Raw genomic sequence first — 50,931 nt, 5'->3', positions numbered from 1 at the left:
AAGTTGTGACTGTACTTTTCGTCAATCACGTATAATGTCACATACATAGTAAAGTATATACAGAAAATATTTTTTGGTATACAGATTTTAATTCTCTACAAACTGGTATGTAGATATGCTGATTCGTCAACAAAATTACATTTCCAGAAATTTATTGCGCAGTGATATATCGTGAAACCACTGTAATTGTGATTGTGTGAAAAATCCTTAAAAGACATGCTTTTTTAAACTCTCAATTGAAGATAATTCATCTTTTATATCGACATTACAGTTATGATTCATCCGGTTCAGACCGGACGCAAGTGTTGAGGTGTTTTGATCCCAGGAACTATTATTGACTTTTCCGCTTGAATGCATGATGTAAATAAACATGATCGAGATTGGTAAATCAAAAGTAAGATTACTGATCAAATGGGCTGATTGGTACCAAATAAAACATCTTTCAAATTGTATTTAAATCCATTTATTATTAAACACTTAAAATATATAACAATGAACAATAGACTAACGGTAATTTTAGACTAGACCTTGTGCACTTATCCTATGTGCAACTGGTTTATCACAGAAGGCTAATATAAACTAGAGACACTTCAACAAATATTGTTACATTCAGTTGACAAGTCTGTAAAACACAGAACAAGGACTTTTGAAACAATCGTTAACTTTTGAAGGATGCTAATTTAGACCTATGAGTTCTCACTTCTGTTAGATTTTGATTGGCTTGAGACATTTTTATACACTACATACAATTATTCTTACTTGAAGAATAAAAATCTGAAATCAAGAAGGCGCTCCACATGTAAATGTTAGAAATTGTCAATGATTATAAGGTCCGGTTTGCATGTTCTCCACGGGCAATAGTCGTATGGTGGAAGTTATATTTAATTTGTAAGCCCATGACAACAATTGTATGGAAATAATAATCCAATATATGAATGAACTTTTTATTCTACAATTCTACACCTCAAAGATCCCAATGTTAATTAGTTTAATACACTTCGATTTGAAAAAAATTCGAAGAATAGTAGAAAAACGCGAGAAAAACATCAATATTTGAAACTAAGTTTTTTAAACAGTTGAGCAGTGCTGCCTATTCTATGGAGAGCGCCTCCTTTTATTTTTAGTTCTAGCTCTATTATTTTTTTCTTTGCGAGAAAACAATTAAGACGGTTTATTTGGACCGAAAATGTTTAAAATCTGTACGAGAAATAAACTAATTTATTAAATAGTTAAAAGTAAGATTGTTCTTTTAAGGAACAAGGTTTTGCAGGTACTAGAACAAATGAGTTGTTTTTTAATAAATGTTAAAGTAATATACACAATAGTGTAAAAAATTAAAATTTTATTTCGAATTTTAACCTCTTCTAGGGATACTTCACTAGTGAAGCATGAAACAAAACTTTGATTCACACCAGATCTTGTACGTCTGCTCTAAAATCAAAACTCTTGAGCAAAAGGAATGTTAAAATTATTGTTTGGAGTAGGTTCACCTTAAAAAAATATTGCCATAAAATTGAGATGCTTAAACCAACAGTACGCTTCTTAATAACAATAAATTAAATATTTTATTGCACTTAATTTATTTACTAGAAACTGCTAAGTCGTCTGAAATTCTTCTAGGCTACACGTTCAAAGAAATTGGCACAGCACATCCAAGGAGAAACACTTTAGGACTGTTCAATTTGGTAGATTCTAGTAGCATCTAGTCACAATATGGAATAGTACATTTCAGGAAAAATATTGTTTTAGCTGTATTATGTCTTATAATTGTTTAAAAACTTAAAGCATGCAGTTTTTAACATACTGCTATTAAACTTTTTTAAATTTTCAATAGTTATGTCAGCTCATACAAACAATTAATTATCTATCAACATTATATAACTTTATTAGATTGTGTTTAAATTACCTTGTGCTTCACTTTGTGTTTTTTTGTCAACTTTAATACAGCATTGACAGTAAATGATCTAATATAATTGATCCAACAAAATTTTAACTTACTGTACTAAATAAAATTATATTACTTTTTTCAAATAAAATCTCCAAAAAACTTTGTTAAAGTATCTGAAAAAAAAAACAAACAAAAGTGTGTTCAAAATTCTATTAAGAAAACACTTTGGATATAAATAAACATGTGTTTGCTAAACTAATCATTTAAAGTTCAACATAGCAGATATATCTAGATAGTTATTCATAACAATATTTAAGGTACACAAAATTAGTTTTTGAAATAATTTAGTAGTACATTTATAAATAAGTCGTGTAAAAATTAAAATATTCAAACTTGGCAGTAAGTTTTAAAATAATATTACTTACTATAACTTAATGACTTTGATCAGACTTCCAAAACATGTTGGAAATAAATGGACAATCTTAAAGTAAATGATCTAATTTAAATTTTTAAATGAACTAAACAAACTTCTTAACTAAACCTACTGTTCTTTGTACATTCTTGAGTCTTTAGTTAATCTTATTTCTACTTATCCAATTTTACAGAATACGTGAACTGATTATAGATAACAGAAATGCTGGTAATTGAAATTAATACAATATTTTATGCAAAAGAGCAAATTGTAAATTATAATAATATTGAATAATACTATATTATAGATTATAATAATTAATGAAGATCTCAAGCAGTTAATGAATTTAGAAATAATTGAAGTCAACACTATTATTTTACTTTTATAAGTCTTTGTCAGTTACTTCACAAATAGTAAAATACTGAAAAATATTGTAGCCTAGAATTATAAATAATACATTGTTTAAAAAAAATAAACAACAAGGATTATATTCAAAATCAAGTGTTACCAAATTTAAGATTGCAATTATACTTAAATTTATTCATTTGTGAAGTACTTGACAGTGAAAAATTTTCTAAATTAGTAAATATGTTAAAAAAAATAAATATTGGGTTTAGATTTTTTAATTTTAATTTTACTAAAATTCATATTAGCTCCATCTTCATTATTATCAAGGGGTATTCCCCAGCTAAATTATTCTGACAGACTAATCAGAGATTCTTAGTATAAGTCCATTATGAACCAAGGGGTGAGTAAAGAAACTGAAACTGCGTGAGTCTGAAACAGTAATATTGTTTTCTGTTAAAGGAAATAATACTTTGCCACCTTCGTACAGCCTTAATTTGTTTCATCTGTCAATTCAGTGTTTATTAGTCACTCTAAGAACATTTATATGTAGTGCCGCAAGCTGTAATATATTAGAGAAAAATATTGGAATTTGTGTTCTTTGGAAGAAAACCTAATCTTGGAAGGTGGTGTTGTTCTTCTAAGGGCAGCCTATTGGCATGCACTTAAGCCTCAAGGCCCTTTTGCGCACCCTGGAAGTATACTAGGAGGCCAACCAGTTAACAAATTCAGCAGTTTCTACAGAAATTCACCACCTTGTTGAACTAGTTTTTACTAAAGAGCATTCCTTTCAGCCATTTAAAGAACTAATAACAGATTGCAGTAAGGAGTTAATCACCTTCAATTACTTCCCCTCACACACAATTCCAGTTTCTTTACTCAACTCACAGCTTGTAAAAACTGTTGTTTATATTAGGAAATTACAATTCATTGGAGTTCATCAATGAGTTTAGTGTTTAAAAATTAACAACACTAATGAAAATTACATTATGGAACTGTAATTACACTGATAAAGAGACCAATTCTGTATCTTGCAATAATTGCGGTGACAACGAACGAGCGAACGGACCAACAAGCAACGACTAGAGCTGAGCGTCGCCTCCCTCCCCCTCCTGATAACAGACAAGACGCATCAGTTGAACATGTGGTCCTTACTCTTCTGTCTCAAGTGGTTTGGGAGTCAAGGAACTTGAAAAATACTGTTATTTTATGAAATGTTGATTTTACAATCGGAAGTGCGTTAATGAAGATGAATAATAGTATTGCTGTGTTGATGGTAAACAGTGCCTAACTGAACAAGGACTTGATTATCATTTTAATTATAAGAACACTGATAAAATATCATCACTTCATCATTATCAATGTGGTTTTCGTAATTTATTACGTGTTAGTTCATTTAAATTACGCAAGTCAATTTTAAATATTTAAAGATTAGGATTTAGCTCATTTATGTATTTTCTTCGGGTTAATTATTTTTATATGACGATTACGCCAATGTGTGGAAAATTTCTCTAAAGCACTATATTTTTGTTAAGTTTCTTGACATCAGAATTATACCTCTCCCATTTAATGCAATGTGTATAATTAAAACTGTCCATTTGTAATTTTGGCTTCGCCACACACGCTTTAAAGTATTAAAATGCCTTCTTGATCTGATACTTAGATATATCGAGAGTGAAATTAGACTTCTTGTTAACCTTTTTCATTTAAAATGGTGCATTATATTTTCAACGGAGTGTTTGCAATTTAATCTTCCACAGTTAGTTACGGATTAATTTTTTCACACAAACAGAATCGTGCTTTATTCAAACAGAATGTAAATTTCAATCTCAAATCTTCCCCAGAGTCTTGAAGCCGAGGCTTTTGTCAATCCGTCTTCTACTGAAAGCACTAGAGGTATCTCATGAATCATGTCTAAATTCCTAATTTTGTATTGTTTACAGTTTTAATGTCTTCAGTTTTTTTTATCCACCAGACTCATCAGAATGCCAGCTTTTATAGATTTATCAATCCTTCACACACTCCAAAACAATATAATTATGAAATCTGGAGAAAATGTTGTGAAACTTATTCATGATTGTACTTAAAATCTCACAACACTCGTAGTCTCATTCTCTAGGCATCTACATTATTTTATTGGAGATTTACTCTGTTTATAATTTTACTTCTTCAGTATGATTTTCAAATTTATACATAACTTTTTGTACCAGTATCTGAAACTCTAACTATTTTACCCATTATTCATACCAAAATAGACAAATATTAATAAATTTAAAATGAAAATTAATTTCCGGAGAACTTGTTTATTACATCAAGCAGATAATTTTATTTATTATTTTTAGAATCAACAGCTATTTACTGAGTAGAAACATTCATACTCCAATTTATCCTCCTACAATATTTTAATGTTTTTTATTGTTTTAATAACTTTTCCTGGACTCCAAAATCCACTTTTCACAGAAGACTGGGGTGAGAGAATGGACGGATGATTATGTAATGGCAAAACCATAATAATCTCGTTACAACAACATGTTTGAACCGTCCTTTGCCATATTGCTCCAATTTTGATAACACTGCAAAATGTTTCGGGAGGCAATTATTGAACAAGATACAGAATGTAGGCTTACAGAATTAATATACAACACACAACACACCCATTGACATTCAGAGCACATTGTTATAACGAGATTTTACTTGTTACTAAATCTGTATTTATAATACTGACGGTCAGAGTTCATGAAGGCGCAAGTAGGTTAGGTTAACATGTTTCATACATAAGCTAATGAGTAGAATTTAGTAATAGCCTAGGGGCCAAGAGTCAATTTGGAACTGTATAAGCGCACCACCCAGCTTTGATTGAAATCAATAGAGGTTTTTTCTTATAAGACAGAAATTGATTATTAGACAATAGTTAGGTGGAGTTTGAAGTAAGAGGTTATCAAAAGGGTTAAATATATGGAAAGATAATTTTTTCTCAGATAATAATTTTTCCTAGCTTGATACATTTTAAACCAGACATATAAATTATAATTTTATCATTGCTGGAAAACTATTGATTGAAAATTGTCACATTAAGGGTCTGTATTTGGTTAGCTCACGCTGATTTAAGATTTAATTATTTAATTATTTGACGGTTGTTTTAAGGGTGTCAAACTAAGACAAATATTATTTCAGAAAAAATTATCATTTCATATTTTTAACAATTTTGATACCCTCCCATTTCGAGTACCTCCAAAACTACGACTGAAAATCGGTTTCTTGCTTAGGCGAAATTTCTCTATCGATTTCAAGAAAATCTAGGTTGTTTGCTTATAGTGTGCAAATTGGTTCTGAGCTCCTGGGCTACAAGTTAGGATTTCTATAAGAAAAAGTGAATTACATTGTCAATGTTTGGGTAACCAATAATATGTTGTTAATAAAATATATTGCATTTAGAGGAATACGTTATTAAACGCAGTGTTTCTTCAACAATTGGTCTCATGTTTATTACTTGCGTCTGCATGTCTATGTTCGTCAGTTGACTTTAAACCATGCTTCATTCAAGTGTAAGTCCTAAAAATAAAAGACAAGTTTTATATGAAATTTTTGTTAGTACATATATTACTATTAACAAAACTATTGCACCAACAAATTTCTCACGAACAGTTACTGGACTAATGATTTTATATTCAGGACAAGTTCCTTTAAAACTTTCTAAATTTAGAATCATCAAATACAACTGTAGCGTGTATTTTAAATTGTCACTAATGATTTTACCTGGTGCGCTACTTACGTCTTGGAGTTTATGGATGAAAATCGTTTATATTCCATTGAGATTATTAAATCAACAGTTAAACAAAATCTAAAATGTCAATATTTTGGGAATAAAGTCAATGTAAATTTATGTCTTTATTTAAACTGTAATTTGAGTGATATTATTTTGAAACATTCTTACTATTTTGATAAGGTCGTTAAAGAATTTAATATAAGGCATAAATACTGTGCTATTCAATGCAATATAAAATAATTAGTTTTGTAGACATGACAGTAATAATCAAACAATTTCTCTTGATGAATAATAATAAAAGTATAACAAGAAAAAAAAAATTGATCGTTACTTTCTTGCTTGTATTTTCACAGTTCACTAGGATGAATGTAATTAATTTTGTCAATATTACTGTAGTACTGTTATGTATAAATAGTGTTTATTTTTCCAGTATAAATACATTAGGTTGTTTTAATTAAATGCATATTTTTATAAATGAGAACAAATATTTAACTGAAGAAATCCTATATTCTTTTTAATATAGGATTCTTTTGTTTTAAGCAATTTTCCAGATGCTGATATTTTGTGAAGCACGTGTATAACATAGGCTAATTTGAAATTTTACCGTACTTTGTTTGTTTAATTGTGTATGGATCTTTTTCATGGAAAGCCCCAAAAAATGTTTTGAATAAAATTTACCTTTCTCACAATTTAAGTCCTTTTTAAAAAAACTTTATATTTTCGAGAAAACAATTTTCTTAGGACTTTAAAGTCTTACGTAAATTTACATTGCAACCTAGTTCATGAAATGGTTTAGATATTAATCACATAATAGAAGAATTTTATTGAGTAAGATACTTTGTACAGATTACTCAGAGAGTTCAAAAAATACAAATTAAGAAGAATGTCTGAAAATAAAAATTCACTGTCTGTAGTATCTAAATAATTAAAAATTAAAAATATTAAGTATTTATATTTTAGAATATAATATGATAGCTTTGCCCTTGTCAAATATGATTGGGAGAAGTTTATAAATTGAAAAAAGTTGAATATAAATCTACATAATCTTAAGAAGAATCTTGACCATGTTTTCTATCAGTTTTTAAAATAAAAAATAAATAAAGTATGAATGAAATACATAAAATTGTATACATGATGAATGTTTCATAGTTTGATGGCCAACGTGGATCATTAATAGCCAATGGCAAGTATCTTTTTTATTTCTGTAATAAGTGTTACATTTATGCTATAAAATTAATAAAAAAATTATGTTTATCACAAACATATATAAATATTAGTTAAAGGAAATTTTGTCTTTCTTACTTGATCTAAACAACAATAAAGAAGATTAATTGTTAAAAACAATGTAGTTTGTTACCGAATTCAAATTACCAGTATAAACTACCAAATTACCCACACGGAGAATGGGCATTGTAAGTAGAAAGAGAGAACTTTTTTATAAAAAGTTTTCCGATATATGCAGAGTTTTTTCTCCCAACTTCTAAAAAAAACTAATAATATTGATAGTAAGCTGATAATTATCAGCTTACATGATAATTTATTAGCTCACAAAAAAACATACCGTAAATTCCCATTAAAATATCTTTTTTCATGAAACTTTTTAAATACTGTTAGTTACCGTATTTTAAAACATTAGACTTAATCTATTTCTTGGAATGAAGATAAAAATATTTAATTATTTATTAATGTTTGTAAAATGCTGAGAAATGGATTTCTGCCTTCAAACCTTCGCTTTGGGATTTCCCACATATTCTTTAAGTTTTGACTAAATTATGTAATTTTATGTTTTAAGAGTGTATAAATACTTAACTTACAAATACTAAATAAGCAATTAATTTCGTGGATAATAACTTTATTCACAGTATTAAAATTGTTGTTTTACTTAAATAAAATATAAATTTAGACTTTTAGACCAATAAAAACAATTGTTTTTGTAACCATTGAATATAATAAAACTTGTATTCATTGAACATAAATAAAAACCTTTTGAAATTTTATTTCGTTTTTGTGTTCTCGAAAATAATGTTTTGCGTACATTTGATATGTTGATAGATTAATTGTAGGAAACAATGTGATGGAAATGTGTTATTGTTATTATAGTTACATTTAAACTAAAAAGTAAAGACATTTTTTGAAATTAAGTGTTTAGTTTTGTAAAGAAACCTTACGTTCTAGATCTAAAAATCTCATTATAATTATATATGAATCAATACACTTAAATTGGATCCACTTTTTTATTTGATGATTGTATATTGTTGAGCTTTAAAATTAGTTGTGATTCATGCTGTGAAACTTGCTATCAAGTACCAAGCATAGAAAAAATCTAAAATATTTATTAAAATAGATATTTTAATATGAAGCTCAAAACATTTGTCAATCATTTGAGCTTTTTTTGTGCAATAATTTCATTTAAAGGTTTGTGCAGATATACTTATGTACAATAGGTAGGATTATGATTTAGTTTCAGAGTACACTTTTTAATATATTATAGGATACAGCCTACATGTAGTCGCATAATAAATGATTTCATTGACCATTTAACAGTTTACACAATCATTTTGATACAATAATACACAAATACATTGAGCTATTATTAGCAAAGGTGAGCACCATTGTATTAAAACAAACGATCAGCACATGACAGGGGCGTACCCAGGGAAGGATATGGGGGATCAATTACCCCCCAATGAAATTCTGTTTTTAGTCGGATACAACTAAAACCATTAAAAACTCAACATTTTGCATATTTTTATATTCCTTACTATCTTCTACATACACACGTTAAGAATTGCAAAAAGTAATTTATTCTCCTCAAAATAAATTCCTTGGTACGCCCCTGGTTCACGAGGTTGCTAAACTCTCACGGTCTTAAGACTGAATTATTTACTACTTTCATCCGTCAATTGGGCCCTTACTTGTGTAAAAATCTCAGTCCAAAATATCTCTTTAAATTTAAACTTTACTTATATCAGATAGAAATGAAAAATTTATTCGTATATGTTTAGAAAAACGTTAGAGTATTACTTTCAGTGGCGTATGTAGGAAATTATTTCTGAGGGGGCTGACACATTGGGTGGTTTAGGAGGTATAAATTACCCTCCAAAGACAGAGGAATCTTCCCCCAGGAAATTTTTGAGCTTTAAGATCTCATAAACGTGTTCCAGCTCAAACTTAACTATTGGATGCAATTTGAATATTTGTCTTTCAACATTCCAGGGGAGGGGGCTCGTGAGCGAGCCCCCCCTTTATATACGCCCTTGGTTATTTTTAGTTATAGCTGTGATAAAATAATACTTTCAATGAGTGCTATTAATAAACACAGTTACTGACATATTCTGCTACAAATGTGTAATATAAGGAGTATAAAATTACTGTCTTTATCCTATTTTAAAGCGGCTTTTCAAATGGAAGCTCAAAAATAATGTTTATTTTGATCAGTTTTTAAGTGCAAACAATTCAGTCTCCATTGCTAGGTTATGAAAAGAAGGTTATCCACCCATGAAGAATCAGCTGTGAAGTATGGGAGGTGATAGAAACACGAGGAGCCATTTATACAAATAACATTGAACATTAACCGTACTTTACTAATCTTAGCATTTTTGTAAACTTTTTGATAAAGCTTTGATTGTCGATCCGTAGACAGGACATTAGCTAATTCTAGATAACCGTTGGATGACCAAGCTTGAGGAAAGAGAGCAAAAATATTTGTTAAAGCATCAGTCTGTGGCCAAAGATAAGTTTTTAAAATTTTTAGATGCAAAGAGTTTATTCGGTTAATGAAATAAAAATAGTATATAAGATAATTTTTTCCCAATGTTTTTAGCATAGTTCTCAAATATCAATCGATTTTGCCGCTAGCAAACTAACATTGACCTTTTAATGTAAAACATACAAATATTAGGCTTTAAGTCAAAATTCCTTAACAAACGTTAATTTTTACAGATTTACAAATTTATTTGAAATTCAATGTTTCAAACTTTTTTAAATAGTTATTTTTAAAAATAAATAATTCCTATTTGATGTTTTCCAAATTGGAATTAGTGTTGTCCTTCAGCATTTTTAATTCTTGAATGAAGCGCTATTAAATCTGTGTGTTAAAAATTTAAAAATATTTGATTATAGAAGTTGTGTTGAAAAAATGGGCCAGCTTTAAAAAATTGTCTGTGATGAGAAACTATCCTTTAAAGATTTTATCTGGTTTATTGCAAGTAGTGTTAAATATGAATTTCAGATATATTAACAGATCACTACAAACCCCTACCAGTGGCCAGCAGACTGCTGCATCTGTTCATAGTTTCGGCTGTTATCATTATTGGTCCCAGTTAGTATTATACAGTATAAAGAAATTTTAAATCATCAGTGTCCTCAAATAAATTCCCATTTAGAAAATTGTATTTGGATTAAAAGAATTAGTTTACTTCAAATTGATAAAAATATGGGATTTTATTACATGACTAAAATTCTAAAAACAAAGATTGATTAGTTTAAATGATAGAGGGGCATATCTAAACAAAAACTGTCCTCAACTCATAAATACGATTTCTAAGAACTATTAATTATTTGACTTAACTAGTACATTTTAATGAGAAGAACACAAATGTATTTTATTGTTCTATATACTCTGTCAATATGTGAAACTATCTTAATTTCAACATTTGCATTTAAATAATGATAAATAATGCAGCTTCATACTCGAAGTACTCATAATTACTTTGATTGTAACAATCCGATTGTACAGTTTGTTGAGAATATTTTACTGTGTTTTTTACAAGCAAATTTATTCGCATTATTGAAACGCCACAGTTTTTACTTCAATATTTATTTTTAAACATAGAATGATCTAGCTTTTACAACTAAGCTTGAGAATTTAATATTTTTACAATATGAGGAAAGTACAAGACTTTTGTAAAAATAATTAAATAGTGTCAAGTTAAATTTAACAATAAGTTTAAATCATTCAAAGATTTTTTGTGATTTTACAAAATGGTTTTAAAATCTACTATTCTCTGCTTTGTTTGTCAGTCCTGTAGAGTTTTATGAAATATTTTACGTTTTTAAAATCGAGAACATAAAATACAATTCAATACCAGTCTTTGACCTTAGGTACAGCTTTTACGTAACGACAAACTCGCTTCCTCAAGAAACATGCACTACATGTTCCTACTGCATGTTTCATAAAGATGGTTCTTGGATTCTGCAAAACTGTCATATTAAAATTTAAACACATGAGAGTTAGCAACAGTTTGCAAGCTGAAAGCCAATCATACGAGGGCACAATTTAGTTTTTGTGACATTGGTGGAGAAGTTTCTCCTAAATAAAGAAATTGATTGCTAACTATACTAATTTTGCTTCAAGTTGAAAGGGATGATATCGAAAAGGTTAAAAGTACCAAATAGTATTTTTTCCATATAATATTTTTTAGTTTGATATTAAAACAGTCAGATGTAGTTAGTTGTAAGGTAATGAGATAAAGGGTGTGAAACTAAATTTTTTTGTCCAATAATCTGTCTTAATTATGGAAACATTTATGTACATGTCTAACGATTGGCTTTCAGTGCATCAAAAAAGAAAACTACGACATTTAAAAGTTTTGTCATTTGATAATTCGTACCCTTATGTTACTCTCTCGTTTTGAACCCCATCGAAATTATAAAGAGTGAAGACAGTTTTCTTTATTTGATTTCACAAAAAGTTGTTGGTAAAAGGGTGTCCAACCTTTCCACATATCCAATTTGGCTCTCTCCTTCTGGACTAGAATAATTAGAATATTTGTAAACGTGGGAGATAATGTATTTAGTTGATTTATTCACATGGAATTTGGGTTACAGTTTGTTCTATGGGTCATAACGGTGAAAAAATCAAATTAGGACGATTTTTAGAATTGTATGGGTACTTTTGGAAGTTAAACTTGTTTCCATGTATTTATTATGGAATAAGAAATTGTTTTTGCCCACAATGAAATGGTACTAAAGTAAAATAGATCAAACTTTGCAAGCAGACAATTTATAAACAAGTGCCACTTTCTGGATTTGAAGATTTTATGACTGGAGGTAAATAAAACTGAAAGTTTTTAGTCTTTAACCCTTATAACTTTATTTGAATATCAATCTGGTTGGCGGTAAGAATATTTTACCTGAAAAGTAAATGAAAATTTACATGTGTTTACTTTTTCTGCTCGTTACTGTACAAATATAGGAAAGAATTACATGTCCATTATATTGGTTGAAAATCAGAATTCACGGTTTGTTTTTTTTTTAATTGGTTTCAGATTTAAGAAATTAGCATTTTAAAAACATATTTTTAAAGACCATTTTTTATGTAAGAAATATTGAAAATTAGAAGACATGTCAAAAATAAAGTTACAGTGAAATTTTCCCTAAAACTAAATTTTTGCAATAGAATGGCACGGAAATTTTGCACTGGAATTCATACAATGAGTGTTTTTTACAATGAAAATATATATTCATGGTCTATATTTACCAGCTCCAAAATATCACGTATGATTCTGTGTCAACCAAAGTTAAAAAGAACATATAAAATTTACAAGTAACTAATTTATTTAAAGAAAACATTTACGCCATAAAAAGATTTTCTGATATTTTCATCCATTTCTGAATCTTTTTTCTTTAAAATGCTCCCAGGGCAACAATTGTGTAACTTTCTTAATTAGTACCTACTTTCTAAATATGTTGGAATACCTCTTAGTTAGTCAAAAGTGGCAATTGTTTGATTTATAACTCTTGTATAAATTGAGCTACATTTCTTTAATCACAAACAGAGGTTTCAGTAGAAAAAATATGGTTGACTTTGGGGTTAGACTTCGAGATTTTTATCAATTCTCTCCTGACTACTACAGTTTCAGTGATTCCCCATCTGCTTTTCTTTTATGTGAAGAGTATTTTTCAATATAGACTGATTTATAACAGTTTTGCAGAAACACAAGGTCTTCATGAGACACAACATTGCTGTGATATAAACTGTTAATATGTTTCCTAATTATGGCAATAACATTTATTGATTGACAGCATTTAGAAACGAGAGCTTGTGTAGTTAAAGTCAAATAATTTAGTTCTTAGGTGTGTGCACTTAACAAAGATTAATTTTAAGACAAAGATTTGTTAAATTAAATATGTTTTGTATCGATTTAACAAATTTTCCTCTATCTGTCCTGAATCATATACTGACCCTATTTTATTACATTGTATTAAAAATTTTCTATGAAAATAATTATATTTGTAGTAGTTGTGGTATACTTTAAGTACGAGAATGTACTGCTTTTGAATTTTCACCTTGGCATACTGCAGTTTGAATTGAATATCTGACAATGTTTATACGTTATTAAACGTTGAACACCAATTTTAATTTGAGTTTAAAAGAAGATACGTTTCCTGCCTAAAGGTTTAGAGAATTCAGAGAATGCAACGTTAGAGAGGATTACAGATAAGACTCAGAGAACTCAAAGTCGGAGGCGCTGGCACGCGATGAGCGAGTGTAGACAGAGACACCACCACCAAACGCGGAATCAGACGTGCCAGCATCTGTGATAAAGTCTGCGACTATCAATGTATCTTTGTTTACCATGAGTAAGCCAGCTGTCTGATCTGTGGGGAGGCTCCCCCCTCCTCCCCCACCCTTGGTGGAGTCCTTCTCTGCCAGCCGCTGCTTCAACAGCCGGATCTTCTCCTCTTTCTGTGAACAGACACATCCCTTTCTGGTCTTATTTTATTTACATATAATAAAAAAACCAACTGACTAGTGATGTGAGATGAAATCTGGTATTGAATGTTGCAGTTTTTAGTTTACGTCAACACAAAACAACAGTGTAAATTAAAGTAAAAATCAACCAGAAATTCAAAGTGGTGAAAGAATTTTAAAATACAAGACAAACTAAACATCCTTAATACTAATATTATTTGGTAATTATAAGTTTCACTCAATTATCAATCCTTAACATTTTCTTTAAGAAAAGCAAAACAAGTAATATTTTTTACAAAATTGTAAATTATAGTACAAATTTAGGACAGAGCAGCATGCGGTCATTTTTTTACAAAAACAAGAAAAAAAAGATAAAACAAATGATTTATGAAGGCAGTGCTCATGTATTGTTCCTCCAGTCCAAGAGCTCCTTCACTGAGTAGAATGAGTGTTGTAAGAGCCAGTTGGTTGTGGCAGCCTTCAGTCTATTCACAGGAAGTCTCTTCAAGTGGTCTGGTACTGAGTTAAATAAAGCTGCACCTTTGTATGCAAGCTTTTTCTCATAAAGGCTGAGATGGTGAGGATCCAGGAGGAAGTTATGCCTGTTTCTAGTGTTGTATTGGTGCTGGTCTGGCAGTCTTGTTTGGTTACAACTGATAGCATACATGATGGTCTCGCGGATATACAATGATGCTACCGTCAAGATAATTTTAAAAAGCAAATCATGGTTGCTAACAAAATCCAAACATAGGCTACCATATTTCTGTATAGTTACGTCTAAAATTACCACAAACGGTACACAGATATGGAAAATACAAGGAACTCATATACATCAGATTTTAAGTTTTTTTTTAAGTGTTTCCTCACAGATGATGTTTGTACCTGTGATATGAGCTTCTGCAGCTCATCATTCTCGATGAGTAGTTTCTGATATCTGTCTTCGTCCTCCTTGGAGACACCGACGTCCGGGTTGTACTTGGATTCTGCCTTGTCCCTGGGATGGCGAATTATCTCAATCACCTTTACAAAAAGGAAAAAAGTTTGTTTAGTGTCATGAAAGTACAATTCAGGAATGAAAGGCTAATTTACAAACAGTTGTATGTACATGGTGTTCAGAAAAGGGTGTCACAAACTTGATAGTACTCATGATTTTAAACAAAAATGTCCTGTAAACATAGATCGAGCAATGTGTTGTTTAGTCGCTAGCAGTCATTTTGTATTTTTTTATACAAAATTATTATCTCTAGAACTAGTAAAGTTACAGATACCAAACTTGGCACATACCTTATGAAAAATATGAGGAAAACTCAAAACAATACTTGTGTGATTTGCTTTAATATATTGAAAATTTTAAAAGTCAAATAACATAAAAAACCAGTATAGTTATAAAAAATTTACAAGATATCAAGTATTTTGCAATTTTTATTGCCATTCCAACAGTACTTTTTTCAACTAAATCAGTCAACGCATAAGCGAGCATGACCACTTTAAAGGTACGCTTGTACAAGCCAGGAGCGGCAAATATTGTTGAGAGGTATCAGCTGTTTTAACATGTCAATATTGTTCAACCTTATTTTCAGTTCTCTTTCATCACAGCTTGTCTTAATTCGAGACTGCCTGCAAGATTGTGATGCTATAAAAGGTGCGTGAAAGTTGTTCAAAATAATTTGTATTGTAGGCAATACAGGTCCATGTTAAAATACGAGTATACAAAGGCAAAAGATTGGCAACCTCCTTTACATATACCTGAAAGATCCTTCCTGCAGCTTTTTGAGTGACACAATATCCAGGATAAATAGAGGAAGACTGGGGTCATATCCTGCTGAGATTCAGTAGAATCATGGATAAATAATGAGGTAATCTTAGCCTCAGAAAGTTTATCGGCAGATGAAGAGTTTTAATTTTAACTTCATTAGTGATATAACTGGATTTTTGACCTATTCAATTAATCCAACAAAATCAGGATGTACATTTATAATGTAGCCACGTGTTGCATTCAGCATACTCTCTCTTATACGCTCTTGGACAATTCTGTTTGAATTCAGCAATCTGCTGTCTGTTATTGAGACAACTCTTAGACATATATTCTGCAGATGTTTCAGCGGCATATTCATGAGAGGCCCGAGGGGCAAGGCAAGTACTCAGACCGGTCTTTTGAACAATTTTACTGGAGCCCTGGGTGGGTGTGAAGGGTGGTGGTGGCTGAACATGACAGGGCCTGGCCAAATATCTTTTCCAGGGCCCGCCAAAGCTGAGTACGGCCCTGGGTAGGCTCTTCTAAACCATAACAAAATGTTAGAATTCTCTAACAAACGCATACTTCTAGTAACAGCTCTAGTTTTAAATGTGTTTACAATTATTAATGTTTATTGATAAGAGTTCAAATTAAAATATGAGTATTGATTTGGGATAGATTTTCATTAGTTACATATAGTAAAAGATTTTTTGTCTAATAAATCGTGGATTACAATTTCTTCTAAGTTTTAGTTAATAATTTCCAAACACCTGAAACTTTAATACATTTCTTAAAAACCATTAAAGAATTATTAAATAAAATAAAATGTTAAAATAGAATTATGAAAAATATTAGATCAATTAACCTCCCCCACCCCACTATGACCTCTACCATGAGGAGTTAATGAGTTAATAGGACCTTTCAAATTTTAAACCTGGATATGCCATTATATATCTTGGAGCATTAGTTAAACAAAGATAAGACATTAAAATATCATTGAGCAACAAAGCTACAATGATATAAACATCTTTTTCTACCTGTAAAAAACAAGAAGGAGAAGTTATATGGATTTCCATAATGTGCTACATTAACAATACTTGCAAGATTTAAATGGATGAATTATTTGAATTGTCAAACTTCTGAGTGGCCATTACATAAAACTGAGGAAATTTTTCTATAAACACGCCAGAGGATATTTTACGTCTTACGTTTTTATGGATATTAGTTACCTTGGGGACAAAAATAAGAGCCATGGAGAGGAAGCAGCAGAAGATTAGTGCAAGAGCGACAAATGCGAAGCTGGCATCTTGCTGAGAGGCGATCACCATAGTGACTGGGGCAGTGATGAGGCAGAGAACCACCACGTTGTAGATGGACATTCCGACGTAGCGACTGTCGTTGATCTGCTTTACCTTGATACTGCGCGTCTCGTACGCCAGGAACAGACCAAACACCAGGACCAGGCCCTTGTAACCGTACACGAGTCCTGCGTAGATAAAACATGTTATATTTGCATCCACTTTGAAAGTGACATATAAAACGTACTTGCACCAATAGACCTTCACTGTGTGGTTTGGCAACAGAGTGAGGTTTTTTGCTCAGAGATATTTACAATGTAAGACCTGTACTATCAGGAATAAAATCTTATATTGTAATTTGATACAATACAAAGGATGAAAATGGTAATCCTCTATTTAAAATTATTTATTGACAATGAATAGCTAGGAAAAGAAACAAATGTTTAAAGAGCTGGTGTCTATCCGTTTCTTCAGGTTTCAAATACGTAAGTTTAAGTTGAAGCTTATAAATAAAAATGTCCGCTATATTACATAAATCAGCATGGCTGACAGAATGGTCATATTTCCAATTTCATTTCTTTAGGTTGTATATGTTGATTTTATTTTACATTCAAATGGTTATGACCATTTTTATGTTACTAATGCATTTTTAGAATTGGCTCAATGGTTCAGACAAATTTCTCTAAAGTGCTCAATGAGTAAAAGCCATTATATTTTTTTCAACCAAATCAGAGAAATGTGATATTTAAAATTGATTTAAATATATATAGTAGATTTTCAAATTTTATATTCTCAATATAGATCAATCCTAGTTTAAATGGAAAACTTTAAAAGTTTAAATTAAAAATAAATGAATTAAATAAAGCAGTTTTAGTGTATCTCAAGGATTAATTATTGACCCAGTAAATTTTATTATAGGTTAAGAAATTTGACTGACCAAGCCAGACGTTGTTGTTGTCACTCTCGCAGTGCTCTAGTTCTGGACGAATCTTGATATCGTCATCTGTGCTGATTGGATCCTCCAGAGGAAACACTTCTATCCTGCGCTGCAGGGGGTCGTACACCTGCCATGCTGCTAGCAGCACAAAATCCACCACCAGCAGACCTGTCACCATCGTATACAGCTTCCACGGCTCGATCTTTTTCTACAAAGCAAGGAACTGTCAATTAGTTCATACTTCAGTATCAATCACATATCCATAACTTTATTTACCATACTAGTTACTACAAATCAGGTTAAAGGTATATTTCATGAAAATATGAATTCAGTTATCAAAGCGTGGTCTGAGTTGGGCATCAACAGCTGATTACACAAGAACCATTGGAGGTGTGAAGGTTGAAGTACAGACAAGTCATTTTCTAGGTGACTTGATATACAAATAACTTATTTATTCTCATAAATATTAATGTACAGTAGCAATTTCTGAAATGAAATTATTACAGCATAAGTGAATTTTGAGGTAGAATTAGTGGAGACATAGGCCTAATTATTTACAATCCAAATAAATTCAAATTCACCATTTTAAATTGTTAGAGACCTTGAATTATATTCATAAACACGAGCAAGGAAAACAACATTTTAACTGCAATTCCTAATATATATACTATATTTGATGCTAAAAATGTAGTTATAATTTTATAATCCACCAAAGACAGTATATTACGATAAACAATTTGTCATGTAACTTACCAGAATCGCACAATTTAATCAAATTTGTTTATACAGCGTGGAAAAGTCACTGGACAGTTGGTTAAAAGAAGAAAAAAATAACAGCATAATCATTTGGCATACTTGGACCATATTTTTTTGAAGGAACAGTGACAGGAGATAAATATTTGGATATGCTTCAGTATTACGCGGTACCAGGACTCATGACGTTTGCAGAAAACTTTCAAGAACTTTACTTTCAACACGATGGTGCTCCACCACATTACGCCACTGCCGTTCGCGATTATTTAAACGAACGTTTCCAAAGAAAAGTTATTGGTCCAAGGGCAGATATTGACATGCCCCCACGTTCACCAGATATCACACCAATGGATTTTTTCCTATGGGGAGTAGTCAAGGACTCTGTTTATTCTCGAAAGCCTCATACTATAGACAAACTGAAAGACTACATACATGACACATTTTATGATTTGGACAATGATCCCATACTACGCCGTAGAGTATGTAACAGTATTCCAGAAAGACTTCAAAGATGTATTAATGAAGACGGAAAACAGTTTGAATATAAAAAATAATTGTAAGTATTGTTTGTAATAAAAAATAATTTCAAATAAATTTAGTCTTGTTTTAACCAACTGTTCAGTGACTTTTGCGCCACCCTGTAGAATGTTCGTGTGAGTGAACAAATACAGGTTAGGATAAATAAGATATTCTGCTAAGTCAAATTTATTTATGAGACGTTAATGCGTTCTTGGCCATTGTTAGAGTTCAGAGTGACTTTGTTAATCGGATCAATACCCGAATGGTTCAGTACCCATGTTAAACTGTCAGTTGACGTTAGATAGTAACAGGACTACACAGGGCATCCGCACTCATTCAGCTCATAACACATCTCATGTTCGCTCATGACTTGATGTTTGGTATATTAACAAACGTATCTTTGCTCACAGGGTTTATTACAGGAATACAATTTTCTTACTTCATTGCAAATGATTTCCGTCACGGTGTTAATTTTGTCATCTATTAGTTCTAAACAATCTTTTAAAGGAAGGAGAATACCCACCAGTTATTCAGGAATCCCAAGTTCAAGCACTACTCTTTTCTAAGTGTGGATGTTATCGACACATTCAACCAACAAAGTTGTTTCAAAAACTTTTTCAACAAAACGAGTGATTGTTAAGGACTGACCAGTGTGTCTGCCTTGGCCTTGGTGGTAAGGCGGTGGACGCGCCAGACTTTGCTGAACATTGCGCCGTACGCGAGGGTGAAGCCGATAGACAACAACCACACGCGAGTCTGGCACACTAGAGGGTAGACCTGGGGTGACACAAACTGTCCGTCCAACCCCAGCAAGAACACACTGGACAAGCAGATGATGACTCCCACCAGCATGATGGTGTTGCACACTGGGTGAGATGATTGGATCACTCTGGCACAGAGAAAGTACTGTACAGCCTACTATTGCAGAGTAGATAGATATAAAAGTCACAAATTTTCAAATTTATTGTACACTTTGAAATGCACGTTTTCTGGAGAATCTTTAAACCAAGAGTTCTTCCAAAGACCAATAAACTCCTAAAATTTATTTTTTAAGTCAAAAAATTCCAACCAAATTAAAAAAATGTTCACAATTACATTGTTTTACGGTTGTGGTGCTGTCTAAAATAAAAACACAAAGTGATTAATATCTACATAAGATTGTGGATTAGACAAAAAAAAAAACATTAAATATGAAAAATAGGCAGAGCAAATCATTGTTAAAAACCAAACTTGCAATGGAATCCAACAAAACAATAGCAATTGCAAAAACTTCATACTGTTAACTGTTGTCTAAGGATAACGAAAAAACCTTTAGAACGAATCGAAAAAGTAAATTACAACAAAGAATGCAGTATTAGACTATCAAAAAGTTAGCAGCCTGTGCTGATTGGTTGAGATATAACCAATCACAATACAGCTCCATCACTCTCTACTCATTATAAGTGCATCGATGGCTCAGCCATTTTCAGTTTAATATCAGATAACTAAAGATAACTCTACACAGCAAGGTCAAAATATCTAAAGATTAATTTTGTCAGTAATATTTTATATAACGTGAAATGGAAAACTTAGAATATTGTACCGTTTAAATTTAAGAACTAACAAAATTTGCTTATACTAAATTTGTTTAGCTAATTATTCTAAATTCATTTAGAAAAATTTTTCCAAAAATCAGACTATTCAGTTATTTTTTTGATTGACAATTGAAATGTCTTAACAGATAAAGCATGGTATTACCTCCGGTGTCTGTAGCAAATGTTGAATATAATGAGGCAGATCGCAGCTACTATTCCAATGCTGGAAATTGCCCACATGCAGATGAATAGTGGCACTGATATTGTCCTCAGGACTTTCCTGACAATAGTTCTGTCTTGGGGCACCTTTCCCCCTGAAATGAAACAACATAGTAAAATAACATTTAAATGTCACACAATTAAAATGGTAAATGTAAGAAACAATTGATCTTTCTTCAAGGATGCTTTTTTAGTTAAGAATCAAACTGTCCTGGCCTCTCTATGACAATTTCTGATTACTGAATTCATATAACCTTTGTGGAACGTAACTTTTAAAAGAGCTTTGCCCATGTAACCAACTGACTTTTAGGATCACCCAGTGAAGATTCCACAAAATCTACTGAAACTTCCAGACACAGAGGTCACCTGGCCTCTAGAAATCTCCGGCTTTTAGTGTAAATAATCTTTGATGGATGCAACCGATCTCTTAGAGCCTCGGATCTCTAAAATCTCTCTCTGTCTCTGAAGGAAACAGAGGACCTTCTGGCCTCCTGAATAATCTAAAAGCCTCGAGGTTCCCAGGTCATCTAATATCTGAGATTACTCGTATTTGGCTTTTGGAAACTCCCTATTTGAGAAAATCCCAGTTCTGGGATCTTCCAGCTCCTGAAATGTATTAGCTTGTTAGACCATTTGTTTTTACTTGAAATCTTTGCCCAACAGAACCAATTTTTTATGAACACTTCCAATTTCTAGCACCATACAAAAAATCTAGGAAGATCTGATCCATACACATTCCAATTTCTAAACCCACCAGTCTTCTGAGGTGCTTATTAATTATTCGTGGTAATACTTCAATCTATAGAATTTCATGCTAACTTTGGGCAAATCCATAAAATTTCCAGACTATTTTATTCAACATTATTTATGGCACTAAACTGCAACCCTATGAAAGAAAAAAATGCACTCATTAATGTATTCACTTAACATATGGTCCATAGAATAATAGTGCAAATTTATGAAAATGAACAGTTTATTCACACATGTATACAATCTTTTTTTTTAGATGTAATAGCTATAATTATATATTCAGCAGATATTATATAGATGAAAATGTAATATAAATGTAACGAATAGCACAATAAATATAACAATACCTACTGGAAAGCTTAAATGTACATAGGGCAGAATAAAACCATTTATCAGAATTCCAGGGTATTCACATGAGGGACTATTTGACACTTCCTTAGCTCCAAAATCACTTAAATTTAATATTTGTGATTTATACAAAGCAACTTTTCTACAATAATTTGTTCCTTGGGTAGGCATACCAGTTTTAGTTATCATCTATGCAACCTTACAGTATTTAGATGTGCCAAAAATGATTTTAAATTTATGATGATAAAGAAACATAAAATAACAAAAATCACAAAGAACACCATCACTACATATAAAAACAACTAATGCTGTTAATTTTAAAATAAAAAATAACTTTTGGGTAACACTGATCACTTGTATCTGGGTCTGGGATACAATTATCATTGGCCTGTAGTAAAACAGTAAAGATGCTGGTCTAAGTGTTGGTTACCTTTCCACTTCTCTCTGTTGAACCAAGTGAGGTTGTCACTTTGAGTGTCGTAGTAGCCTAGCTTGACATAGGTGCCGTTGATCACTTGTTCTATCTGGGTGAGGGCGATCCGGTCACCCTGTGAGCTGAATGCCACATAACCCTGCAGACAGTAAATGCCCAAAATAGTCATAATAAATTCATTTAGTGTTTATCAGAGCAGAAGGTTTTGATATTCAAACAACTAATACATGAATACATTATACATTCTTCTACTTTATTCTTAACACCTAGTAAATTGGAACTTTTTGTTTCAGGCTTTGTAACAATCAAAGTAAAAAACTGTCTACTATTATTCATTTTACCAACTTCTAAAAACCGAAGCCTAGGAATCATGTATCTTTTTTTATCATATATACATATTTTTAATGAGTGCTATATAAAATAGTCAGTAAATACTAGCAGACATGTCATAAAAGTTTAAGCAGTGGTGTATTCTTAGGGAGGCCTTGATAGGAATAAAGCTCTCTTGTTAAGAAAATTAATAAATCCTCTTACAAAGCCATACTTTTTTTAATCTTTCCCAAGTTAAATTGTAAGTTTTATATATTTCCATTTGTAAAAATAAAAAAAAAAACAAAAAACACTGATTTAGGAGTAATAAATACAGGAGCAAGGTATTTACCCCAAAATACAAAAACTTACAAAAGTCACTCCAATTTATAAAAAAGGGGGATAAACTAAGTCCATCTAGCTACAGACCAATATCTCTTGTATCAATTTTTAGTAAAATCATAGAATCATGTATTAACATTGAACTTAACATTTCATTTTACAAAAAGTGGCTTTTCTGTGTGCAGAAATTTGGTTTTATATCAGGAAGAAATACTGTACAAATAGTTGAAAACTTTTGAACACAATCTTGACAAGCTTTGAACTTGACAAACTTGGTTTATTTTTTTATCCTAGGTTGAGAATAGAATGATAATCCATCAAATAGATAAGATCAGATCACCAGCTGGCCGATACATTGAATTGTAGCACGTAGAAACTATATCAGTTTAATCATAATTTACAATATTAACTTATTGGCCTGAACCCCAATAAATAAATAAATATGTCATTATAAATATGTACAGATGTCATAGCAATCTGTAGAAATAAAGCTAGATGTTAGTGTCAATTTAAATCTAGAGATCCAAAGGCTCCCATGGTTTGGTACATTCATTAAGTTTACAAATTTTTATTACCCTGGAGCCTGATATAAAGATATTCCTAGAAAGAGCTGACACCATATGAGATTAGGGAATGTGCCAATACGTTCATGTTATTCATTGCAACATGTAAAGTAATACAGAGAACATGTAATGGTAACGAATTTGATCAAGTCCATTTATCATTTCCTGTTGTTCTTTTAAAAATTAAGATTTAAATTTTCCTAACTTCTTGTATTTTTTAAATACAAAATGTTATGATAATGGTTTTGCCACCCCCAACGTAAATGTTGGATGTGCTACTGAGTTGGAAATTAAAGCTTTCTATGATGGTTTGGACATGGGTGACCTACAACAACAGATATTTGGTTACATTATGGCTGTGAAATGTTCCCAAAGCGTGAAACCAGGACACGATTTATGTCCCACAGGCGGTTTATGGAGACATTAAAAAATACTCACCGACACCCCGAGGAACTGGGTGGAGTTGATGGCAGAGTAGATGTCATCTGCTGTCTCCTTGTCTGTGTAAGTGAAGTTCTTTAGAGACTTTCCGTGCCTGTTCAGCCTGCTCATGGTTTTGTTGAAAGCTGCAAACCCAAAACATTCCAACTAACGATAGTAGAGCTTGAATCATTAGTTAGATTTAAGGCATTTAAAAACTGGTGGATAAAAACGTTACAGATGGAGTTTTTTAAAGGTTCTGCTAACTGTCACAGTAATATTTTCCTCATATTAACAATTAGAATCTTGTTTAAACAAATAGCAACAACAATATATTTATTAATAATTTATAAAACAAATTTCACCTCACAAAATTCTAGGGTATGCTCTAGATAACTTTGAATTGCAAAACAAAATACGTAAATACAGATGTATATTCTGAACGTAAAACATCTGGTCTTGTGAATTTTAAAATATGTCATACGGAATATAGAAATAAGACTATAGCAAAACAACATACGTAAATACAGATATGTATTCTGAACGTAAAACATCTGGTCTTGTGAATTTTAAAATATGTCATACGGAATATAGAAATAAGACTATAGCAAAACAACATACGTAAATACAGATTTGTATTCTGAACGTAAAACATCTGGTCTTGTGAATTTTAAAATATGTCATACGGAATATAGAAATAAGACTATAGCAAAACAACATACGTAAATACAGATTTGTATTCTGAACGTAAAACATCTGGTCTTGTGAATTTTAAAATATGTCATACGGAATATAGAAATAAGACTATAGCAAAACAACATACGTAAATACAGATTTGTATTCTGAATGTAAAACATCTGCTCTTGTGAATTTTAAAATATGTCATACGGAATATAGAAATAAGACTATAGCAAAACAACATACGTAAATACAGATTTGTATTCTGAACGTAAAACATCTGGTCTTGTGAATTTTAAAATATGTCATACGGAATATAGAAGAAATATAAGACTATAGCAAAACAACATACGTAAATACAGATTTGTATTCTGAACGTAAAACATCTGGTCTTGTGAATTTTAAAATATGTCATACGGAATATAGAAATAAGACTATAGCAAAACAACATACGTAAATACAGATTTGTATTCTGAATGTAAAACATCTGCTCTTGTGAATTTTAAAATATGTCATACGGAATATAGAAATAAGACTATAGCAAAACAACATACGTAAATACAGATTTGTATTCTGAATGTAAAACATCTGGTCTTGTGAATTTTAAAATATGTCATACGGAATATAGAAATAAGACTATAGCAAAACAACATACGTAAATACAGATTTGTATTCTGAACGTAAAACATCTGGTCTTGTGAATTTTAAAATATGTCATACGGAATATAGAAATAAGACTATAGCAAAACAACATACGTAAATACAGATTTGTATTCTGAACGTAAAACATCTGGTCTTGTGAATTTTAAAATATGTCATACGGAATATAGAAATAAGACTATAGCAAAACAACATACGTAAATACAGATTTGTATTCTGAATGTAAAACATCTGCTCTTGTGAATTTTAAAATATGTCATACGGAATATAGAAATAAGACTATAGCAAAACAACATACGTAAATACAGATTTGTATTCTGAACGTAAAACATCTGCTCTTGTGAATTTAAAAATATGTCATACGGAATATAGAAATAAGACTATAGCAAAACAACATACGTAAATACAGATTTGTATTCTGAATGTAAAACATCTGCTCTTGTGAATTTTAAAATATGTCATACGGAATATAGAAATAAGACTATAGCAAAACAACATACGTAAATACAGATTTGTATTCTGAACGTAAAACATCTGGTCTTGTGAATTTTAAAATATGTCATACGGAATATAGAAATAAGACTATAGCAAAACAACATACGTAAATACAGATTTGTATTCTGAACGTAAAACATCTGGTCTTGTGAATTTTAAAATATGTCATACGGAATATAGAAATAAGACTATAGCAAAACAACATACGTAAATACAGATTTGTATTCTGAATGTAAAACATCTGCTCTTGTGAATTTTAAAATATGTCATACGGAATATAGAAATATAGCTATAGCAAAACAACATACGTAAATACAGATTTGTATTCTGAATGTAAAACATCTGCTCTTGTGAATTTTAAAATATGTCATACGGAATATAGAAATAAGACTATAGCAAAACAACATACGTAAATACAGATTTGTATTCTGAATGTAAAACATCTGGTCTTGTGAATTTTAAAATATGTCATACGGAATATAGAAATAAGACTATAGCAAAACAACATACGTAAATACAGATTTGTATTCTGAACGTAAAACATCTGGTCTTGTGAATTTTAAAATATGTCATACGGAATATAGAAATAAGACTATAGCAAAACAACATACGTAAATACAGATTTGTATTCTGAACGTAAAACATCTGGTCTTGTGAATTTTAAAATATGTCATACGGAATATAGAAATAAGACTATAGCAAAACAACATACGTAAATACAGATTTGTATTCTGAACGTAAAACATCTGCTCTTGTGAATTTTAAAATATGTCATACGGAATATAGAAATAAGACTATAGCAAAACAACATACGTAAATACAGATTTGTATTCTGAACGTAAAACATCTGGTCTTGTGAATTTTAAAAATATGTCATACGGAATATAGAAATAAGACTATAGCAAAACAACATACGTAAATACAGATTTGTATTCTGAACGTAAAACATCTGGTCTTGTGAATTTTAAAAATATGTCATACGGAATATAGAAATAAGACTATAGCAAAACAACATACGTAAATACAGATTTGTATTCTGAATGTAAAACATCTGCTCTTGTGAATTTTAAAATATGTCATACGGAATATAGAAATAAGACTATAGCAAAACAACATACGTAAATACAGATTTGTATTCTGAACGTAAAACATCTGCTCTTGTGAATTTTAAAATATGTCATACGGAATATAGAAATAAGACTATAGCAAAACAACATACGTAAATACAGATTTGTATTCTGAATGTAAAACATCTGCTCTTGTGAATTTTAAAATATGTCATACGGAATATAGAAATAAGACTATAGCAAAACAACATACGTAAATACAGATTTGTATTCTGAACGTAAAACATCTGCTCTTGTGAATTTTAAAATATGTCATACGGAATATAGAAATAAGACTATAGCAAAACAACATACGTAAATACAGATTTGTATTCTGAATGTAAAACATCTGCTCTTGTGAATTTTAAAATATGTCATACGGAATATAGAAATAAGACTATAGCAAAAACAACATACGTAAATACAGATTTGTATTCTGAACGTAAAACATCTGGTCTTGTGAATTTTAAAATATGTCATACGGAATATAGAAATAAGACTATAGCAAAACAACATACGTAAATACAGATTTGTATTCTGAACGTAAAAACATCTGGTCTTGTGAATTTTAAAATATGTCATAACGGAATATAGAAATAAGACTATAGCAAAACAACATACGTAAATACAGATTTGTATTCTGAACGTAAAAACATCTGGTCTTGTGAATTTTAAAATATGTCATACGGAATATAGAAATAAGACTATAGCAAAACAACATACGTAAATACAGATTTGTATTCTGAATGTAAAACATCTGCTCTTGTGAATTTTAAAATATGTCATACGGAATATAGAAATAAGACTATAGCAAAACAACATACGTAAATACAGATTTGTATTCTGAACGTAAAACATCTGGTCTTGTGAATTTTAAAATATGTCATACGGAATATAGAAATAAGACTATAGCAAAACAACATACGTAAATACAGATTTGTATTCTGAACGTAAAACATCTGGTCTTGTGAATTTTAAAATATGTCATACGGAATATAGAAATAAGACTATAGCAAAACAACATACGTAAATACAGATTTGTATTCTGAACGTAAAACATCTGGTCTTGTGAATTTTAAAAATATGTCATACGGAATATAGAAATAAGACTATAGCAAAACAACATACGTAAATACAGATTTGTATTCTAAGAACGTAAAACATCTGGTCTTGTGAATTTTAAAATATGTCATACGGAATATAGAAATAAGACTATAGCAAAACAACATACGTAAATACAGATTTGTATTCTGAACGTAAAACATCTGGTCTTGTGAATTTTAAAATATGTCATACGGAATATAGAAATAAGACTATAGCAAAACAACATACGTAAATACAGATTTGTATTCTGAACGTAAAACATCTGGTCTTGTGAATTTTAAAATATGTCATACGGAATATAGAAATAAGACTATAGCAAAACAACATACGTAAATACAGATTTGTATTCTGAACGTAAAACATCTGGTCTTGTGAATTTTAAAATATGTCATACGGAATATAGAAATAAGACTATAGCAAAACAACATACGTAAATACAGATTTGTATTCTGAACGTAAAACATCTGGTCTTGTGAATTTTAAAATATGTCATACGGAATATAGAAATAAGACTATAGCAAAACAACATACGTAAATACAGATTTGTATTCTGAACGTAAAACATCTGGTCTTGTGAATTTTAAAATATGTCATACGGAATATAGAAATAAGACTATAGCAAAACAACATACGTAAATACAGATTTGTATTCTGAACGTAAAACATCTGGTCTTGTGAATTTTAAAATATGTCATACGGAATATAGAAATAAGACTATAGCAAAACAACATACGTAAATACAGATTTGTATTCTGAACGTAAAACATCTGGTCTTGTGAATTTTAAAATATGTCATACGGAATATAGAAATAAGACTATAGCAAAACAACATACGTAAATACAGATTTGTATTCTGAACGTAAAACATCTGGTCTTGTGAATTTTAAAATATGTCATACGGAATATAGAAATAAGACTATAGCAAAACAACATACGTAAATACAGATTTGTATTCTGAATGTAAAACATCTGGTCTTGTGAATTTTAAAATATGTCATACGGAATATAGAAATAAGACTATAGCAAAACAACATACGTAAATACAGATTTGTATTCTGAATGTAAAACATCTGGTCTTGTGAATTTTAAAATATGTCATACGGAATATAGAAATAAGACTATAGCAAAACAACATACGTAAATACAGATTTGTATTCTGAACGTAAAACATCTGGTCATGTGAATTTTAAAATATGTCATACGGAATATAGAAATAAGACTATAGCAAAACAACATACGTAAATACAGATTTGTATTCTGAATGTAAAACATCTGGTCTTGTGAATTTTAAAATATGTCATACGGAATATAGAAATAAGACTATAGCAAAACAACATACGTAAATACAGATTTGTATTCTGAACGTAAAACATCTGGTCTTGTGAATTTTAAAATATGTCATACGGAATATAGAAATAAGACTATAGCAAAACAACATACGTAAATACAGATTTGTATTCTGAATGTAAAACATCTGGTCTTGTGAATTTTAAAATCTGTCATACGGAATGTAGAAATAAGATTACAGAAAATCAATATACATGACAATAGATACAACACTTAGACCTCTGGCCAGTGCTGAGGCAGCTGCATATGCTGGAGGCCACTCCTCTTATCATGCTCGTATATAAGGGGGGCTAAGGGGGCGCAAGCCCCCAAACATTTTGAAAAACAAACATCAAAATTTCTATCAGTAGTTTGTTTTAAGCTAGAAGATTTTTCAGGTCCTAAAGTTCTACAATTTCCCGGAGGAAGACTCTTGAGCCTCTATTTTTGGAGGGTAGTTATACTTTTTAACCATTCAGTGTGAGTCCTTCCCCTGAAAAGTTTTTATATACACAACTGTTTCTTATGTATGATGTTTAAAGGTCACCACAGAACATTTATGTACCAAAATTGTCATTTTGTCATGAAAAAACACGTACTTAGTGAGAAAATTGATTATATTGAATGTTGGAGATTTTGGGTCTTAGATCTTGTCAGCTTTGGTGAGCTCCACAAGGTTCTCCAGGACTGCCATATGAACTTACTTCAAACTTTGTAAAACTAAATTAGAGTGTACTCTCATTGTTTGAGACTAAAATTATAGATCAAGAAAGTCATTTGATCATTCACTTTAAAAAAATTGTCAACAATGTTTTGTTCAATACTTTCTATGTTTGTTTATAACCAGACTGTTATGTAAAATATAATATATTTTGTACTTGCTGACCTAAAGCCACCGACCAGACGGCATCGTAAGCTAGAGGAGCCTCCTGGTAGCCTTCGGGGTAGCGGAGATTGTCAATGTCGTAGCCACCTTTGCGCAGTACATCGTTTCAGCCGCACACGGAAATCCTCTGATGTCTGCCAAATACCATAAAAGTATTCATTACTCATAGGCTTATGGTTAAGTATTAATAATATGGTTAAATATGAGAAGAAATCAAGTTCAGTTAACCATATTATACACATCTATGAACATACATTAATTAATTACAACTCACATTTTGTTACCCTTAATTTTTAATCAGGTTCTTTATTGAACCACGCAATTGCAAATCAGGTATGGTTGGCTAACATATTGTTTCTTTCTTCTTCGGTTATGGGCAATATTTATTCCTTTATATTCTATTTTTTTATTATAGTGTTTAAACATTCTGAAATGAAATAAAAATGACTATTTTGAGGCGGAGTTATGCCTATTTTAGCCTATATTGTGCATAAATTGCTTTTAACTTACACTATTCTCATATATTTTTCTAATTCCAGCTAATCACTAGAACTTCTCATGTCATCTAATGTCCTTACATAGATTACCGTTGTTCCAAATGCTCAGCATTTTTGAGAACTCACCTTGCCAGTTACTGTCCTTGGATTGTTGTTGTTGTTTCAAATGATCAGTATAGAAAACTCACCATGCCAGAAACTGTCCTCTGGTTGTTCTGGTTCCACATCAGTGCCTCTGTAGTGATGTGCCCCTCTGCTGCCAGTCTCATCTGCTCCTTGGTGCACTCTATGTGCTCCTTTTCTAGGGTTACTTCAAACCAATTGTCTTCATACCACCCTTGAAACACGAGCATAATTATTATGATTTGCGATTATTGCTTTAAACTTATTACTCAATTGTACAGTACATTAAACATACAAAACTTCTGAATTATACTGAAAATATCAAAAAATTATCTGGTGTATGCAACGGTCTTTATAGATACGTACATACACCAATCTGTTTAAAACTGATGCACATTTATAAGCAGACATCACTTGTGTTGTGTCATTATTGTCACATTTCTTTTTTTTCTTATTTTTTTAGAGAGGCAGGAAAATGCTTTTGCGCACACAGGTGGCCAGCCTGTAGTGTGGGAATTGTTTGTCACACTTGACCTCATTTCCCATTTATAAACTAAGGGTTGTGGAGAAAGAGTTCTCAAGTTGAGTGGATCCCTTTCTTCACCCAGAACTCAAGATTCAAGTTCTGGCAATCATTAGCATAACTAGGATCTTATAATGTCTCTGTGTAGACATACATGGTACTTGGAAATATCAAAGGGGATTTTGATAATACGAATTACAGAGTATTCCACATGAATGAACGCAAACATCCAGAACATATTCATTCAGAAAACCAGAAACGTAAACGCACAACATCTTTCTTTCATTATCTAGAGGTCAGTAAAACACTCTACGTTCATTGAGTTTAAAGGATGATGGATCTCTGCAGGAAAAGCTAGAAGTAAGATACACTAGAACAAGTTAATGGTTTTCAGAACTTGAATCTCTTCTTTATCTACTGCTCCTGTCAAGCCTCTTATTTTACTGACTGCCAGAACTTGAAACATCCTTACCACCATAATTGTGTTTTTCTACATAACCAAGTACAAGTACAGAGACCAGTATTTTCTCAAGAGTCATATCTGCAACTCCTTAAATTTTATTTCACAAATTATAGCTACTAAGCAAAGGCCTATCAATTGCTGACTTGACTACACAGGGCTAATAAAAAGTCAGAGCTCGAAAAAATGCGGGATTTTGGGGGCAACTCAAAAAATCCAAATAATGTAAACCCATCTCAAGTGGTCCCTCATTTTGAAGAGCATAAACAAATTTAAAGAATGGTATAAACCAGATATCGCTATTTCTTTCCTATCTAAAATAATATACAGTGTTGCCAGAACAATATTTTTAATAACTCACCACATTGCAAAGTCAAAAGAAGTGTCCAAACTGAAGCCCTTCCATTACTTGGCAATGTAATGGCAATGTAAGTGGAGGGTGAGCTCCTCTCTCACGTTTTGAAAATTCTGAAGTGGTATTTGGTTGCAGGCCCCAACAATCCTGTTTCTTAAATCTTGAACTTTTTCTACTGGTGTTTTGTAAATGTTAGTGTAAAGGCTCCATTAAAGATTTGACGATCCATTATTTTGGATGGGAAAGATATAGCGATAACTGGTTTTCATCAATCTTTAAATTTGTTTATGCTCTTTAAAACTAGTAGAGCAACTAATAAAAAATTAAATACAGCTTGTTTTCCTTTGAGAACAATTAGCTTCTGTATCAAACCGTGATACTATTAAGTCTGTCTACCACGCATATATTTTCTCGCACTTGAGATTTTGGGCGGCATTTTGGGGAAATTCATTAAACTCAAAAAATGTGTTTAAATTGCAAAAACGAAGTATAAGAATTGTGTCTAAGCTCCGAACCCGACAGTCATGTAAACAATTTTTCATAAATAAGAACATTTTGACCCTCCCATCTGTGTACATTTTTGAAGTTTTAAGTTTTTACAAATCTAATAGTGAACAGTTCCATAAAAATCAAGTACTCGTATTTCACCCTTACAATACAAGGAATCAGATACTACACTATCCTGTTATTCGGTTAAAACTCTATGAGCAGGCGTGTATTATTCTGGATTAAGACTTTACAATAAATTGCCAAAATCTTTTATAAATGAATTCAAACATTTGAAAATTCCTTAAAATGCTACCTCATAAAACGGGCATACTACTCTGTTGAAAAGTATTTACATGAGAATGAGAATACTTAATTTAGGCTACTGTGTATTATGAATACTTAATTACTGAATACTTATTGTATGTATTTGTATTTCTTATTTGCCTTAAATAGGCTAACTCTTTCGAGCAAAAGTGTAATTTGTACTTTTGATTTCTCATTCTTTTTATTTGTCGTGTTGACTGTGACAGTTCACATGTTCATTTCAGCTCTGCTAAAGAATGTAAAACACTATGAATGAATGAATAAATGAATGACTAAATGAATAAAACGAGGGGTCACTTGAGTGGGGTTTACATTTGAAACTTTTGAGTTGCCCACATAATTTTTGGAGGACACGGAAAATGTTCAAAATCATGAAATGAAACTTTTTTCTAAATTGCACCACAACCATGGATACATATTATACAAACTTAAGAAAAAATAGAGCAGGGTCCTGACATTTTTTTTATTCGCCCCGACGGACAATATTCTTGCACGTTTAGTGACGTACCTATGAAGAACCACACGTAGGACTTGCCGTAGAGTTGCTGCTTGTACATCTCGCAGAGCACGCGTCTTGCCGCAACCACGTAGAACAGTCCGACAATGATGCGGGCGTCTTGCCGCCGAAGATTCCGCACGGCATCTGTGGGGTCGCTCAGGAAACTCTGTCTGGTGACTATCTCGATGCCACTCTCCTTGCAACGTGCCTCCAAGTCTTCCACGGTCTAGGGAAAACATCAGCAGAATAGTTCTCCCTGCTATGGGTCTAAGACCATAAAGTCAACAAGACACTACCAGGATGTTACAGAAAGGAGACACATGCTTTGTAGGTTAATATGGCTTTTGTTACGAACACAATAAGTATGGTTTGATTAGTCTTGTAATTACAGGTACTTTACAATTGGTCTAAAATGGTAGTAACAGGTGGTGAAGTCATTGATACATCAGTTGTTTATGTAAATATTAATCAAACACAAGGACGTAGCTAGGAAAAGATTTGGGGGTGTCAAGACGAATTGGGGAACGTTAAAATTTTTGAAATTTTCAAATTTAAGAAGCATAATAGTGAATTTCGCACAAAGGTCTTTGAATAGGTGTTCACAAAAGGATGTCACTACTAGACACCACCTATAATTTCATTACAATTCCAGCGGTACCTGATTCAACGGAATTTGTCAACGCATAATGCAAGCGTATCTAAAGTAGTCATACTCACTTATGCATTGACGGATTTTGTTCAATCAAGTACCGTTGAAATTGTTCAGTTAGTGTCTAGTAAATATTTGACAGTTATACTGTTTTTTTTTTAAATTTTTTTAAATATATTTTTTACTTTATATATTTTCAGCAGACACCATTATGTAATATTAAAGAAAATAACACAATTATTTTCTTAAAATTTTATCGTATCTCTTCAAACTATGTGGCAAATTTCGTGTCTTTAATTTAACTATTTTTAGACCTAATAATGTTTTATAAAAATACAAAATGGTGGCTAGCAGCTAAACGAGACATTTTTCTACATATATTTATATAAACATTTTTGTTTGAAATGATGAGTTCTGTCAGCCACAGAAGTTTGTGACACTCTTTTGTGAACACCCTGTATATATTGTTCTAAAGGTAACGTAATGGTTGAAGGTAACATGAACACTTGTTCTAGAGACAGACCTCACCCTGCTTACGGATTCAATCTCTTACTCTGGCAACTCAACAGCTATAAGGCGCTAACAAGTCTAACTCTTCGAGAGCTGATTGCTGACCAATTAGTTATAGCAATTAGCTGGGCATTAGTTTGAGAGATCTTACATATCAGGAAAGTTTTTTTTAAATTTTTAACGAACTGTTTAAAAAAAATAAATGTGTGAACTGCATTGAATACTTATAATTTCGAACTCAAATCTTAATAGTGCAGTAAATTGGTTCTCGACCAATAACCTTCTTTGTAACCACGAAAACAGGTTTATAAAAAAATATAGGAAATAGATCAGTAAAAATATTAGGCACTCACATTGATTCAAAATTGAATTGGGGAACCCATACAGTATTAATTTTGTTTGCAGGAAAATTTGTCTAGGGTGAGTTGTCTTATCTGGAAATTAAGAGATATTGTTTCAATTGAACCCCTTAGAAACCCTTAGGATAGCATATTTTGGGCTTTTGAGTCACATTTAAGCTGTGGCTTGCTTTTGTGGGGACATTCCTCTTTAGTCGGTGAAATTTTATTGATTAAAAAAAGTAATTCGCACACTGTGTTGGGCTGGCCCTGTAGAGCATTGTCACCCACTGTTCATTAAACTTGAAATGTTAACTGTGGTGAACTTGTATATTTTCAGTACAGTGATGTACGTAAAAAACAGCTGAAGTTGTCATCAGAGAAAATATACGAGTACATAGCCATAATACACGTTGAAAAAGCAAAATTGATATCCCAATGCATAGATGAACAAAGACTGCCAAATCACACAAACTGTATGGTGTACACTTTTTTAATAAATTACCCCTATCTGCTAAGAACTGCGCTTATAAGTATGTTTAGGACTAGAATGTACGGCTGGTAGCTTAAAACTCCAATTTACTCTATAAGAGAATTCTTTGGCTGTGAGATTATTGTTGATTTTAATTGGGATAATATAGTTTTACTGTTGATTTTAATTACTCTTATACAGTTTTAAGATCGTTTTATATGTTTAAATTTTGACATTTATGGACGAAATAAAGACTATTTGACTATTTAATACTTTGTCAATCACTGAAACTAATGGTTGTAATCATTTTATCATTATCAGTGGGTTACTACAACACAACAATGAGTAGAGTTCACTGTGACTGTGATAGTTACCGAGATGAAGACCTCCTCGGCCTGCTGCAAGATGGCCACCCTGGACCAACCGAACTTCTCCATCAGTTTGATGCGTGTGGGGTTGTGCACGGTGGCGGACGGGTGAGTGCGGAACAGAGTCGGGAACCTGTTGCGGTCTGACAGAGCCGGAGAGCTGGCACCGTAACACAACTGTAACAATCTTTAGTCAAGCCTTCTGGAGACAGGAGTGTTACACGAAGTCAGTGCTTTGTTGTTCTTGAGGTAGAAAAGCATTGTGGGATACTCACCACAACGAGGTTCCACATCTTGGCCGCCTCAGCGACAGTGGTGCAGGTCGTGCTGCAGCCCGCGAGCAACATCAACTTCTGGGGCTTGTTGTACAGCAGGTTGTACATGACAGAAGCTCCCAGGCCTGGGTCACACTGGGGCACGACAAACATTACATATGCAAACTGATACTGAATAGTGAAAAAGTAGACAAACAAAATCAATCAAGAGTGTTAGTCGATCAAACAATAGAAAGAATTCAGAAAAGTCATAACCAAGGGGACAGGGTAGGGCCTATGTTAAATTAGCCAAACCTTTACACACATATCTCAATAACCATAAGAGATATGCCAATGACATTTTTTTCACAGTAATAAGTATGTTCTTCTACTAGGTTTAACAAGGAGAATCTCCAAAATAAAAACAAGAATTATTTGAATAAAAAAAAAAAAAAATACTAAAAACTTTGTTTTTTAGCCTAATATTTAATTTTTGTTTCAGAATGGATAATGAAAAAAATCTCTTGTTAAACCATACAAATAGGTTAGTTACATATGTGGTAAAAAGTTCAGAGCTGTACCCCTTTCCAATCCTGAGAAAAGTGTGCAAATGCATACAAATATTGCGAAAATCGCGAAGAAAGGCAGCGTTTTAATGATATATACATAAATTAAAAGTAGACTTACTTTTAATGCATTCCATAAACATAGCTGGGAGTCATCAGGGTCCTCTTCCACTTCTTCAATCTTCCTTTTTTTCCGCCTTCTCATCTGTCTAGCCTTCTTCGTAATCTCTAACGCTTGTTTTTGCGCAAAGTACACTCGGTCCTTATCCAACCTTTTCATCGCTTCAATTGTGTTTAGGCCTATTCCCATGTCAAATTTGTTCATGGTTTCACATTTGGTTATGTAACCATCATTGAAACATGAAATTGCATCATAAATACCAAAATGCAATTTGGGGACAGTTTTGGGGAGTTTGGTGTTCTCTAAATTTGAGTTGTTGACGCTCTCGTTAGGATTTTGGGTTTTTCCATGAACACATTTTTTTAGTAGATCAGTTTTGACTAGGTCATTAAAAATAGGTTCAATCTCCTTCATAACTATTGCAGGTATGGGAAAAATTGGGAAATGTTACCCGTAGGGGCAATCTGGGCGTGTGCAGTGTTCATAAAACCCTAAATATATATCTTACATAATGTTATATATAATGCATTATATATCAAAAATGTTCAGAATACTTCAGAGAACACAAAAACCCAATTTTCATAAAAAAAGTTTTTTTTGCTTACCCTGTCCCCTGTCGTACAGAACAAAATACAAGGCAAACACGATTGGCAAAGCGTAAAATCAATGAACAACAAAATTGAAAATGCTTATGTGTAAAGCTGACAAAGGTAACTCAATTGTAATTTTAAACAAAAATGATTATACAGATAAAATTAGACAACTTTATTTCTAATAACAATATTACAAAACTAAATCATGATCCTACAGAATCTTTAAAAAGATGTCAAGCAATGCATAAACAAAATTAATCATGTTTTCCCAAATAACAAAAAAAACAGAATTTAAAAGCCTTCTGAACCAATCCTCAAAGGTTTGCCGAAAATTCAAAAAGAAAACTGTCCAGTAAGACCATTAGTAAATTTTCAAAATGCTCCTTCTTATAATTTAGCAAAATACTTGTAATCAAAATGAATGTTCTAAACATACCCAGTTTACGATGAATAGATATAGGTGGCATGTTGTTCCGAGTTTTGGTCTTGGTATCGAAAAACTCGACAGTGTTGAGAGTGTTTGATCAAAGTTTATATAAATAAGACACTTAAAAACATGTAGGTGGAAAACTACACTTGGATAAAAGAATTTAGGTATCTGAATTTGAAAGTTAACCACAAACTAACCAATAGAGCAACAAAAACCACGCAAGATACAGCATTTGTTTTGTTTATCTCTCCTCATGAAGCCCATACATTTTTATAGACATGCAATTTTTTAAGCTCATATTTAAATGTTTAATTATTAACAACGATTTAATTGAGCATGTTTTATTAATTTACCGTGGGCCGGCTCCTTTCGTTTGAACGCGCAAACTTTCAAAAACTCCAGAGTCGTGTCCTTCGACAGTCTTAACGTCGTACGTATTAAGTTATTACAGTAGAAATAAACATGAAATAAACTTAAATATATAAGAAACTTAATACTACTTCTGAAAGAGTACAATGATTTTGAAAGGTATTGAAAATTCAATTTAATATAGCTCAATTTTTAATACAGTTTCGATTAACTGTACAAATTTAAAACATGTTCAAAGTACCTACTAAAAACTATTTTAGTACAAATAGGTGTAAAATATTATTTTAAATTATTTAAAATATAAATATTATTTAAATTTCCATAATAATTTATTACACTAAAAATATTATTGAACTTAATTTATTTTAAAAATACAACGCAAATGAACAAATGTAATTAAAAAAAAATATTTAAAAATAATATAGTTTAAGTTTTAAATATATTAATATTTAAAAATATATTAATATTTAAAAATATAGGTTAATTTTTAAAATATATTAATATTTAAAAATAATATAGGTTATTTTTTAAATATATTAATATTAATATATTTTATTATACCTCACTGTCGTTCCAGTGCAGTTTGAGAGTGAACCCTGGCAGTAAATCCTTCTGCTTGTTGACGTCTTCTAGCGCCAGGTTGGCTGCCGGTTCGCAGGCCTAATTAAAAAAAACAAGACGTTCTGTTCAACTACAAAATATCCTTTTATATAAAATATCAGTTTATACAATATCCTAAAAAATACAACGATTTTACATGTAATAAAAATAAGATAATTCACTGATTGTTATTTTTAATTTTATTAAGTTATAGACTATTAGTAGCGTAATTTTGAAATTGTTATAAATGCAACAATATTTGCAATCAATTATTTTGACGCAACGTGAAATCACTGGGACACGATACAGTTGGCCATACTACAATCAACTATATATTTGTTATCACATAAATCTGTTGGCATGGTAGAGTCTAACCAATTCTTCATAGACTATAAAGTAGTGGAGGTCGAGGTGAAAATTCGACTATCTAAATTTAGGAACGCGAGTGCATTCCGTAGTTCATTTTACCAATACTGTAAAAACCCCGACGACGCTAGTGACATTTTAAATCCCATGATAACTAATGAGTAGGAAACTATAAGAAGGGCAGGTCATATGTTGACAATACTGTTACTTTATCGGGTTGAAACTTGACGATTCAAAAAAAGAACAAAAGAAAACAATTAAGAGATCACGTTTATAACGATTGTAATTAGTTTATTGAGTGGTATCTAACACTTATTTTTTATGTTTAAAGCCTTATACTAGTATTTAAGCATAGGATAGGTTTTCTTTTACGATTAACGAACGTCCAAACACAAAAATCAAAGTAAAAATAACTCTTTTCATACATTTAAAATGTAGCAAACGATAATCTGTAATACATTCCAGTATCTCGTGTTACATCATCTGGCTGAGATAACTGTTAAATGAGATAATCTGTTCTTTGAAATTCCACATTCAATATCTCGTGTTACCTCCTTTGAGTGTGATAACTGTTTTGAATATCTTGTGGCATGGTAAAATAAGTTGTCTGAGGCTGTCTTGAGGCTATCGCGCCCATCTACATCTAAACTGATATGAGTACGATATTTTTCTTATTTAATTTTTGTTTGGACCTGATAAGCAAATCAGCAGTATTTATCATTAACAGTATTATTCGGAAATACAACAACATTACTTACCTTCCTTATCAAGATGCTGCCTTTATCTAGAGCAAAGTTTAACTCTCTCATGTTATTTATATTTATCCTATACCAAGCAATATAAGTGGTTCCTGTATTGTTTTGAGGTTCCTTTACATTTTGTATTGGTTGCCGTAATTGACATTAAAATAATTTATTTGCAGAATTAATGACAGACCTGGCCACCCTGCCAACCACCCTGGCCTGCGATGGGGAAGATCCCGCCGATGTGCAGAACGTCATCATCCACTGCTGCCAACACTGTCGCCGCAAACAACGCAAGCGTCGCCACCAGCCAGTCCTGCCAACTCCACCCCATGGCACCTCAAGATCCCAATCTCAGCTGAAAAACCAGTGGAAGCCAATGAAAGAAGTTTCTTAAAAATAATTCCTAAACACTAAATTTCTTAAGATTAAAATATATATTTCTTAAAGCCAATTTCATAGCTATACTGTTAGCACATCAAAACAATATCCAGAGTTCTTTCCTTTCGATTTATTCCAAAATACTGTTGTATTTTATAATAGATGAGACATCATTACTAATTTCCTAAACATTCTGTCATATGTGGGAATATCTCAGTTCAGTTTAAAAGGCAGTCTTGAAAAAAAGTAAGCATTGCCTTGAGGCAAACCTCAAGCAATTTGAATACAAACTAGTATGATATTATCAAGGGGTAAATTTAGTTACCCCAAAGCCAGATTGAGGATCTAGCTTGCAAGGAATCTAGAACCAAGAAATGTTCTTAAGAACGATATTGTTTTAGAAAATCAACTATTTTATATATAACTAGCAGTTACCCACAGCTTCGCACGCAATTTCGTAGTTTTGCACCAGTATGAGCACTTCTGGCTCGAGCGAATTATATTTCCGACGCCAATGTTGATTTTCCCTTGTTGCCACAATCACGAAAATATGTTAAAAAGTGTATATTTATGGTCATTTTAATTTACTTCGATGTTATTTTTTATGTCCCTTAGCTGATTTTTCCTCTTTTCTAATCAAGCAAATATAACTTCATACATAGCTCTGAGAACCCTACTTTTGTCAAAAGACGACTAATAATTTAGGTTTGATAACAGTCTTTAAATATAAAGTAAAGGTTGGACGTTGTCTCATATCTGTACTGCTAGCTGTTACCTGCTCTTTTGCACGCAATTTAGTAGGCGTTGCACTTGCCCATTGCTGGTTCGAGTGAATTATGTTTCCGACGAATTTCCCTTGTTACCACAATCAAGAAAGTATGCCAAAAAGTGTATATTTATGGCCATTCTCATTTTCTTTGATAGATGGTAACATTGTCTTTTATATTTAATATTGGATAAAAATGTACAGCGAAAAGTACAGTAAGAATGACACTACGCGTTTGTTTCTTTATAGAATTAAAATATTGATAATACTTTAGAACGTTTATAGCTGGAATTAGTATATTAGATAAAAAAGCACAGTTCAGCGAACTTTCATCATAGCGTAGTTTTGCCGACTGCTTCAAAGGGAGTCAGTCTTCGGTGTCAAATTCTGACCACCATGTTTTGTGCCATCTTTTAAGATATATGAGTAGATACTTTACCTAATCGCTGAAATCTAAAACGGCGTTAAAAATATTTGTACTCACTATAAATGTAAACAAATTGTAAATAATAGACAATGTTTACACAGAACAGGTGATTACAGTCAGTAGCGTAGCCAGAAATTTCGTTCGGGGGGGGTCCGAAACCGGGGGAATCCGGGGGACGTTTTGTGTTGTTTATTTGCCAATGAATTCACTGGTAAAAGGTAAATACCAAAAATATGGAACTTTAGTAACTACGCCTTATAGAAAGTGGAAGATGTAATAGGCAAATTAAACTCTCACAGCAACTCTAGTACCACAAATTTTCTTGTATAGCTACAGAAACTTTACGAAGTTCGATTCTGGCCGAGTAGAAGGCACCAAAGTGATGTTGGATTCACTGGATAAGAAAGAAAAAGAACAAAAAACAGAGCTTCACTCAAGCGTACAATTGACTCAAATATATTTTGTGAAGAAAATGAAATACCCCTTCGGGGATATTGGGCCACTGACGGCCGAAAAACCCTTTAGAAAAGAAGGGCGATTTTCGAGCGTTGCTCGGGTACAGATCTAAACTAACGGTCGGAAAATGCACCGGAAAAACTCTACTGATTAGAAGTTCGGGGCACTTTGGATTTCATTGATTGAGGTATTTATGAATGATTTATAATGACGATTTTTTTGTATCATTACACTGTAGACGAGCATATAATTATCGGAAAAATCCACTTTCGGTCGGAAATAATACACTTGAAAAACTCTCTACTGATTAGAACTTCAAACTAATTTGGACTTCAATGATTGAGGTAAAACGTGGGGTTTTCGATTGAGTTAGGACGACGAGTTTTTGTTATCATTAAACTGTACTCGACTACCTATATAATTATCGAGAAAAAATCACTTCCGGTCGGTAAATACCGAAGAAAAGCTCTCTACTGATTCGTTTTTGACGATTTTGGATTTCACTGGTTGAGTGGTTGAGGTAAAAGTAGTACTTTATAATTATGTTAGGACATTGATTTTAGAGATTAATTCAACGCTGGCTAATAAATATATAATTATCGAGAAAAAAAATAATCACTTCCGATCGGAATATACTAAGGAAAATGAAATAATACCTCAGTCAGTGAAATCCAAAGTAGTCGGAACTTCTTATCAGTAGAATTATTCCGGTGTATTAGCGATTTTTAAAATTTTTCTTTGATAATTATATAGGTATTAGTCGGCGTTCAATTGATACCTAAAATCAATGTTCTAACATAATTCTAAGTACCACTTTTATCTCAACTACTCAACCAGTGAAATCCAAAATCGTCAAAATCTGAATCAGTAGAGCTTTTCATAGGTACGAGTATATTCCGACCGGAGGTAATAATAATACTTTTTATTGTGTCAACAATTATAAAAATTGCATAAAATCGTCAAATTAAATTATTTAGAAATATGTATATCTATTTTAAATTGCCCCCCATTCATACCCGTTCATACACAGTCCACACTCATTCCTAAGACTCATACATACTTACAGCCATACGTTTAAAACTCTTCTAAAATTTACCACCAGAAAATAGAGGATGATCGAATTACTTTAAATTTCATCCCAGCGGCTCATCATAAACTCTTCCACCGAATAAAAAACACCCTCGACACCAAAAAATGTCTCAATCGAGCTTTTAAATTTTGTTGGTTTCATTCAAATTTTTGATTTCATCAGGGAGTTTGTTGATCAACTTAACACCAACCTCGATGGCAAACGTTTGAATGCGGCTGTTCTGTGCGGATGTAACTGAAGGTTGTCCCTGCTCTTGTCCCGTATTGATGGACGTCCCTGCCCCGGACCAACTCGCACTTAAATCGGCAGTACAGGGCGACATCGAGGATGTAGAGACAGGGCAAAGTTAGCAATCCCAGCTCCCCTAAAGGCATCTCTGCATGAATTTCGGGATTTCAATTTTGAAATGATGCGGACAGCTTTCTTTTGACTTCTAAATACTCGCTCAAAAATTTGTATTTAGAACAGCTGCCCCATAGCCTCAACCGTACGTTAGATGGGGGGTGTACAAGGCCGAAGTAGGCCACTTTTAGTACATCCCGGGAGCAAAATTTTGAAAGGTTCCATATAGCATAAATGCCTGAAGAAACCTTCGAGCAGGTACTTTCAATATGATTGTCTCAAGTCAGACTTCGATCAAGGTACATTCCGAGGAACTAGGTGGAAATCAGTTTCCTCTATGAGAACATCGTCCGCCATCACAGCACGCGATCCTCAATCTCTCTTTACCGCAAACAGAAATGTAGTGCATTCGATTTGGAGTTATTGGTCCTCAGATTTAATAAAAAAAAAAAAAAAACTGAATACATGAATTCAGTTTTCTAAAAAGAAAATGATTTCTAATTCATGTTTTGTTGGAGCTTTAAATGCAGCGTCAACATACTGGACCATTTTCCCTCTCAGGAGCGATGAGTTCAGCCTGCTGACGTACACAAGGAACAAGACTGGTCCAAGTATAGATCCCTGTGGGACTCCATAGGAAAAAAGTCGCTAATTTAAAGTGATTTTAATTGTTTTTTTTCTCGATAATTATATATGTATTAGTCGGCGTTGAATTAATACCTAAAATCACCGTCCTAACATAATCCTAAGTACCACTTTTACCTCAACCACTCAACCAATGAAATCCAAAATCGTCAAAAACTTGAATCTGTAGAGAGCTTTTCTTCGGTATTTACCGACCGGAAGTGATTTTTTTCTCGATAATTATATAGGTTAGGCTACGGTGTACAGTTTAATGATAACAAAAAATCGTCGTCCTAACTCAATCGAAAAACCCCACGTTTACCTCAATCATTGAAGTCCAAATTAGTTGAAGTTCTAATCAGTAGAGTTTTTCAAGTGTATTATCCGACCGAAAGTGATTTTTTTTCGATAATTATATACACGTTTACAGTTTAATTGACACCTTAAAAATCAACGTCGTAACTTAATTCTAAGCAGTCACTTTACGTCCCCACGAACGAAGTGGTCGCTAATTTAAAACTGTTCGCCGTGTTACGGTTCAGGTTACTTTGCGACGTCACGTGACCGCGCCCTATAGAAATACCGTGATTACACTACACTATTCGAAAGGCCGAGCCCAAAAGTATCGTTTGATACTTTATGATTTAAACGAAAGGACAATAATATTTTTAAACAACGGTCACTTCAATCAGTGAAATCAATCAATTTAATGTTTGTAGACAAGAGTAATGATAACTGTCCTTTTTTTCCTGCCCCATGCTTTATTTTTTAATATGGTCTTAAAATTTCGGGGGGGGGGGGGTCCGGACCCCTGGACCCCCCCTTCGCTACGCCACTGATTACAGTGTATATGCTCTGTTAGTTAATATTTAACAACTGTAAAGACCAGTGGAGCGTAGGCCGGAGGGATTATCAACATAAGAATAGGCCTATATTCACCCCAGGGACCCTAAGAATGTCCATGTAAAATTTAAGCGCAATCGGTTGAATAGTTTACGCTATTATTAGTGAAATAATATTATTATATAATATATTATATAGTATTATTTCACTACAACGGTTTGATAAACCTATGCCGCGTGTTCTTAGATTTTTGTAATAAACTTCATTCCGATATACCTAGTTCTTCATTTACCTTAGTAAGTAGATAGAAGTGCGCACTGCCTTCGAGAAAAATAGCAAGCTCAGGCTCAGATCTACATAAATATCAGCACAGTTTTGCATGCAACCAACATATCCATGAAATAAATACAATTACTATAATGCTAGAATATGCAATCTCTCTCCTGGAGATCCACACATAGTCAGCTATTGAGCTTAAACCGTAATCTTCATGATGACTTAATAATCAATGGCTCATCTGACATTATCAGTCAGTCTATACACACAATTGGTAAATTGTTCGAACGAAAAAATACACTTCTTCATCTCTAATACTTTTCTTACTTCCCGAGTGTTGTGTAGGCTAATGTTTTTACACTCTAACTATACTTTCTTCTGCTGAAATATTCCATTATATTACAAGAAGCTTTGATTTCAATCACGGTTTAATGCATGAGTTAGGAAGGGCCCAACCATAGAAACTACGATCATATACTAACTTCACTCAAACCATTCTATTATACGCATTCATTTGATCTTATCTTATACTTAAACCATTCGAAAGTAAGATTTGGTAAGAATGAGAATTTCAAACTACTTGCCGGACTAACTCAACAATATAGGAACTACTCTATCTAAACAAGTTTCGAGGACATTTTTGCCAATAACCTAATCCACTTTTAATACGTAAATAATGAAAATATTACATTTTGGTCCTCTGGACCGGATATTTGTTCAACTCCGGTTTATCTTAAACAACCATATTTTTCAAGTCAAAGTCATAATATAGGCTCAAAACATCCTAACTCATCTATCTTAGTTTGGACTGTCAAATTCACACGCCACCCAACCCCCAATGGTCGGATTTACGCTATACCAATTTTTGTAGTAAGGCCAAGCCATTCAACAATATCCATTAAGAATATTTTGCTCTACTCTTAATACAACCAAAATACAAAGATACCGTTCCGCCATCTTGGATTTCTCGAAACCGGACAGTCTGAAAATGTCAATTACCTTATTTTCCCAAAAGGAATGATATTAACCCATCTCTCTAGCCACATGGTATGTCGCGTGGAATCCCTTCGTAACCGGCTTTTTGGCTTTTGGATTTTTTTGGCTTTCTGGATCGTCCATCTCCTTATAGATTCGCCTTGAATATTAAAGGTTCCCAAATAATTCAGCAATACATTGACAAATTATAAAAAGATAAAAGAATATATATAAATAAATAATATATTATGATAAAATTACACTAACTTATGTATAAATTTCTGAGGGGGAAATAATTTTTACCGATTTTAATACGAAATCAGCGCCGCAGAGGAGCTTGTTATAGCAGTACTTTGAATAAGAACGTTAGAATAAAGCAGAGGTGGTAGCCATCAGGTGGTTTATCTTTGGATTTTCCCAGAAGACTATCTAATGGGTTATCTGAGTTTGAGAACAAACGAGTTCGTAATTCAACCAGGAGCCTCGGCACAATATAGTTAGTTTAATCTTGTTCAGGAACTAGTTAATTCCGAGGGAAGTTGTTAGTAGCCGGTACCGCTCTTACTGTACCTCCCTCTGCCCTACATCCTCACGGTCTGAGTTCACACGTCCATAAGATCCAGGACCCAGAACTATGATAAAGGCCTTTTATAAGATCGATGATGCCTGACAACTGTTTGTTCAACATTACTGGTGATAAAACATAATCAGGGCGGGCACGAGCTACTTATGCGCCCTGGGCAAATACCATATTTTCCGCCCCTACCAATTAATTTGAACGCTTCCCTCCTCCATTTTCACCTAAAAAGTAAAAAATTATAATTTGTTCCATGAAAGGCATATTTTATCTAACGATTTGCGCTTGGTTAAAGTACAGTATTTCATTAAAACTAGTCTTCTTACCAGCCTAGGCGGCTGCCTATTTTCCTAATTGACATTGCCTAATGCGTCACCCCTGAACATAATATGTTATAAACATATATTGAGATTATTATTAAGGACCCGACAGGTCCCTCTAACAATCATACCATGTCTGTGCGATAACTCTTAATAGAAAGGTCCTCGAGATTTGAACCATGGTGTCCATAGGCTACGGTAGACCTACTAGAAGTACAGTAGCTGTCCCCGTACCTAAGAAGTTATTGCAATTATTTTTAAAGGAGTTTCTAAAATAATCAGATGACTATTATACTTACTAATTACTTACTGTTAATTACACAATCTGAAATAGGCTACCTAAAATGTTAGAACAGTCACTACACTAAGTGCTATATCGATTTAAAAGTTCGACTCTACTTTAGATGTTTTCAAGCATGGGCCGTCTTTCAGCATTCTTCTTAATATTGAATTCAGGAAGCCGACATTTTCTTGCTGAGTATGGATTTAACATTAATCATGCAGAAGCTGTTAATTTTTACGTCTTTGTCATACATTTTCTTAAATGTTATATATTTGTGTATAAAATCTTTAAAATCTTAATGATTTTTATTGTTCGATCTATTGTGGTCCAGGCAACGATGAACCTAAAACATCAACGTACCTATTAACACAATAGTAGAGGCTGTCAGATACCGTACTCTGAAAACATCTTCAGTGGTCAGGGAGAAGAAATAAGGCGAAATTATAACAATTGACACAAGTGCTTTTGCTTACTGGATTTATTCGTGTTCAAAAAAATAGCTAGGGGCATACAGACTTAGGAAGACTAATGCTGCAGTGTTGAAAGATGTTGCTCGGACTTTTACCCGTATCTGATATGAGTTTCTATTTTTACAATGGGGAAAATGTGGCACGTTTCTATATTTAAATTTGTACATTTTAGGCATATGACATTAATTGTAAAATTAACAATATTATCTCCCGTGTCAGACATTAAAGGGCCGGCGTTCCTCAAGGTACCAGTCTTTCTCCACTTCTGTTTACAGGTTGCTTGTCCCTCTCAGAGGGTGTATTCGCAGACGATTCCCTTTCTACGGTACTTAATATTTCTTATTCGATATATTTTCAACAATCTCATGACTTAATATCTTGATTGCCATTATATCTATTGTACCATTATCGGAATGGCGAATTGATGTTGATAAAAAAGACAAAACATTAATAAATCTCAGAAGCCATTTTGTTTTGTATCAGATGAATAATAATCCCCATAGTGTTTTTGAGGGAAAATCTTGTTTTGTAATTTCAGTTTTAGTTCTTTCTGGTGCCTAATATTGGCTCTTATGAGATTTTTAATGTTTTCTTAAATTTGTCACGTGCATGCATGTTAGTGTGTGTACTTTCCAATACCTTCAGAGATGTTTAAAAATTTAAATTTCTTATGTTCCAATTACTTACCCAAAAATTGGTTTAAAATTTCCATGAGTGGCTCTGAAAATTCGATCAAACTTTAACTCAAAATATTAATTAGGAACATTGCCCAAACTGAACCTCTATATAGGTTCTAGATCAAGCGATAAATAACATTAAAAAGTAATTTTAATATTTAAGTCATGACAGACACAATGTGGATATTATGATTTTATAACTTTAATTGTATGATGAATACGAGAACTTTGCAATTTTATTGTTTTTAAATATTATAGAGAACATTTAAAATATTTTGGATTAATTGTTTGTTTTTAATTACAACACATCATAAATTTAAAAAAATAGTTTTTACTAGATTTTTTATCAAACAAGAACTCTTGATATTTAAAAAACGCTTTCCACCATCTAAATCATTACCACGTGCACAAAAAATTAAAAAGTCAAAAAAGAAAATTACAAATAATTTCAAAAATTATTATTTTAATACAGTTGCTTTTTAATTTGGTTAAAAAAATTTAAAAAGTAGGGGCTCTGTATATTATTACTACATTTAGAATTTTGGTTTAGAAACAAAACCAATACAGAAGGAGCATTATTAATTATCATTTGAAAATAATTTAATTTTAATTTTGTTAGAAACAAAAATAAAATTGTTGTGACCTTATTGATACACTTCAGAGCACCATGGAAGAGTGAAAACGGTTAAATCTACGTAAGCACAAGGAGCAAGGAGATATGTTGTCACATTTCGGCAAAATTTATTTTATTTGCTCAATGACACCTACACAACAAAATAAGCTTTGTTTGACTCAAATATAATACTTCCTCTTGTTGTTGTACTAGTAATTCAACATCCACATTAAAAAATATTGATATGTAGCCCTGAAGTATCCAGGTATGTTTTTGTTTTTTTTGTACTTGAAAATACTGAAAATCCAACTGTGGACATTGTATCATTTTTGAAACGTAATTATTATTTTAGATTTTTACTAGTCTAATAATAGGAAACAATGAATGTAAGATATTAATTAAATGTAAACAACTAAAATGAGTTATTCACAAAAGACGGTGCATTATGTGACGGCAAGACATTATCAATATTTGGTTTGGAATTCAGGAAGAACTTAATTAAATTTATGAATGGGCGTGCGATGTCGTGATGTGAATGAACCGATTATACGAGTGATAGATTTTATATTAAGAGAGCACATATTATAATTGGGGAAATTTTAAATAAATAAATAAATAAAACGCTAAAAATCGAAATAGATAAATAATAATATGCCTTACGTTTGTGTAGAAGTATTTTACTGACAAAAAACCTCGCCCTGTATTGGAAATGAAATTATATTGAATATCTTTACGTTTTAACACACTATTTTAAAACGACATAAAACAGGTTTTTACATTTAAAAATATAAATGAGTTGCATAATTAAAGGGATAACTGACAACCTCGACTGTTATACAAATTGGAAGCTAATTATTGGTTAAATGAAAGAAATGAAGTGGAGCGCCTTACCAACGACATGACGCCACAGCCACACAGTCCTGTATATTGATCGGTATCTCGAGCTCGCAGGCGCACAAACCTCGACACCCACGCTCGCCTACGAGAGGGGTGCAGGGGCAGATTTAGAAACAATATGTCGTTAATCATATGGGAGAGTGGGTGACAGCTATTGTCTTGTACCTTTCGTCCCGTAAAGTTCAGCTGAATTGACCCGTTTAAAATTCTAAAATACAATTTGTAAAATTAGCCTACTAAGTACATCCTACACTGTCGCAAATTAAATATTCACCCGTGAATTGCGTCGTGTCATGAAAAATGATCGCCATCACACACACATGCGATCGCAATAAAAATCCAAACGAAGAGAAGTTACTCCCGCCTATGCAAATTAATTATTTACTCGCGTTAATTAAAGGAGTAAAGTTTAACTAAGGCAGTGACGTATAAATATAGACAATTATTTTGGGAGGCTAACATACTGGGTGGCTTAGGAGGTATAACATACCTCAAAAATAATGGCTCGAGAATATTACCCGGGAAATTGTTGTGCTTTAACACCTTAATGTGTTCTAGTCTAAAAGAAACTATTCAGTGCCATTTTAATTTTTTCTTTCAAAATTTCGGGGAGGGGGTGGGCTTGAGACCCCTGAGCCCCTCCCTTATATACGGCCATGGGTTAAGGAACAAGTTGGTACAATCGAATTTCGGTTAGGAAAGT

At 32.2% G+C, this 50,931-nt stretch overlaps 1 protein-coding gene across 1 annotated transcript; it reads right to left on the bottom strand.

Annotated features, from left to right (window-relative positions):
• Positions 1 to 11,403: 11,403 nt before the first annotated feature.
• On the bottom strand, positions 11,404 to 50,264 carry LOC124360804 (gamma-aminobutyric acid type B receptor subunit 1). The gene is given in 17 exon segments (XM_046814710.1): positions 11,404 to 14,101; positions 14,990 to 15,127; positions 17,072 to 17,328; positions 18,078 to 18,285; positions 19,998 to 20,238; positions 21,087 to 21,237; positions 22,671 to 22,812; positions 24,326 to 24,453; positions 30,563 to 30,668; positions 30,670 to 30,696; positions 31,248 to 31,396; positions 33,842 to 34,058; positions 36,176 to 36,346; positions 36,445 to 36,579; positions 39,064 to 39,162; positions 40,405 to 40,569; positions 50,223 to 50,264. Coding segments are annotated over 16 exon segments (2,565 nt in total). The 5' UTR covers positions 40,546 to 40,569; positions 50,223 to 50,264; the 3' UTR covers positions 11,404 to 13,846.
• Between the last annotated feature and the right edge of the window lie 667 nt (positions 50,265 to 50,931).

This window comes from Homalodisca vitripennis, chromosome 4 (assembly GCF_021130785.1).
Source record: "Homalodisca vitripennis isolate AUS2020 chromosome 4, UT_GWSS_2.1, whole genome shotgun sequence".
Lineage (NCBI taxonomy): Eukaryota > Metazoa > Arthropoda > Insecta > Hemiptera > Cicadellidae > Homalodisca > Homalodisca vitripennis.
The sequence above is the reverse complement of the archived record's forward strand: the minus strand, read 5'-3'. Positions and strand labels throughout refer to the sequence as shown.